This window comes from Drosophila elegans, unplaced genomic scaffold, assembly GCF_018152505.1.
Source record: "Drosophila elegans isolate 14027-0461.03 unplaced genomic scaffold, ASM1815250v1 contig_536, whole genome shotgun sequence".
NCBI lineage: Eukaryota > Metazoa > Arthropoda > Insecta > Diptera > Drosophilidae > Drosophila > Drosophila elegans.
Window position 1 is genome coordinate 399,630 of NW_024545919.1, and position 72,089 is coordinate 471,718.

General features: G+C 37.5%; 2 protein-coding genes across 4 annotated transcripts; one reads left to right on the plus strand and one right to left on the minus strand.

Moving 5' to 3' along the window:
• The first annotated feature begins 7,237 nt into the window (after positions 1-7,237).
• On the plus strand, positions 7,238-21,302 carry LOC121467723 (uncharacterized protein K02A2.6-like). Its single transcript, XM_041709985.1, has 5 exons — positions 7,238-7,465; positions 19,313-19,786; positions 19,883-20,532; positions 20,809-21,215; positions 21,262-21,302. The coding sequence occupies exons 1-5, from the start codon at positions 7,238-7,240 to the stop codon at positions 21,300-21,302; spliced, it is 1,800 nt and encodes a 599-aa protein (XP_041565919.1).
• Positions 21,303-22,199: 897 nt separating this feature from the next.
• On the minus strand, positions 22,200-34,057 carry LOC108146650. Of its 3 annotated transcripts, none has more exons than XM_041709983.1 (4): positions 33,955-34,057; positions 33,112-33,872; positions 22,724-23,317; positions 22,200-22,665 (listed from the first exon to the last, which is right to left on the minus strand). In XM_041709983.1, exons 2-4 carry the CDS (start codon positions 33,492-33,494, stop codon positions 22,491-22,493), a joined length of 1,152 nt encoding a protein of 383 aa, XP_041565917.1. In that variant the 5' UTR covers positions 33,495-33,872; positions 33,955-34,057; the 3' UTR covers positions 22,200-22,490. The 3 variants fall into 3 exon arrangements, with proteins under 3 accessions (XP_041565917.1, XP_017128203.1, XP_017128194.1); XM_017272714.2 differs by lacking the exon at positions 33,955-34,057 and having other exon boundaries at positions 33,112-33,442; positions 33,541-33,867; XM_017272705.2 differs by lacking the exon at positions 33,955-34,057 and having other exon boundaries at positions 33,112-33,465; positions 33,541-33,867.
• Between the last annotated feature and the right edge of the window lie 38,032 nt (positions 34,058-72,089).

Below are 72,089 nucleotides of genomic sequence, written 5' to 3' on the forward strand. Positions count from 1 at the left end.
GCCCAGAGCACCGCACTTCGGCGGACTATGGGAGGCAGGTGTGAAGTCTGCAAAGCACCTGTTCCTTCGGACGCTAGGCCAAGACCTCTTGACCGCGGAGGAGCTCGGAACTCTGCTCACCAGCGTGGAGGCCGTGCTCAACTCCAGGCCCCTCGGCGCTCTAAGCAGCGACCCGAACGACGGCGAGGCCCTGACCCCCGGGCATCTGCTCATCGGCGGCCCTCTTCTGGCCCCACCATCAGCGGCGCTCCCGGACCAGATCAGCCTGACCTGCTTGCGACGATGGCGAGGTGTCTTGTCTCTCAGGCACAGGTTTTGGCAGCGATGATCCCGGGAGTACATCTCCAGCCTCCAACAGCGGTCCAAGTGGCACCAGGGGGAGCCCAACCTCGTCGTGGGAGCGCTCGTCGTCGTCGCAGAAGACAATCTTCCGCCCCAGCAGTGGAGGATCGGACGAGTGGTAGCGGTGCACGCCGGCGCCGATAGCAAGGTTCGCGTGGCGGACGTCAGGACGCAGGACGGCGAATATCGGCGAGCTGTTCACCGACTGGCCCTGTTGCCCGTTCTGGGCTGAAGGACGTCGTCCCTTCAGAGGGGGCGGTGTTTGCGCACTCAGCGCTTTTATTTAAATCACTAGTTGTAGGGCGAGAGCGGGAGCCAATAAAGCTTTCGTCTGTTCGCTCTTGCGAATTCGCCCCGTCTCTCGCCACCGTAGCATAAGTTAGGTTCTAAGAGAAATTATTGAAATATAATTGTTAGTGATCCATCGAACACCATCGTAGCCACTCCTTTTCGTCGCGCTTTCGACATAGTTTCACAATTTTTCGCAAATTAAAATCGCCAGAACTACTGCGTTCACAAAGTTTTCGCGTTGTTAATACAAAATAGTATTAAATTTTCACCCCGTATGTCTGCCTCCGCTGCCTGACCTGTTCCGCTAGCTTCTCCATGTAGCCTCGAGGGAGCCTTGCAAGCTGAATATGAAGTCTACCCAGCTGTCCCACTGCCGGCTGTTACCTATGAACCACTTTAGGGCTCTGCCCTGCAGCAGCTCCGGCATTGCTCGAGGGATCTGGTTTATATTGTAACGTACACACCTAGGTGTACGATACAATTTTTAGTAGTATGTAAAGTTATAGGTGTAAGCGTCTTATCATGAATAATAAATATTAAGTTAATAGTATGTAAGGTTACAGGTGTAAGCGACGCATAATGGATAGTAAATATTAAGTTGAAACCGAATATTAAGCCGTAGTTAAGTTCCAAACCCGAGTGGCAACGCCAGCCGATATTTAGTGAGTAATAGAAAATACTAGAAATTAAGGAACATACTAGAAATCCCGAAAGCGAGAAAAAGGGAGCGTGGGGAAACACCGATCGAGCGAGCGCTCTCTTGTGTTGGAATGGTAAGACGGGGCGGACGTGTCTCCCGCAGTAATTTTCCGTGTAATCCGAGTAACGCCTCGACCACGCGACGGCACGTGACAAATGAATAAGGGACTCTTGTGTCGGAATGGTAAGACAGGGCGGACGTGTCTCCCGCAGTAATTTTTCGTGTAATCCGAGTAACTCCTCGACCGCGCGACGGCACGTGACAAATGCCGGAATAGTAAAACGGAGCGGACGTGTGCGGTAGCTCAGCGATTTTTCCGGATAATCCGAGTGACGCCTCGACCGCGCGAAGGCACGCGATCAGTGAACAAGTGGGCTGATTAGTGTTTTGAGGTTAGTGTACACAAAATTCCTCTCCGTTGAGTAAAGACGGTGTAGCGAACTCGTAGGAGGATAGTAGATAAATAAAATAACCTAGAAAAAAAATAAAGAGAAGTTAAAGGTTAAATTCCCCGTTCGTGATTCTTTTTATTCGTAGTATCCTAGCTTCCTTCCTCGTAGTGCATGTGGCCTGTAGGCGGACATCCGTCCCGTCTGGTCTAGTATCCTAACCTCCCTCCCCGTAGTATTTGAGACCTGTACGCGGACACCCGGGTAGTCTGGTCTAGTACCTTGGTTCCCCACATCGTAGTATTTGAGACCCGCACGTGGACACCCGTCCCGTCCGGTATAGTATCTTAGATTCCCCTCCTCGTAGCGCATGCGACCGGCACGCGGACACCCGGGCCCGTCTGGTCTGGTACCCTAGTTTTCCTCTTCGTAGCGCATGCGACCGGCACGCGGACACCCGGCCCGTCTTGTCTAGTACCCTAGCTTCCCTCCTCGTAGCGCATGCGACCGGCACGCGGACACCCGGCCCGTCCGGTCTAGTACAATAGCTTTTCTCCTCGTAGTGCATGTGATCTGCGCGTGGACATCATTCCCGATTGGTCAATCATACCGCCATCCTTTTCCCTCCAATCCCACCCGCGTCTGACAAATTCTACCTGGCTTGGCCTCGCCCGAAGGTCCATCCCGGTGGATTTTTGGCATCCGATACGTCGAAAACGACTTGCGCGAGACGCCACCCCCCGATCCTACTCTCCCGAAATAGTATCCTGGCTTGGCCTCGCCCGAAGGTCCAGCCCGGTGGATTTTTGGCCTACGGCACTTGAATTGTACCGGGCATACGAAAACATGGCTCCAGAATACTGACTGTGTATTAAACGCAGTGAATTCGCGACTTTGACACAGTTGACCCATATGGCCACAGAACATGAGAGTGTCAAGCAACTCGAGACGACGCGACGCGAGCCAAGAGCAACCATGGACAGGAACCAAGAAGAACCTCAACTTCGCCGATCGCCGAACCCATTCCGGAATCCGGTGAATACGACGCAGACAGGACACGTGACCCACCAGATGATCGGTCAAGGAACCTCACGACAGGACATACGGATGGCTTGTAATCGCTGTGGAGAGAACGGACATCTCCAAAGGAACTGCCTCAACCCACGTCGGGATTTCTGTTGGGACTGTGTCGGGAAACGGAGAACGCCTCCGCCGGAACCCGGGTGCGGCGGAGACGAACGGAGCAGCAACCCGACCCCAGTAAAACCCCCGTTGAGATTACACGGGGGGTCATCACAGCAGCGATAGAAGTCGGAGGACAACGTGTGGACGCCACCATTGATACAGGGGCATCGAGGAGTTTCGTCAGTGAAAGTTTTACTCGACTGGCCGCGAGTGCAGACGAGTTACAGGATGTTGTCACTAGAATAGCGTTGGCCGACCGGTCATGTCTGGATGTGACGAAGCTCTGGCCGGCACTACGGTGCTCTTACCTATGTTAGTAATGCCCACCATGTTAGATCGTGTAATACTTGGAATGGACTTCCTCAAAGTAGGGGGAACTCAGGTGCGATGTGGTCGAGCTACCCTCGACTTGCAAAATGAAGCCCAAGCGGCAGGAGACCCTCTCTTACAGCCAGTACTTATAAAGGCGCGGGGCAACCAGGCCAGAAGAAGCAGAGACACCCAGTCCTATTCCTACGCGAGCTATGACCCCGAACATCAATGCCGGCGCGCCCATTAGGATGGGGACGGTAGAAAACGACGAACAGCGGCAGAGCACACTATTGAGTCCGGCGCAACAAAGCTTCATCGATAGGGAACTGGCCTTATTCGAGAAGCTGCATGGGGTGTCTCACGTCGCCGAGCACACTATCGTCATGCGCGACGACAAGCCCGTAAAACAAAGGTATTATCCCCGGAACCCTGCGATGCAACATGTCATCGATGCCCAAGTAGACGAACTGCTCCGTGACGGGGCCATCGAACCCTCCAGAAGCCCGCACAGCGCTCCCATCGTATTGGTCAAGAAGAAAACTGGCGATTGGTGCATGTGTGTAGATTACCGTCAGTTAAACGCACACTCAGTGCCCGACGCCTACCCAGTCCCGAGAATCAATCACATTCTGGAGAAATTACGCCACGCCCGATATATCTCCACGTTGGACTTGAAGCACGGCTATTGGCAAATTCCCATGGCTAGGGATAGTCGCCAGTATACAGCGTTCACGGTCCCTGGGAGAGGATTGTATCAAGGGAAGGTCATGCCCTTCGGGTTGCATTCTGCCAGTGCCACGTTTCAACGCGCTCTGGATAGTGTAATCGGCGTGGAAATGGAACCGGTCGCCTTCGCTTACCTAGACGATATTATTATCATAAGCGCGACAGAAGAACAGCACTTTACTCATCTCTCGGAAGATTCCGCAGATTGCGGGCGGCGAATTTAAGGATAAATCCAAAGAAGTGTTGTTTTTTCAAGCAGAAACTCGTTTACCTCGGTCATGTTATAAGCAGTGACGGAATTCATACTGATCCCGAGAAGGTGTCTGCGATCAACGGGTTGAAGGCCCCCTCCAACTTAAAGGAACTCCGCTAATGGATCGGGATGGCCTTATGGTATGGGAGATTTGTCCCTAGCTTCGCGACTATCGTGCAACTGATGACTGCGTTACTAAAGAAGGGACGGAAGTGGACCTGGGGACCAGAACAACAAGCCGCCTTGTAAAAAATTAAAAGATGCCTGCCTGAGTACTGCTCCCGTATTAGTCTGTCCGGATTTCGACCAGAAGTTCATTTTGCAAAAAGACGCGAGTGACGTCGGCTTGGACGTAGTTTTATAACAGGTCTCCTAAAGTCAAGAGAGGGTCATCGCATACGCTAGCCGTCGACTAAGAAAGAGTGTCTGGCCATAATCTGGGCAATCCGGAAGATGCGGTGCTACCTGGAAGGGTACCGATTCGAGGTCGTTACTGACCATCTAGCTCTCAAGTGGCTAAATTCTATTGAGAGCCCTTGGGCGTTAGAATTGCAGCAATTCCAATTCGACGTACGCTATCGACGAGGTAAATTGAACGTCGTGGCCGACGCACTTTCTCGACAGCCTTGTGAGGTACTGCAAGGAGCTGTCGAACTCGAGGACCACTGCAACTGGATCAAAAGGATGAAAGACCAAATACAGGAGGAACCCGAGAAGTTCGCCGATTACATGATTGAAAACGACCAGCTCTACAGGAACATGGGCTACCGAGCTGACGATGAGGACTACTCCCGTGGAAGCTCTGTGTGCCCACTTCCCGAAAGGCCGCGTCTTACATGAGTGCCACGATTCCCCGACCGCAGGACACTTGTGAGTCCGAAAAACGATCACTCGTCTGACGCAGAGGTATTTCTGGCCCGGTATATATCGTGACGCAAAACGCCATGTTCGCCATTGTGAATCTTGTCAAAAGGTTAAGACGGAACAAACCAAAGCGGCAAGTAAGATGCTAACCCGTGTCGTCAGTGAACCTTTCGACATTCTCTGTGCGGACTTTGTGGGCCCACTGCCCCGGTCGAAACAAGGAAATACTATGCTTCTGGTGTTTCACGCCGTATTCTCGAAATGGGTAGAACTGTTACCACTCCGGAAAGCCACCGCAGCTCAAGTGCAGAAAGCGTTTCGGGAACGCATACTTGCACGAGTGGGCATTCCCCGGAAGTTCGTATGCGACAATGGAACCCAATTCACGAGCCGGGTCCTAAAAGACTATTTCACCAAGCTCGGCATAGAAATCCAGTACACGGCTCCATATTGTCCACAGGAGAATCCCACAGAAAGGACCAACCGCACTGTGAAGACGCTGATATCCCAGCTGTCGGAAGGCGACCAGAGTTCGTGGGATAATATGTTGCCAGAGATATCCCTCGCGATCAATAGCAGTATATCGGATTCGACGGGGTATATCCCCGCGTTCCTAACTCAAGGACGTGAACCACGCTTGCCTGCGATGCTGTAAGATGAACTCACCCCCGGATCGGCGGTCGTGCATACAGGCCCTGAAGACAAGGCGTCTCACCTCTAAGGAATCTTCGACATCATACGAGCGTCTCAAGACCAGGCGAGACTTTACAACCTACGAAGGCGAGAATGGAGACCCACGCTCGGCAGTCAAGTCTGGCTTCGACAGCATACCTTATCGAAAGCAGCCGAGGGATTCGCCGCCAAACTTGCTCCCAAGTATGACGGCCCTTACACCGTTACGAAGTTACGACGGCGACGGATCGCCAACATATCCCAACTCAAACCATACTACGCAGAAGCCACTCTAGACAGGATCGATGACAGCGTCGCCGGACTGAGTAACCCGGCACAGTAAGCAGCATGCAGCCGCAGATAAATTTAATAACCATTGTATAATCACTGTATAACCATTGTATAACCACTGTATAAGCCTCGTATAACCATTGTAATAGATTAAGACCGAGTCCTTTGTTAGCTACACCGTCACGTAGGGAACTCGAAGGTTAGTTTACCGGCGACGGGCGCCTCTTTATCGCGCCACGGGAAGAAAGGGTGGGGTGTAACGTACACATCTAGGTGTACAATACAATTTTTAGTAGTATGTAAAGTTATAGGTGTAAGCGTCTTATCATGAATAATAAATATTAAGTTAATAGTATGTAAGGTTACAGGTGTAAGCGACGCATAATGGATAATAAATATTAAGTTTAAACCGAATATTAAGCCGTAGTTAAGTTCCAAACCCGAGTGGCAACGCCAGCCGATATTTAGTGAGTAATAGAAAATACTAGAAATTAAGGAACATACTAGAAATTCCGAAAGCGAGAAAAAGGGAGCGTGGGGAAGGTGGCCAAACACCGATCGAGCGAGCGCTCTCTTGGGTCGGAATGGTAAGACGGGGCGGACGTGTCTTCCGCAGTAATTTTCCGTGTAATCCGAGTAACGCCTCGACCACGCGACGGCACGTGACAAATGAATAAGGGACTTTTGTGTCGGAATGGTAAGACGTGTCTCCCGCAGTAATTTTCCGTGTAATCCGAGTAACGCCTCGACCGCGCGACGGCACGTGACAAATGAATAAGGGGCTCTCGTGCCGGAATAGTAAAACGAAGCGGACGTGTGCGGTAGCTCAGCGATTTTTCCGGATAGTTCGAGTGACGCCTCGACCGCGCGAAGGCACGCGATCAGTGAACAAGTGGGCTGATTAGTGTTTAGAGGTTAGTGTACACAAAATTCCTCTCCGTTGAGTAAAGACGGTGTAGCGGACTCGTAGGAGGATAGTAGATAAATAAAATAACCTAGAAAAAAAATAAAGAGAAGTAAAAGGTTAAATTCCCCGTTCGTGCTTCTTTTTATTCGTAGTATCCTAGCTTCCTTCCTCGTAGTGCATGTGGCCTGTACGCGGACATCCGTCCCGTCTGGTCTAGTATCCTAACCTCCCTCCCCGTAGTATTTGAGACCTGTACGCGGTCACCCGGTCCGTCTGGTCTAGTATCTTGGTCGACGACAACGAAGATGAATTACTGTGACGGAGATGGCGAAGCAACGGAGGAGGTGTTCGTCACGTGGGAAGGCGAGGCAGACGGTAGGTCGGCGGAGAGAGACGACGACTTCCAGGCTCCTAAAGTATCCCGGTTTGCAGGACTCCGCGGAGGTTTGTGGAGCCGACGTCGCTCCAGTCAGCCTCCTACCGCATCGAAGACGACGAAGATGACGCCAGTGACCGGGATTCGGAGCTATTCAGTAGGCCCCCACGTTCCAGGGAACGTATTTGGCAATATTCTATAAGAAAAAAGTGTTACTGAAAAACAAAATCTAGAACGATTAAACAAATTTCTTCATTCATCGATAAAGTGAGTAGTCAAAATACTGACTACCGGTTGTTTTTTTGGGAGACGGACAGACGGACGAACAGACAGACAGAAAGATAAGCATGGATCTCCTAGTGATGCTGATCAAGAATATATATACTTTTTAGGGTCGGAAATGTCTCCTTATTGCAAACTTCTCACTGAAATTATAGTACTTTCTGCATATGTATAACAATTATTTTGTGATCAGGAGTACAGAACTGTGTTTTTTGGCTTTTAAAATATCAAATAAAAACACCTCTTGACGATTTATTTATTTATTTATTTATTTATTACATTAAAGTTAGCAAATATCTTCCAACATAAACAATAGTACCCGACTCACATCAAGTGGGAAAGGGCACGGACAGGTGAGTTAGGATGTTTCTTACAATTAACTTGACAGAGCATTCAGAAAATATAAAAAACTACAGTTCGTTATATTGCAAACATAAAACCCGAAATTCGTCTTACAAATATCTAGGGCAATAGGTCGAATGTGACGAGTAGACCTTACAGGGATGGAGAACCTTATTTGACCCAGTAGGTAGCTTGAATGTACAAGTCCAGTTATTAATTTGTGAAGGCAAATGACAGGTCCGACGATCCTTGAGGTAGGGCAGGTTTAGTAGGCGCAGTCTATGCACGTAAGATGGTAGGTGACGATGTGGATCCCAGTTTAAACCACGTAAAGCAAACAAAAGGAAGTGTTTCTGTACCGACGTTATAAGGTCCTGATAATTGGTATATTGAGGAGCCCAAACACACGAGCAGTATTCAAGAATTGGACGAACCAAAAAAAAATATATAAGTGCTTCGTGGAATAGGGGTGCTCAAATTCCTTAGACCGACGTTTAACAAATACAAAAACCTATTTTGCTTTACTAACTATAATTTAATTATTTATGTATTCTTCAATGGATAAATCCTTATCTGGCCATCAGCTAACTTAACTTAAAACTAAGTATTAATTAAAAAATATTCCCTAAGTAATTGCCTAAGCACATCCTTCTTGGATCCCCAAACCAATCGAATACTAAGTGGCAAAGAGTTAAAAAGTCTTAAAGTTCTTAAAATTGGCCCATTTTGCGCATAGTTAGTCCTTGCAGCACTTTCAAAAAATGGGATGATGGTACGGAGATTCCTGGCATGGATATTGAATTTAATTGAGCTTAATATGAATGGACTATCTATATTACCAATTATAACATCATTGATAAAGAGCAAGCTCGCTATCGAACGCCGATCTAATAGACTACAGGTATGCAGTAGGCAACATTGGCTAGAGTAAGCTGGCAAAGGTTCCGAAAAGTTTAACGGCTGAAGTGCAAATTTTAGGTATTTTTTCTACAGCCTCTCAATTCTATTGATATGAACAACACTTGACGGGTTCCAAATAAAGAAAGCATATTCCACTCTTGAACGCACAAATGCTGAGAACACTGTCAGTCGTGAGTATGGGTCCTTAAAAAGTATAGTGTTTATTTTGAAAAATCCGAACATTACATATGCCTTCGGCAGAACATGGTTTATATGGTTAATAAACAAAAATTTACTGTCGAAGAGGACCCCAAGATCCATAATCTCAGTAAGTGCAGAGAGTGAATGGTTATTGATAACATATGTAGAAAGAATATTTAAGATACATTTACTATAGCGAACAACATAACATTTTTTTAGGTTGAGAGGTCAATTGTTCTGAATACACCATAAACTGATTTTGTTCAAGATATTTGCTACAAATAACTGTCAATTAAGGAATTCACTGGCATGTATATTTTAAGGTCATCCGCATAAAGAAGATACTTGCCAGATTGAATGCAGATACAAATATCATTAATGAAAATAATGAAAAGCAAAGGACCAAGAGAACTGCCTTGAGGAAGAGGTTAGAAACAAACCCGCTGACTTCAACTTGATAGGATCGGTTTGCCAAATAAGAAGAGATCCAATTTAGAAATGAGCAATGAATACCAAGCTTAAAAAGTTTTGCTTGCAAGGCAGAGTGAGAAACCTTATCAGTAGTCTTGGCTATTCCATCTAGAAATAAATTTACCCCGAAGTAGCGAAGACGAGAAGATCATCTTAAGGGGTTGAAAAAGACTGTGATAAATTTTTTAAGAAAAAATGAAGAAACTCCATCAATGACAGGCTTAATGGAGTCGTAAAATTGCGAAATAGCTTCAGAAATGCTCTCATCATTAATTTCAAGAGAACCAATATTACAAATTTCTGGAATGTTATTTAGAATTATAATGCCAATGTGATCAGAGAAGCTTAACTTGTGGTTGAATAACACTCCAAGGTCTGTTACGAAATTTATGCGTTCAAGATCATTGACCCAATAGAATATGAAGTGAGGAGAAGCCTCTTCCGATAAAAGAACATAAAGTTACATTTCGAGTTGTTTAAAAACAGCAAATTCTGAATGCACCAAGAATGCAGATTGTTCAGATCGGCTTGCTTCTTCAGCATACATCATAACATGAGAAGAGAGAACTACTTGATGTATGACATTTATGAAAATTCCAAACAGTAGGGATCCTAGGTGGCTCCCTTGTGGAACACCTGAGGTTACGTGAATAATGTTAGAGAATGTGCTTTTAAAAGCTACTCTCTGAGTCCGGTCCGACAGGTATGTTGAATCCACATTGTCAACGGGATCGGGATTCCTAAGAGTATTAGTTTTTTCAGTAATAACTGATGGTTCACGAAATCGAAAGCCTTACTGAAGTCCGTAGAAATAACATCAGCTTGATAGTTATTTTTAAAAGCGCTTCTGATGACTGAGGTAATTCAAGAAGATTTGTAGTCGTTGACCTTCGTTTCATAAAGTCATGCTGAGTTGGGGACATTACTAAGCTGCATTGGTGCTGTAGTTGAGCGGTAATAAGCTGATCAAAAAGCTTGGGGATCGCGCTCAGTTTTGCAATACCTTCAAACCTCAGGGAAATACGAATGTAGGAGGAATATCTGAAAAAGGTTAGATAATGGTTTACACAAAGCATCAGCACATTTTTTTATAACAGAGCTCGGTACAAGATCAGGTCCCGAATAGAAAGTCGTCTTGATTGTTAGCAGATTTTGTAAAACATCCTCACTAATTAAGGGCGTGAAAATATAGTTGGAGTGAGGAAGAGAGTATGGGTAGGATGAAGTGTTATCGTAAAAGAAGAGTATGTGGACTGGCAATCCGCCTCTAGGGATGTCGTATCAAGGTGAAGGATATTGTTGCGATTTTTGTTTCGAATTAACAAATGCGTAGAACTGCTTGGGGTTGTCTTGGAATTTCTATTCTGCAACGGTTTAGATAACTATTGTAACATTCGGAAGAAAAAATTGGAACGAGCAATTAGATACATCGAGTGGTCAGCTTGTAGCCCAGTTTTCTTAAATTTCTTAAAAAGTCTGGACATGGAGTTTTTCAGGAAAGAGAGTCTACGAGAGAACCACGGGGGATTATGATATGCATTTCCAGAGGGAAATGAGGGAACGTACGTATTGAAAAAGAGTATACCATAAAACTGTTCTACAATGTGTAAGGGATCATCATTTGAATCCATAAAAGACCAGCGAAAAGATGCTATTTCGATTTCGGGATATGACAGTAATGTTTGAGCCAAATGCTGAAGGTAGAGACTAATATCAGAACAAGGGGAAATGCGAGCATGATATAAAAGCGAAATAATCATAAAGCTTAATCCGAAGTGCAATAAACTCTAATATGATGTCTGTACCAGTTATCGGAATGCGTTCAGACGCATCGTGCGGTCACATCTAAATATAACATAATTTCCAGCAAATATTTCGCAGTCAGACAGAGAGGAATTAGGCCACGTTTCGGTAAAGCAATTACGTTGGCATCGAAGGAGACACTGTTGACGTGCATTTTACTATGTTTGCTCAATAAGCTGCGAACATTCTGGTAGCGAGCATTAAAAATCGAGAGCTTTATTAAGATGTTCCTCAGGAAGTCCAATTTTAAACGAAGAACTTCAAGACGATTAGTTCAGCTCGAGAAACATTCAGTTTGCTGCACTGGTAGTTTTTGACGTCATCTTCAAAAGCTTCAGGATTAAGGCGGGAGACAAAAATAAGCTTTTTTAGTGCAACGCCCGATAAGGGCTGGAGCGACTCCAGATATGGTTGACTGCGGTGGTCCCGTGTTCGTATTAGAAGGTGTCAAAATTATGCCAGCGAGTCGGACGGGCGGTCCTGAATAGGCAGCGGCGGGTAAAGGTCCGGATGAAGCGTCAACCGTGCGGTCGTCAGCAACAACAGTAGAGACCATCCTGGTAGCCAAACGGCTTGTAAAGTTGGATTTTCAAACCGAGTGAATTAGTCCCTAAAACCGGCCAATAAGGACTGGTACTCCAGATTGGTTTTCCTTATGAAAGCCATAATATCGAATTTGATATGATGGCAACTAGGGCAGGTCCAATCCAGGTTAGAATTTGGTTTAGTCCGGTCTGCAATAAGGCCAGCACTGTGCCCAAAGTCGGCACATTTAGGGTGAGCAATGTTGTCACACAGCCAGCAAACAATTGTGGAATGTCGAGAGGAAATTTTACCATTTAAAAGGCAAGGCTTGATGCAGCGTGCAGACATAGTAAATTGTTATGTTGTAGTCTGATATATACGCGTACAGAAACCTATGATTCCATTTTACTTAAAAAAGCTCTAATAAGAATTTATCACCATTAAATTGGCTTAGCATAGTTTTCTGCTCATTCAAATAAGCATAAACTGCTTTTTAAAAAGATTTGAAATAGGTTGAATAACTTTTAAATAAATTTTCAAAAAATCGCTAAAAAGGAGACACAAAAACCTAATTTTGGCTATATTTCGGTAGTTATTTCACTTTAATAAAATATGTCGACAAATCGTAAATAGTTCTTAAAAATACCTTTTATAACTATTTTCAGCTCGTATCCGTAGCCTTAGTCGTTTAGAAGTTTTTATTTTTCTTTAGCCGTTTTCCCCCTGAACTAGCGGGATTTCCAAAAAGTGGTAAAACAATTCAGCACAAGCTGCTTGGTTCTAGGACCCTAAAACATTGCTTTGATTCGCACATACAAACCCACAAAAGACGAAAGTTTTCATTTTAAAAATGTCGTCTTAATCTTTTCTGTTAAATATGTTTTGAACGGCGTATCGGATTAGGATCGGAGTAGGACAGAATACAACCATGCCATTGCTTTACCGGCCCCAACCGCTCCCATATAGAAAACTATTTTTCTCGCACTTACACCCCCATTTCTCCGGAACCAACTGACTTTCCATCCTCTTAATATGGACAAACTCTTATAAAAGCGATACCTTTTTATTACCATATAATAGATAAGAGTTTTTAAAAAATATTACAAAATAGGAAAATTACATTTAAAAAAAAAATTATTTAGAATATTTTTATTGTTTTTGTTGGAGCTATATTATATAGTCGTCCGATTTTCATGAAATTTAAACCTTAAATCTGAAAGATTTAACCATTTTAAATGTCGAAGAACTAAAAATAAATTAAAAGACAGCAAAGTAATAATATTTATACCCTTGCAGAGGGTATTATAATTTCAGTCAGAAGTTTGCAACGCAGTGAAGGAGACGTCTCCGACCCTATAAAGTATATATATTCTTGATCAGCATCACTAGGAGAGTCGATCTAGCCATGTCCGTCTGTCCGTCCGTTTCTACGCAAACTAGTCTCTCAGTTTTAAAGCTATCTGCATGAAACTTTCCCAAAAGTTGTCTTTCTATTGCAGGTAGTATATAAGTCGGAACGAGCCGGATCGGACGACTAAAGCATATAGCTCCCATAGGAACAATCGGAAAAATAAAATTAAAAAAATTATAACTTTGGTGTTTTAAATTTTTTTTTGTTAGTTCTTCGAGATATAGTAATGATTAAAAATTTCAAAATTACGGTTTAAATTTCATCAAAATCGGACGACTATAGCATATAGCTCGCATAGGAACAATCATAAAAAAATAAAAAAAATTATAACTTTGGTGTTTTTTAATTTTTTTTTTAGTTCTTCGAGATGTAGTAATGGTTAAATATTTCAGAATTACGGTTTAAATTTCATTAAAATCGGACGACTATAGCATATAGCTCCCATAGGAACAATCGTATAGCTGCCATAGGAACTATCGAATAATTAAGCTGCAAATCATTAAAGCTTCAATGTTTTTAAACATACACGCAAGTAAATCACAATTTTAACGTTTTCAAGAGTATTTAGTTTTTGAAATAGCTGCAAGGTATATGAACTTCGGCTTGCCGAAGTTTGCATGCTTTCTTGTTTTTTATTAATTTTCTCGATTCTTCCTATGGGATGATATAGTCGCCCGATCCGGCTTATGTACTACCTGACATAGAAAGACAACTTTTGAGAAAGTTTCATGCAGATAGCTTTAAAACTGAGAGACTAGTTCGCATAGAAACGGACGAACAGACGGACACGGCTCTCCTAGTGCAGCTGATCAAGAATATATACTTTACATATATTCACTGCGTTGCAAACTTCTGACTGAAATTATCGCTTAAAATTGCATACTTTTCAGGATATTTCGCGCAGTTATAAGCTATTTCAGAAAAAGGCTGCAAGGGTATTAAAACTTCGGCTTATAAATGAAAAAAAATTGTAACTTCTCTAGTTTTCAATTATTTTTTGTAATTCTTTTGGACATATAAATGGTTTAAATATAAATAATATATATATGGTTTAAATAGAAATAATAGTTTAATAATTCAGAATTACGCTTTCAAATCGAAAACGATATCATGCTGCCATAGAAACGAAATAGAAAATTGAAACACAGCAAAGATAGATTTTTTTTATGTTATGTCGTCTTGCAATGCTACCTGTATAAGGAAGACAACTTTTGGAAAAGTTTCATGCAGATAGCTTTTAAACTGAGAGATTTTTTCCAATTGTTCGTATGGGAGCTAAATGATATGTCGTCCGACATAGAAAAACAATTTTTGAGAAAGTTTCAAACAGTTAGCTTTAAAACTGAGTATTTCTGCATAAGTTAAATTTCTAACTATTGTCAGCACTGAACAGCTTCGAGCTTTTCATGCATTCTCAGAACTGGTTGCTATGGTTTTTAATAGTCAAGTCATAAGGGACAACTCATGGTCGTGGTTTTGAGGTTCTTATTAATTAGTTTCGTAATCAGCCAAGGCTGCACAATAAAATCAAACAATTCCAAAATAGCGTGTCCGTGCTAGTTTACAATTTTCCCTGAAACACATTTTTGTATGGCAACATTTTTGTTTTAAAGTGTAAATTACGTTTTTCACCTGTTTTCATGCCTGTCACTTTGAACGGCAGTACATGTAATGACGATGAGCACCGGTAAGACTACGATATAGCCGCAATATTTCAGCTAAGAATAGTCCGATCTTAATAAATGGTGTAGCAATCAAAATGCATCACTTTTATAAGAGTTTGTACATACTAAGAGTTTTAGAAAGTCATTTGGTTTCGGAGAAAAAGGGGTAAAAGTGCCAAAAAAAATGTTTGTCTTATACTAAAAATGAATACAATTTCACTGTATTAAGCAGCTCGAGCTGAAAAACTTTTGTTCTACCACGTTTTGGAAAACCCGCTAGTTTAGCGGGAAAACGGATACAAAAACTAGATTTCAAAAGCCCACAACTTCCAAACGACTAAAGTTACGTTTATGGGGCTATGACACTACATTGTTGGACTCATTCATTGTTTTTTTAACCATAAGATTTTACGTAAGTGCGAGCAAGACAACCTATGACGATTCTAATGAGCAATAAATGAATAAAATTTTTAGAACTGATACCCGAGAGCAAAAAATATGAACCGGATTTTGGTATAAAAATACCAATCGATGAAATACCACCGGGGCCGATACATAAATGAGCAACATTGTATCTAAAAAGTACAATTTTGTCCATTTATTGGAGCTGACGACAAAACGGAATGAAAAAGCGAGGCTTAAATGTAGACGAAATAATTTTTACCATTTAAAGGTAACAACTGATACCCTTTAAATGCTAAATTCAGCGGAACAAACATAATATAATAACAAAACAATAAAGTTTAAATTTATCGTTAAAAAGGCAGTGCGACCGTGAACTTATTACCAAAAATATCTCAAGCAGTATCCATATAGTTGACTCTGTCTCTGATCTTCAATGAATCTGTCAATGAATGAAACGAATAATGTAATGTCATACCCGTATTGCGTGCTATATAAAAATTTGACTTATCACCGCAATTCTCAGTTTTTGGTTCAAACATGTATTGTTATCCCACTATAAATTGCATGCTGCACTGCTTGCTCTTAGTGATGAGAGGTGGTGCGAGTCTGAGAATTGAGGTGGGAAATCAAGTTGAACTAAGGAAATGTCTCTTAGCAGGATGGGCAGAGCAAATGGTGTCTTCATGTTTCTTTGGCTTACTATTAAGGCTACTAATATTGCTGCCAAAACAAAAAACTTCATTTACCTCCTTATATCACATTTTGTGACGACTATTTTTTATTTTACCAATAAAAAAAACTTTTTATACCCTTGCAGAGGGTATTATAATTTCAGTCAGAAGTTTGCAACGCAGTGAAGGAGACATCTCCGACCCTATAAAGTATATATATTCTTGATCAGCATCACTAGGAGAGTCGATCTAGCCATGTCCGTATGTCCGTCTGTCCGTCCGTCTGTCCGTCCGTTTCTACACAAACTAGTCTCTCAGTTTTAAATCTATCTGCATGAAACTTTCCCAAAAGTTGTCTTTCTATTGTAGGTAGTATATAAGTCGGAACGAGCCGGATCGGACTACTATAGCATATAGCTACCATAGGAACAATCGGAAAAATAAATTTTAAAATAATTATAACTTTGGAGTTTTTTAATTTTTTTGTTAGTTCTTCGAGATATAGTAATGATTATATATTTTAGAAACACGGTTTAAATTTCATCAAAATCGGACGACTATAGCATACAGCTCCCATAGGAACAATCATAAATATAAATACAAAAAAATTATAACTTTGATGTTTTTTAATTTTTTTTGTTAGTTCTTCGAGATATAGTAATGGTTAAAAATTTCAAAATTACGGTTTAAATTTCATCAAAATCGGACGACTATAGCATATAGCACGCATAGGAACAATCATAAAAAAAATAAAAAAAATTATAACTTTGGTGTTTTTTAATTTTTTTTTTAGTTCTTCGAGATCTAGTAATGGTTAAATATTTCAGAATTACGGTTTAAATTTCATTAAAATCGGACAACTATAGCATATAGCTATAGGAACTATCGAATAATTAAGCTGCAAATCATTATAGCTTCAATGTTTTTAAATATACACGCAAGTAGATCACAATTTTAACGTTTTCAAGAGTATTTAGTTTTTGAAATAGCTGCAAGGGTATATGAACTTCGGCTTGCCGAAGTTTGCATGCTTTCTTGTTTTTATTCAATTTGTTTTGGTTAAGTAACAAGGCTGATTTTATTGTGCAGCTTTGTGCCGATTACGAAACAAATTATGCAATAGATGTTGGACTGTGTGTGTGTTTTTTGATCATATCTACCGCGCCTCTGCCGCCCCTCTGCCGCTGCTTGCCGGTAATCTCTGCATTAGAGAGACAAAACGATAGAGCTGTTATCGTTGAGTGGGGGTGCTGCACACACTTAGATTCTTGTGTTGTTTATGCATTTCGAAAGATGGAGCCACCAAAACTTCGATTGTTTTGTGTTATGTATAAGCAAAATGTATTCTCGTTACATCGCACATCCAAAACTAATCTGTATTCCTTCGTTCTATAAGCACACACATGTATACACACACACGTTACTTTTGTTCATTCTCTCGCTGATCTCTGAATAAAGTCAGTCAGTACCAAGCACTCACCGAGAACGCTCCTAACCAAACACAACATTATTGGCGACGAGGATAAAAAGCAGAATCTCAGCCACAAAAATTATCGTTTTTGTGTAAAATCGTAAAGGAATTCAACATTCTTGTGTAAACCGTGTTATCAGCCGCAAAAACACATCGTTTTTGTGTAATACAGTGTCGCGTAGTCGTTGATTTTGATCAAGATGCCGGCAGATCAGAACATAATCCAGACAATGCTTGCTCAACAGCAAGAATTTACAGCAGCTCTTATTGAACAACAACGAACATGGATACAAGCAATCCTAGAAAAAAACGCTTCTCCAGTTGCTAGTGATTCAAGCCACGCGGGTGAATTATCTATGTGTCCTCCATTCCACAAATTCGACAAAGACAATTAAATTGGGAGTCATATCTGGAACAATTATCGCAGCACTTCAACGCATATTCGGTTAGTGCAGAACAAAAACAAAAGGCATATTTCCTTTCATGGTGTGGTGTTAACGTATTCGAACTATTAAAAAATCTTTTCGGGAGTAACAATTTGAACACGTATACATACAAGCAGCTCACAGACAAGCTAACGGAGCATTTCACTACAAAACGCCATATTGTAGCAGCTCGCTACGAGTTTTTCAAACGAGAGATGAAGCATTCACAAACACATAGAGAGTGGGTAGCCGACTTGCGCGGGATCGCTCGTGAATGCCAATTTGTGTGCAACGCAAACGGTTGTTTATCAAATTATGTAGATGAGATGATACGAGATCAGATCATAGTACATACTCCGTATGATGCAGTCCGGGCATCTGCTCTTCAAAAGACACAGCCAACTCTTGAAGATGTTCTCATAGTTGCAGAAACCTATGAGACAACAACAAAAACCGTTGCAACGCTAAAAGAGAACGTATACAAACAGGATCCAATCAATGCGATCCACACATACACAAAAAAGCCAGCAAGCAGTGGAAACGATGCAAGATCGTTTAAAGGTGATCTTAAATCTTGCTCTGGTTGTGGTCAAACTCACCAGAGAGAACAATGTAAGTTCAGAACCGCCGTATGTCACAAGTGCGGTAGGAAAGGTCATATAGCAGTCGTCTGTATGTCAAAGTATGTCAAGTCAAATGTCAAATGGCCGAGTCAAGTAAATAACCGGGAAGTAAAGTCCAATAAGAACGAAGCAAACGAAGTCGAAGTGATCGAAGCAGTTTACAGTGTCACAGGTCAAGTAAAATGTCAACAAAACAGAAAAGTTATTGACCTCGAAATATTAAAACAAGTTATCTCATTTCAAATGGATTCCGGAGCAACAGCATCCGTGATAAACTCCAATACATACGCCTTGCTGCAGAAGCCGAAATTGCATAAGTGTTCCCGAGTTTTACATGCGTTTGGACATACTCCAATACCAATACTAGGGGAGCTTCACACTTTCGCAAAGTGCGGAGAGAAAGAGAAACAAGTGGTCATAATCGTGGCAAATATAGAAAGTTCTACTAATCTCTTCGGCATGGATTTATTTAACGTTTTCGTATTTGATATCATGCAAGTATCAAACATTTTTGAGGTACATAATGACAAAGTAAGTGACCTCTGCAACAAGTACAGCGAAGTGTTTGAACCAGCCATGGGTGTCATTAAAGACTTCAAAGCCAGCGTATTTTTAAAATCTTCAGCGACACCAAAGTTTTATAAATGCCGCCAAATTCCGTTCGCTCAAATGGACAAATTTAAAGCCGAAGCAGACAGACTCACCCAAGCCGGAATTTGGAAACCAGTAAAATTCAGCAATTGGGCATCCCCAATCGTGCTCGCTCCTAAGCCAGGTGGCGATATTCGTATTTGTGGCGATTTTAAACAGGCAGTCAACGCACAAATCGACGCCGAACAGTATCCGTTACCAACAAAAGAAGCTCTATTTCACATCATTCGTCATGGTAAGCAGTTCAGCAAGATAGACCTCAAGGATGCCTATCTCCAGATGGAATTAGATGAGGCTTCGAAGGAAATCATGGTGGTAAACACTCCACTGGGCCTTTTTCAATATCAGCGTCTTCCTTACGGGATTGCAAGCGCACCAGCTATCTTCCAAAGATACCTCGAGCAACTTCTAAAAGGAATAGAAGGTTGTGGCAACTATTTAGATGACATCATCATCTCAGCACCTACAAGCGAGGAACATCTGAACCGAATCGACCGAGTTCTCCGCACTCTTCAAGAGAACGGCATCAGATGCAAACGGCAAAAATGCTTCTTTTTCAAGGACGAAATAGAATACTTAGGGCGAAGAATCAGCGCAAACGGCATTCTCCCAGACAGTTCAGGCTTGGAGGCTGTAAAACTGTTGTGTCCGCCTTCTAACTTACAACAATTGGAAGCATTCATGGGTAAAGTGAATTATTATTGTAATTTTATTCCGAACTATTCGCAGTTGGCTGCTCCATTGAATCAACTTCGCAGAAAAGACGTAGCCTTCTTTTTTGGTCCACAACAGCAGCAGGCTTTTACAGCGCTTAAGTCCCACATCATTAACGCAACGCAGCTAGCTCACTTTGATGAAAAATTACCGCTAGTGCTCGCTACAGATGCCTCATCCTTTGGCATCGGGGTAGTCCTTTCGCATCTTCAGCCAGATGGCGGAGAGAGACCCATTGTTTTCGCATCTAAAACGCTCGACAAGCACCAGGTTAAATACAGCCAAATCGAAAAGGAAGGACTTTCCATAATATCTGGAGTAAAGCGTTTTCATCAATACCTTTATGGCAGAAAGTTTATCCTAATCACAGACCACAAGCCGCTTGTAACCATTTTTAATCCAGGCAAGCATCTCCCGTTGATGACGTCAAACAGGCTACAACGTTGGGCTATTATTCTCATGGCCTACAACTTCGATATCCAGTATCGATCCACATCTGCTCATGGTAATGCAGATGCTCTTTCACGCCTCCCAGTGGGTACAGATCCAGACTTCGACAAAGAAGAGGAAGCTTGCCACAATGTAGTCGAAGTATCACCACCGATAAATTCCGAGCAAATTCGCAACCACATGGACAAAGACAAAGTTCTTAAACAGGTCCTGCAGTACGTATCTATAGGATGGCCAGAAAAACTCCAGCCAGGCAACGAAGCCCTATTGCCTTACTTTAACCGGAAGTTTGCTCTTACAATTAACAAACAATTGCTTTGCCTACACACAGACGCAAATCGTATTATAATTCCAGCCAGTCTACGTGCCCATATCCTTAAACTCTTACATGAAGGCCATTGGGGCATTATTCGAATGAAGCAGTTGGCAAGACAACATGTTTGGTGGCCTACCATAGACGATGACATCAAAAGCCTTGCTCAGTCTTGTAGCATCTGCAAGTGCAACAATCCTGCACCACCAAGAGAGTACCAAAGTTGGCCAGCAGCAACAACAGCATGGGAGCGAATTCATATCGACTTCGCCGGTCCAATCTTTGACGCTATGTGGCTCATATGCGTGGACGCGTACTCGCAGTTCCCATTTGTCATCCAAATGTCGTCTACAACAACCGCCAACACGATCGCTGCACTTTCTTCGATTTTCGCCATCGAAGGATACCCGAAAACCATGGTTAGCGACAACGGTCCTCAGCTTACAGCTGACGCCTTCGAAGAATTCTGCAAACTGCACGGTATAAAGCATATTACCACAGCACCGTTTCATCCAGCATCCAACGGATTAGCAGAGCGATTTGTACAGACATTTAAATTCGCAGTCAAGAAGAACCTCAAAGACGGTATACCACTTAGGGAAGCTGTAACAAAATATCTTTCTTCTTACAGGTTCACTCCAAACGCCCAAGGTAAAACTCCTGCCGAGTTAATCCACGGTCGACCAGTCCGTACCGTGCTTAGTCAACTTTTCGAGCAGCCTGTCGAGAATAAACGGACAACCACCAAGTACACCTCTAATCAAATGGTATACGCTCGAAACTATTCAAGGGGAGAAAAGTGGATTGAAGGCATTATCGACCGTCCAGTTGGAAAAATGCTGTTCATTGTTCGCACGTCAAATGGTTACATCAAGCGCCATTTCAACCAGCTAAAACCGAAGTTGTCAGCAAACCACTCAATCAAGAGACCTCCAGAGTTTTGGTGGATTCCTGAACTGCCAAAGCCATCCTGCAATCAAGAAATACAGCAACAAGATCGACCGCTAACTCCGCCAGTTGTTCAGCAATCTGATCCTGTTCCTGTTTCTCGTCCTCCTGAACGCGCAGCAGAGCCTACCCAGCAGCCGAGGCAGAACCAATCTACACGACGTCTTTCAGGCATACCAGTACGCCAAAGCAGCCGTGTTCGCCAGGAAGTCGATCGTTTTAAGCCAAAGGACTTCAGAAAAACTAAGCATATAAATAGTTCTTAATTAAAGGAGGAGATGTGTTATGTATAAGCAAAATGTATTCTCGTTACATCGCACATCCAAAACTAATCTGTATTCCTTCGTTCTATAAGCACACACATGTATACACACACACGTTACTTTTGTTCATTCTCTCGCTGATCTCTGAATAAAGTCAGTCTGTACCAAGCACTCACCGAGAACGCTCCTAACCAAACACAACATTTTGTATACTTAGTTTGAAGTTTGTTGGCTGAGTAACGGGTATCTAATAGTCGTGAAACTCGACTATATCGTTTTCTCTTGTTTTTTATTTCCACTTCTGCTGAACTGATTTAGATCATTGATCTTATTTTACTAAAAAAACATTCTTCATATATACGGTAGATTACGCCACGTAAAACTCGATTGTTTTCTCGGGGCATATTTATTTTTAAATTGGTTTAACAACGGGTATCCTATCGTCGGGGCACTTGACTATAGCGTTTCTTCGTGTTTTTAAGTTCAGAAGCTGAGTAACGGGTATCTTATAGTAGGGGTACTCGACTATAACGTTCATTCTGGTTTTAGAATAACAAATAATAGTTTAACCGATGATCAATCGCTTAATTAAGGTAAACACGATCAAGTCAAGTTCCAGCTCTTTAAAAAATTCTTAGTGTCATAAGTTTTAGGAGAGTTGACCCGCAGATTCAGCCGTAGGTGCTTCATCGATAATTATATCCTTATATGATATATCGCTGACATTCTCTCTGGTATACACGGCTGCCGCCTGGGTACCCGCAATAAGCTCGTTTGTTCGCAAAAAATAATTTGCTTCAGAAGGATCAATCGTAGTTGATGTGCTGAAATGATGATTAATAAAGTTGTAGGTTCGGATAAAAATGATGTGCAAATGCTTACTTTAGAGAGTACGTAGAACTATACAGCGGTGGAGGAGTGTTCAATCGTAATGGGGTGTGAGCTACGATGGCAGCTGTCGAATGGTGGTAAACCAAAGAATACTCGTTAAGAGATGTTAGATAGGATGGCGGCGGCTGTCGATTCTGAAATTCTGTGTGCAAAAAGCTTTCAGGAAGAACTCGGTTGTGGCAATGCGGACTATTACAATGACCGCAAGTTTCAGTCTGCCTAAAACATAGACAATCGTCGACGTTGTCTGGCAAACTCAGCCTCCAAACGGCCCCCGAAATCACCAATAATGAAACTCCGATACCAATCATCAATAGAGCAGCGCTTAGATATTGAGTGGAGTGCTCTATGAGTCCTGTGCTGCCCAGCACAATGCCGCCTAGAGTGCACGCCACGCCACCAAGAGCGAGAATACCAATCACAAAGGGTAGGGAAGGACGTTGGAAACACTTCCGAATAGCGTTTTCCCTACTAAGGTCTCCACTCGACACAGATACTACAGGTAAATGAATGCTGGTACTGGTCATGTAGTTACCGACATGTGCGGAGTTTCCCGCCAGTGGCACGCCCACGTCAAAAATCGTCCTAAAAATAAAAGAAAAAATTTAAAGAATGTTCGCATTAGTTTTCTGTTTTTCTCTAATATATAAGTGATAAAATACTTCGGCAAACCGAAGTTTATATACCCTTGCAGCAATTGCAAAAATTAAACATCTAAATTTCGAATTATATGAAGTGCCGTAAAAACCATTGAAGCTATGATGATGGCAGCTATACGATATCGTATTTCGATTTATGTCAAATTAAAAGCGTAGTTCTCAATTATTATACCATCTTATGTCCAAAATAATTTTTAATATTCCGATTGTTTCCATTGGAGATATATGATTTAGTCTCCAGATTTTGATCAAATTTAAAAGATATTTTCAAAAACGTAAACCAACTCTATATATCGAAGAACGATAAAAAAACGAAAAACCGCAAGTTATTTTTATTTTTTTGTAATTTTTTCCTTCGATTGTTCCTATGGGAGCTATATGATATAATGTGAATACAGTTTAAGATCGGAAACGCTTCTCTTACCTGTTATGTATTTTTCAACAATACGATGTAACCGTATACTGTACCCCCAAAAAAAACGCTTAGCGTCAATTTAATAAGTATGTTTTAAGGTGACTTTACACATAGTATTAATTTGTTACGATCAACTTGATAAAATATAATTTGACTCGAAATAGGTCACTGCGATACCGACCAGGTATAGGAGACTACTATATATAGCCGCAGACTTGAAAATCTGCTGTGATTCGATCGTATCGAGTTATACACCAATTAAAAGGTATCGTTAAAAGAAAAGGGGTTACACACCAAGACTTTAGGAAAATTGACTGGTTCAGGAGAAAGGTCGGCAAAAGTGACCTGCTAAATATTTTTTTAAGTGGAGTTCTTGACCATTTGTTGGCAAAATATAAAATTTTGTTGAAATTCTATTGAAAACAATGCACCGTTCAAAAGTTATTCAAAAAATACTTTTTTTGGTATATCTCAAAATAAAAAATTTTACGGTGTCTGTCAGTTAGAAAAACTAGCTTATTGACCGCAATATTTTTTTTATTTACTAAGAATTTTTCCGATTTGGATCAAAATTAACGAAAAGACTACAAATTCTGATGTTCAGTGAAATAGCAGAGTCACCAGAAAAAGCTTATGAATCCAATATAAGTGTTCATAAACTTAGTTACTAAGAAACATATTTGCCTATTTTCTTTTTTTTTTTAAATTTCAGACATGTTATTAATTTTGTTGATTGTTTGTATCAGTGTCAGTATAAGTATATCAGAGTATTAGTGAGCAACAAAAACACTAGGAATGGAAAATATTGGTTTTGTAGACAATATAAGTAAATATAATAAATGTTTCAGGAAAATATAAATTTATGTTTGTACTATGCTTTACATTTTAGGGCATCCATTTCGAAGGATGTAAAAACGAAGCTCCTCTCTGGGGAGTACACCGTTAGTGAGAAACGTAGACGCAGCAAAGTATGTCCAACCCGATAGAACACCTTATTTTACTTTAACTTTAATGACATAAGTGCAAAACTTATAAGAAACAAGAAAGCAAGCAAACTTCGGCAAGCCGAAGTACATATACCCTTGCAGCTATTTCAAAAACTAAATACTCTTGAAAACGTTAAAATTGTGATTTACTTGCGTGTATGTTTAAAAACATTGAAGCTATAATGATTTGCAGCTTAATTATTCGATAGTTCCTATGGCAGCTATACGATTGTTCCTATGGGAGCTATATGCTATAGTCGTCCGATTTTGATGAAATTTAAACCGTAATTCTGAAATATTTAACCATTACTAGATCTCGAAGAACTAAAAAAAAAAATTAATAAACATCAAAGTTATAATTTTTATTTATTTTTTTTATGATTGTTCCTATGCGAGCTATATGCTATAGTCGACCGATTTTGACGACCGATTGATGATGAAACTTTTGTTGACAAAGACAAGACTTTACACGATATCATTATGCATTAACTGCTCAGGAAAGGGTCACAGTCAAACCTGCAGAAATGTTGGTCTGGGTAGGACTAAGCAACAACTTTGTCAACAACACTTTGAGAAAAATACTCAAATATTGTTGACCGGTAGATTGTCGGTTCGTTTGCCTTTCAAATCTGACCCAAATACTCTTGGTTCATCATACGAAGTTGCGAAACGTAGATTCTTCTCTGAAGAAGATGTATCTTGAATTCATGGAAATATATGTTTCAATGGGCCACATGTCATCCACCAATGACAAAATTCCGAATACTCCACACTATTTCATTCCGCATCAGTGCGTTCTACGGCCACAAAGTACTTCAACTAAGTTGTGAATAGTTTTCGATGCATCATGCCGTACTTCCATGCAGGTAGCGTTGAATGACATCTTGATGGTAGGCCCAACTATCCAAGAGGAGCTGTACTCGACTCTGCTTCGGTTTAGAATGCATAAGTTTGCCCTTGCGGCCGACGTCAATAATATATATCGCCAAGTGATGGTGGATGAAGCTGACCGAAACTGCCAGTTCATAGTATGCAGACGAGATACTTCCGAGTCCCCGAAAATCTTTAAGTTAAACCACTAACCATACAATATATATTGTCCAAAGTATATTGTATGTATATATATTGTATGGTTAGTGGTTAAACACAGTTACATACGGAACTTTGCCGGCACCCTTTTTTGCGATTCGGTGTTTAATGCGGCTAAGAGAGATGGCGCAAGCAACTCATCCAGAAGCAACAAAGGTTATTCAGAATGATTTTTATGTTGACGATTTGTTGACTAGCGCCGGATGCATTGAAGACCTGCAAAGTCTTCGAGACGAAGTTTCTCTTGCAAGAGGCAGGTTTTTAATTCGCAAAGTGGTTTTCAAACTGCCAAAAGTTATCCGCATCTGATAGCGCTGTAATGCCACTTATGACATAACTAAGACCCTTGGCGTGGTTTGGTTACCGGTTAAAGATTATTTTCAATTTCGGTTGGATGATGATTACTTTCAATTTCCTGGATCTTAGCGCGGAAGCGAAATATTTTGGCGGTGACTGCTCGACTTTTCGACCCACTTGGCCTTTTGTGTCCTTTGGTCTCAAAGGCAAACATGTTGTGGCAGGAACTGGGCTTCGAAAATGAGATTGCTCACATCGAGGGAGACGTTTAAAGCGACGCTTCTGCAGCTACCGAAAGCTAAGGTATAGCGTTTCGCTGACGCTTCTATGCGAGTGTCTTAATTGACCGCCAAATAGAAATTAATTCTCCTCAAGACGAAAACTTTGCCTCGGGTTGAACTTTGTGAAGCTCACCTTTTAGCAGATCTCTATAATCGGGTCAGGCCATTGCTTATGTTTTCCTCTTGACAGACTCCGAGATCACTTTACAGTGGATCAAAACCATTCCCTCCTACTTGTCGGTTTTTGTTTTGTACCGGGTTGCAAAAATTCAGGAGTGGTCGGAGAAAGCAGTTTGGAGACACGTTCCCACGAAAGTCAACAACGTCCATTTGCAAATCGGCACTAGCTTTCATAGTCACCCCAGAACCAAATTATGTGTATGCTTTAGAAAATATAGTCCATTTCGTCGCACCTGAAGATTCTAAGAGTGTTCGTGTTGGTTTTTTGTTCTATTCAAAGGTGCAGAAAGGTGTCGAAGCCCTTTGATAAAAGTATTTCGCCAAGAGAACTGAATTTCGATTTTGAGAAAATTATTGAAGCTATCCAATTTCAAGAATTAAGGGACGGCATTAGTAAAATTCGGAAAAAAAAAAACTGTAGAAACGAATATTATTTTCTTCAGGAAAATAAATTAGATTGGTGTTCATCATTGCTACGAGTTCGGGGTTATTGAATGCTCCTATCCCGTATGAAGTCAAATTCCCGTTGTTGCTATCTAAAAGCTCACAGTTCGTCAGATCCTCGTAAGACCAGATTTCATTGGCGCATTAAAACGCATTTAGCCTGATGCGCATTTATTTTCACAGGGAATCCCATAAGGCTAAATGCCGCATTTAAAATAAATGCGATAATTAAATGCGATTAAAAACCATTCGTCACGAATGTTTTTAGAAAAAATACTGAAAAATACCGATGTTTAACGATATTTTGTTCGTCCTACCACTACAACAGCTGTTTTCTATGTGCAAGTTTGGCGCAATTTTGGATTGCTTTCGATTATAAAATCTATCTATTGTATAACAAGAAAGAAAGCAAACTTCGACAAGCCGAAGTTCATATACCCTTGCAGCTATTGCAAGAATTTATCATTTTTGAAAACATTAAAATTATGATTAACTGCGTAAATGTTTAAAAACATTGAAGCTATGATGATTAGCAGCTCAATTATTTGATAGTTATTTTATATATTTTTATTATTTCTATGGGAGCTATATGATATAGACGTCCGATTTTGATAAAATCTAAACCATAATTCTGAAATATTTAACCATTGCTATATGTCGAAGAACTGAACAAAAAATTAAAAAACAGAAAAGTTATAATTTTTTTCATTTATTTTTCCGATTGTTCCTATGGGTGCTATATGCTATAGTCGTCCGGTTTTGATATAATTTAAACCGTAAATCGGAAATATTTAACCATTACTAAATGTCGAAGGACTAAACAAAAAATTAAAAAACAGCAAAGTTATAATTTTTTTCATTTATTTTTCCGATTGTTCCTATGGGTGCTATATGCTATAGTCGTCCGGTTTTGATATAATTTAAACCGTAAATCGGAAATATTTAAACATTACTAAATGTCGAAGGACTAAACAAAAAATTAAAAAACAGAAAAGTTATAATTTTTTTTAATTTATTTTTCCGATTGTTCCTATGGGAGCTATATGCTATAGTCGTCCGATCCGGCTCGTTCCGACTTATATACTACCTGCAATAGAAAGACAACTTTTCTGAAAGTTTCATGCAGATAGATTTAAAACTGAGAGACTAGTTTGCATATAAACGGACGGACAGACGGACAGACGGACAGACTGACAGACGGGCAGACGGACGGACAAACGGACATGGCCAGATCGACTCTACTAGTGATGCTGATCAAGAATATATATACTTTATAGGGTCGGAGATGTCTCCTTCACTGCGTTGCAAACTTCTGACTGAAATTATAATACCCTCTGCAAGGGTATAAAAAAGTGATAGAAAAGTCTAATTTGTCATAATTATATGCGCTTGAGCTTGCAAAAAACTTCTGTTTGCCTGTGTAATTTTTGACCTTTTTTCGAAATGTTCGAAAGTTTGATATCATTATTATCCTGAAATTATTATAATTTTGTTAATGGTGTTATGACACTACATTGATGGCTTCGTTCATTGCTCATTTTTTTTTTAACTATACGATTTAACGTAAGTGCGAGCAAGACAACCTATGACGATTCCAATGAGCAATGAAAGAAAGTACATTCTTGATCAGCATCACTAGGAGAGTCGATCTAGCCATGTCCGTCTGTCCGTCCGTCTGCCCGTCCGTTTCTATACAAACTAGTCTCTCAGTTTTAAAGCTATCTGAATGAGACTTTTTCAAAAGTTGTCTTTCTATTGCAGGTAGTATACAATCGGAAAAATAAATGAAAAAAATTATAACTTTGCTGTTTTTCATTTTTAGTTTATTGCTTTGACATTTAGTAATGGTTAAATATTTCAGAATAACGGTTTAAATTTCATCAAAGTCGGACGACTATAACATAAAGCTCCAATTGAAACAACAAAACTATTAAAAAAAAAAAAATTTAAATTAAACCTTTTTATTTTGTAACTTTTTTTAAAAATTCTTTTTGATTATTTAATTCTTTGACAGTTAGAATTACGCTTTTAATTTTATTAAAATCAGAAAACGATGTCATATAGCTGCCATAGGAACTAGTGAATAATTGAGCAGCAAATCATCACAGTTTCGATGTTTTTAAACCTATACGCAAGTAAATCATAATTTTAATGTTTCCAAAAATATTTAATTTTTGGAATAGCTGTAAGGGTATATGAACTACGACATTTTACATAAAATGTGTTTCCATCATTTGACACATCGAACATGTTTCTCTGAGCTGCTCCGATTCTTAAACGTTTTTTTTTATACTGTCACTATTTAATCTAAAAAATTTCCATAAAGTCCAAGTAGTATTTGCTTTTTTTTAAACATGGACGTAGTCTTTGGCACTATATTTTTGTAATTTTTTAAGTTAACTTTAAACGGGAAAAATACCTACTTAATTTCATTACCTTTTTTTGAATTTAAAGAAAACCATTTTCTACTTAACACTTAGCACCTATTTAATATCGTTGAATTATATATAAATATTTAATTAGGATAAAGAATCAGTCGTTCAAATAATTATTTGAAACATAATTCTTCAGGTTTTCAGAATTGACCGCATATGTCCCTCTTGTGCTGGGTCGTTTGTAAAAATTGTTATTTAGTTTATGTGAAACTAGAAATCAAATATTGGAGGATATAAACATTTACACCAATGACAGAAATTCTCGATTCTTTTGAAAAACATCTTTTTAATGATCGCCTTGACCATTTTGACTCTCGACAAGATCTATGAAGACTCCAGTAATAGGTTCGTTGGATATCTGGAAAGGTGACTATGAAGATAATGCACCTTAATGCTCATGTTGCAGTTAAGGTTTTGAAACGCAGTTAACATTACGCTACTGGCCTTTGGGTCGATTTTGTTAGCGGGTACTGCACTTGGCCCTTGTTTTTTTTATTTAACCCGGTTGAGTTGAAGGCACAAAGATAGCAATCATTACTATGGTTTTCTTGTTCTCGGCAAATCATGGGAATACCAAAAGTAAATCGTGTTTTCTTTCCTTTCTTCCACCCCAAAGCAATGGATTGGCACAGTTTGCATACAAAATTGGGTGTCCATTGTTCATTTACTTTAAATTTTGAAGCAAAATAACTTAAAGAAGCGTGCCTTAATTCTTAGGTTATTTTTCTTATATTTTTTGTAAACATGTATTCGACACAAATAAAGCAAATTTTGTTTCGGTCGTTTTTATAAGATCCTCGTGATTATGCCATCATTAGAAAATTGTTGTCCAGGCTAATTAATTATCTGAGTTACAATGCAAAATATTTTTATATGTTGACTAATAAGATTTAACCTACTTAAACGACTATTTTTAATATCCTATAAACATTACTATGCAGAAAATATATTATTATTTACAAATTATAATGAATCGTTGATAATAATAATACATTTATAATGTTTTCTATAAACCTCTGTTTAAATATTTCATATTTGTTTTAAAACCCCTCCACAGACTTATAGCTTACGCCCATGATTACTTAAGTAAAAAGCAAAACCAACTAATGCTCAAAAATTGTTGTATAATACTTAAAGCTGTGACATGTTTCAGCAATTGTGATTGGGAAAAAAGTATAAAAAAAATGCTTTAAATCTGAAACAGCTGAGAAACACGACCAATGTCTCAAATGATAGAAAAACACGTCATTAAATGATAAAAGCAAAATCATGGAAAATAATTTTATTTGAATTCACAAAATGAGATTTTTTAATTTCACTGTGATTTTGAAAATTAAAATGCTTATATATTCGCTTCTGCAAATCAAACAAGACCATGTTGAAGAATCATAAGACTTTTTATTCGCAAAAAGTGTACTAAAATTGGTTGACCATTCTTAAAGATCAAACTAAAGAAAAGACAATGTGATTTTCTTAAATTAAAAATAGCGCAAATACCAGAGCTGATGGACCATAGCTGTAGTGGGACACTATACTTAGAAAAGGTTAATTTACCATAGTCAAGTGCATTAAGCCTGCATATCGAAAAAAAAAGAAATCCTGGAAATTGGTGTGTCATTTGAAGTGTATTTTCAACAACATGAAACCTGGCTTCCCATATTTATATCCTAGCAGTGGGTATTATAATTTCAGCCAGAAGTTTGCAACGCAGCGAAGACACATTTCCGACCCTATAGAGTATATATAGTTTTGATCAGCATCATTCGATCTCTCTCAGTTTTAAAGCTATCTGCATTAAACTTTTTCAAAAGTTGTCTTTCTATTGCAGGTAGCATATGAGTCGGAACGAGCCGGATCGGACGACTATAGCATATAGCTCCCATAGGAACAATCGAAAAAATAAATAAAAAAAAATTATAACTTTGCTGTTTCTTAATTTGTTTTTAGTTCTTCGGCATATTGTAATGGTTAAATATTTCAGAACTACGGCTTAAATTTCATCAAAATCGGACGACTATATCATATAGCTCCCATAGGAACAATCGGAAAACAAATACAAACAAATTATAAATTCGCTGTTTTTTAAATTTTTTTTTAGTTCTTTGACATATAGTAATGGTTAAATATTTCAGAATTACGGCTTAAATTTCATCAAAATCTGACAACTATATTATATAAGTCCCATAGAAATAATAAAAATATATAAATATCTATATAATAATTGAGGTGCAAATCATCACAGCTTCAATGTTTTTAAACATAAACGCAAGTAAATCATAATTTTATTTTTTTTTTTTTAAATGTTTAATTATTGCAATAGCTGCAAGGGTATATGAACTTCGGCTTGCCGAAGTTTGCTTTCTTTCTTGTTTTGAATATGAACTTAATTTGAATTAAATATTTATTCTTATAAAATTAAGTTTAAAACGTTCAAAGAAAATATGAAAATAGTTACTATGAATAACTACTAGGCATGTTTAAATTAAATATTTGTAACTATTTATATAATGGCTTCCCTCCAAGCATTCAATTTGACGTTAGCATGAGCAAGCGATAAGGGCGTATATTTATACCCTTGCACAGAATATATTATAATTTCAGTAGGAAGTTTGTAACGCAGTGAAGGAGACGTTTCCGACCCTAAAAAGTGTATATATTCTTAATCAGCATCACTAGGAGAGTCAATCTAGCCATGTCCGTGTGTCCGTCCGTCTGTTCGTCCGTTTCTACGCAAACTAGTCTCTCAGTTTTAAAGCTATCTTAATGAGACTTTTCCAAAAGTTGCCTTTCTATTGCAGGTAGTATATAAGTCGGAACGAGCCGGATCGGACGACTATAGCATATAGCTCCCATAGGAACAATCGGAAAAATAAATGAAAAAAAATTATAACTTTGCTTTTTAAATTGATGTTCCCACTAATCTTTGTTTTGGCGATGTGTGCGTATTAGTAATAATAAAATGCACTTTTAACAGGGTTTCTTCCAATCCTCGAAACATGACTATTTGGCATTGCCGGTATAGCATCAGCGCCTTCTTCGATTTAGGTTTTATCTCCTTATAGTCTCCAAACGAATTCCCGGGGAGTTTTCTTGAGTTTTAGGAAGTCACACGGAGCCAAATCGGGCGAACACGGTGGTTGCGGAACGATATGCGTCAAAATTGTCACAAATAACGCGTGCAGTGTGAGACGGTGCATTATCGTGATGCAAAAACAAGATGACCTGAAAGGTCTTTCAAAATGGTTTTCACAGATCTTTGTACCACTTATAAACATTTTTCTGCGACATGGTAGAATCACCAAACGCCTTTCGCATCATACTCAACGTTTCCGCAGTTGAAATTAAAGCAGACATTGTAACAACTGAAAAACGCACTTTTGGTAAACTCGTTTGGTAAACTCAAGCGTAAATGCATTTCTGATAATGACATTGACATGAAATTTGGCCAAATATAATTAACAGTCCTGCCAACTCAAGAATAAAGAACTAGCCCGAAATGTTAGGTCCGCGAAGATTTTATTTAAAATTCACCTTAAACTAGTAAATAGATGATCATATAAAACAAAAAAAACTTGAGTAGATTTTTTGCTTACCTGGGCACATGATGCACAAGTCCGAGTCCCAAGCTGTGCATTACTTGTGGCGATTGACAGTACTGGAGGTAGGAAGTCGTCCTAACATTGCCGGTCAGCAGCTGTTCACATAACTGTCCAGGTAGTTGTCTGCGTAACTGTACGTTTACAGATTCCGAGCTTCCGTTGAGGTGATGATTGTCCACGAAAATGGCTGAATATTGGGGCGGAAATCTGTTCGCCGCAGACACTAATGAGGTCGCTGAGCACTTTCCTAAATCGGATCGCGAACAGGTGCTGGAGTTTAGCATGTTCAGTGGTTGAGTTTGCAGAGGCGTGGCAATCTGGTAACCTGTAATCAGATCGCTGCACTCGCTGAATTCGAGAATGTGAGCCCTGGACATTGTGCGGTAAGGGACAAACTACAAACTCGGACTTGGCGTCGCTTACTTGTTACCGACTGACTAGAAGAATCCTGCGGTCTGTAAGCACGATTTCCTTGCTGGCAGCTAAGTCATTTGTGAGTACACAGACATATAAATATGTAGTAATGACAACGAACAAAATTTATTTTTAGTTTTTGCATGCAGCCCAAAGTTGTCGTCCTAAGCGGATCCTCCCTATTAAACACATAGTGTGGCGGTGGTCTGACCTTACGAGAGCACGGACCGACAAAAACTGATTTGTAATGTTTTTGGCTTCTTTCTAGTTTTCAACATCTCTTGCTTCGCGGCCCTGCTGACGCCGACGTTGCCGTTGTTGATATTCGTCCAACCACCAACCTATGATGATATTACATCTTGTTAGTGTACACAAAAAGAACAGAACAAAGACACCCTCGTACACTCACCCTCAAACACTCACCCTCACACACTCACCCCCGCCCTCGCCCAGAGCTCTGAGATGCCAGGACCAGACAAGCTTCCTCTTTCCTCGACCTATGTAGGTAGCGAAGAGACCTACCCGCTAGGTGAACGTACATACATAATATGCATGTATTTATGTATGTACATACATATATGTATATGGATATGCCCGATCATTGTCAACTCTGGGAATATAAGTCAATATAAGCTGCACATGGCGTTTTTATACTAAGGTGACGAGAACAAACTGTCTGCACCTTCGATTTTTTGATTTTACTTGTATTTATTTATTTACTTATTAATATGAACGGGTAATTAGGTTACTTACAAATTGTGTATATACATAATATGTACATAAGCTGTCAAAAATTTTCGGTGTCCTTAGATCATAAATATTTTAGTTGCGATTTATGGCCATTTCTGAAAATGGTTAAAAGTATATGTAGGTATACATATGTGATGTAAAATGTGGGCAGATTAATAACCATTATTATAAGCGAGAAATCTTTTTTTTCAGCCCTTTATCTGGAAATGCCCTTAATACATAATACATTTCACACATGCATACATACATACATACATACATATATATATTTTTTTTAATTGGGCCAATTACTGAGAGTTTCTTGAAGAGGTATTAGGGGTAGAAGTTTTCAGAGCCTCTTTAATGAAATTTTGCACATCTTTTTGCACTATACACTATAATTACACTTGCGATGAATTTTTTTGTTCAATTTTTATAACCTTGCAGAGGGTATTATAATTTCATATACCCTTGCAGCTATTGCAAGAATTAAATATTTTTGAAAACATTAAAATTATGATTTACTTGCGTATATGTTTAAAAACATTGAAGATATGATGATTTGCAGCTCAATTATTATATATGTAGATATTTATATTTTTATTATTTCTATGGGAGTTATATGATATAGTTGTCTGATTTTGATGAAATTTAAACCGTAATTCTGAAATATTTAACCATTACTATATGTCAAAGAACTAAAAAAAAAATTAAAAAACAGCGAAGTTATAATTTGTTTGTATTTGTTTTCCGATTGTTCCTATGGGAGCTATATGATATAGTCGTCCGATATTGATGAAATTTAAATCGTAATTCTGAAATATTTAACTATTTAACTATCTCGAAGAACTAAAAAAAAATTAAAAAACACCAAAGTTATAATTTTTTTTGTATTTATTTTTCCGATTTTTCCTATGGGAGCTATATGCTATAGTCGTCCGATCCGGCTTGATCCGACATATATACTACTATAATTTAATTTTAGGTAACAATATATATACACGATTACATGTTTTTTTTCAAAGCGTGATTTTGTGTTCAATTATTATTTTACACTTGCCGGCGCTAATCTGTCTCCCGCCACTCTAATCAAAAGGAGTAACCAAACAAAACGGTACTCTTAAAAGCAAACGACAGGAACAAAAAGGAAAGAAAGCGCGCGATCTTTTTCGGTTCTTTTACATTTCTGGCACTTGCATTTTGATTTTCTTGGAGACAATCTGTGTGCTGTGTTTTAAATAAAACACTGCCGTTGAAATTTTCAAGTAAGTATAGTGTTGATATAAACAAACTAAAAAGAAAAAGAAATTCCAATACTGTTAATAAAATAACAGTTCATCTTAATTATAACAACATGCGATGTGTACCTGTTCCAAAAAATTATTTAATTTAAAAACTCTTATCAACAATCTTACATGCAGTGTACAGTCATAACAAATACTAATAATGTGAACGAAAAAACATAAACAAAAACTGGACTAATTTGAATTTAAAAATATTATAATTTAAAAAAATATTAAATTTAGAAACACCTTTTAACAGTCTTAAAAACAGTTTACGGTCAACACAAATGTAAACAAATTGCTTCTTTTCCCGTCTCGGACAAAAAGGAAAGGGAGCTTTCAGGGATCTGGAATGCGTTTTTCGCATGCAAAGGAAGCGTAAAAGAACACATCCTGGAAGCGTGATATTTCCAACTAAGTTAGCAATCCAAATAAAATTAAGGCCGTGTTTTCCAGTGAAAACATCGCTTACAAAAAAAGGAAAAGGAACACTAGTTTCGGAAAGAACAAAAAGAAAGGAAACTGACTTTTTATATATTTGCTAGCTATATCAGCGGCACAAATATATATAAATTATCCTTAAAAAACTAACGATGACTTTTAAAATTTTAACTAATGACTTTTAAAATTTTTACCGAAAAATTAGTTGTTTAAAATTAAGATATATAAAAAACTGTTTAAAATTTTTTTTTTTTTTTAATATGAACAAGAAAGAAAACAAACTTCGGCAAGACGAAATTCATATACCCTTGCAACTATTGCAAGAATTAAATACTTTTGAAAACATAAACATTATGATTTAATTGCGTATATGTTGAAAAACATTGAAGCTATGATGATTTGCAGCTCAAATATTATATAGTTATTTTATATATTTTTATTATTTCTATGGGAGCTATGTGATATAGTCGTCCGATTTTGATGAAATTTAAACCGTAATTCTGAAATAATTACCCAATACTATATGTCGAAGAACTAAGAAAAAAATTTAAAAACAATATATATAATATTTGTTCATTTTTTCCGATTGTTCCTATGGGAGCTATATGATATAGTCGTCCGATTTTGATGAAAGTTAAACCGTAATTCTGAAATAGTAAACCATTATTATATGTCGAAGAAATAAAAATTTTTTTATATGTATTTTTCCAATTGTTCCTATGGGAGCTATATGCTATAGTCGTCCGATCCGGCTCGTTCTGACTTATGTACTACCTGCAACAAAAAGACAAAAAAATATATATCTAGACCGAATCTGCTAGTGATGCTGATCAAGAATATATATACTTTATAGGGTTGGAAATGTCTCCTTCACTGCGTTGCAAACTTCTGACTGAAATTATAAAACCCTCTGCAAGGGTATAAAAATAAAGATTGATATATGTATACACGAATACATGATTAATTTTCAAAGCGGGATTTTGTTTTCACATTTCTCTGTACTATACTTTCCACCGCGAATGTAATCACAAGCAGTAACCGCACAAACAGTACTCTTTAAAAACAAATGACAAGAATATAAGAGAAAATGCAAGGAAGGCGCGCGGTCTTTTTCTTTTCTTTTGCATTTAGCGGCACTAGGTTTTGATTTTCTTGTAGACAATTTTGTGTGCTGTGTTTTGAATAATTATTAAAAATCGGTGCCGTTGAAATTTTTAAATATAGTTTGTTATAAACAAATTAAAAAAAGGAGTTCCAATACTGTTAATAAAATAACATGAACCAAAAACTGGATAAATTAAAACAATATGTAAAGTATACCTGTGCCAAAAAATTATTTAATTTAAAAACACTTATTTACAATCTTATGTTCGGTCTTAACATATATTAAAAATGTGAACAAAAAAACGTGAGCAAAAAGCTGGACTAATTAAAACAACATGTAAAGTCTCCGTGTGCCCAAAAATTATTAAATTTATAAAACCTTATTAACAGTCTCAAAAACAGTGTACAGTCAAAACAAATATAAACAAATTGTTCCTAAATCTGTGTGTGGCTGTAAGTCAAAAAAATAAAATAAATTAATTTTTTTTAACGTACTGCAATAAGATTCGAGTTTTTTACTATAATAAATACATATCCATAAATTGTGTAAATTTAATTAGTTCGTTTTAAATTTTATTTTCGATTAATCCCAGATAAAACTATTTCTTAACAAAAGGTAATTAATGTTTTGTTCATAAATTTGTATTTTGTTTTTTATTAACTCGTCTAATTTATTTTTGTGCTCTCTTTTTTCTCTTTTCCTTTCACTTCTGCCTATAAACCTACAAAAATGAATTGAATGAAAAATATATATAAAAAAACAAAAAAAAAAAAAATTAAATTAAATTTAAATTTAACATTTTAGAACTTAAAAAAATTATATTTGAAAAATTAAACAAAAAAATAGTATTTGAAATGCGGAGAAAGTCGGGATCTAATATTCACCTCTTAGCGAGAAAACAAAAGGAAGAGTTGCTGCGATGAGCTGCTAGTGCTCTTACTTTCAATAAAGAAATTATTTCTAACAAGAAAGAAAGCAAACTTCGGCAAGCCGAAGTTCATATACCCTTGCAGCTATTGCAAGAATTAAAAATTTTTGAAAACATTAAAATTATGATTTACTTGGGTATATGTTTAAAAACATTGATGCTATGAAAATTTGCCAAGTGGGCAACCTAAAATTAAAAGGTCAGATTTTCAACAAAAAAATTACATTTGGGCCGGTTTTGAGTATTTTGAAATTTTTCGAAAGTTACAGGGGCTTAAAATTTGGCCAAAGTGGTTAGGCCGGGTTATTACACTCACATTGCTATTCAAAATTAGTTGGAATTTATAAAAGATAAGCCGTAAGCTTCAGAACTATTTTTGGATGTCAACGTTGACGGACTGACGCTTTTTAAAAGCTAAAATACCAGTTTGTGGCCAATTTTGGAATTTTTTCATAATATTCCCAGTAGTCTAACGTTGGTAGTCGCAACCCTGGTAATGTAGACGATTAAATGGGCGATTTTGTATCTGAGCTGGTAGAACTTTCTGAAAGTATTTTTAAAATTGGTGACAAGTGTTTTATTGAAACTAAGGTATTTTTTTTTGTGCTGGCCTCGCAAGGTCGTTTGTGTGTGGGACGCCAAAGACCAATTCATTTAGTGGTTGCTTGAAAAGCAATCAAGTTGGCAAGCGTATTATCCATCTCACAGTTTATAGTAAAATTCCAGGCCTTCCAATTACCAACGAACAATTTCGAAACAGGTCTTTTCTTTCACACCTCTTGCCTTTTTACCACAATAAATCTCTTTGAACTGAACAAATTCCTGTTAATATATTAACGGCTTTTCCTCTCGACCCAATGCATTTAATTGATTTGGGTGTTGCCAGAAAAATTATAAATTTAAGTTTGTGCTAAAAAAACAATTCACTTCAAAAAGCGGTAAAAATAATAAAAACAAAAAATATATGTCAATTACATACGTCCCGGAATTATCCGAACGTGAAGCGAAATCGGATTGCTACGACAAAGAAGTCATGAGCATCGCACAAAAACCGAACCACACACTAAAGTCTATATACAACAGAACAAAATCAAAGATAAATGAAATTGACATAAAAGACGTGATATATAAAATACCGTGCAACGGCAACAAAAACTAAATATGCAACAAGATGTATATAGAAACAACAAAATCGAAACTAAAAACCCGACTAGCAGATCATAAATCGGACTTCAAAGCTAGACACCATATCATAAAAACACCTACAGATATACGGATGAACTACAAAACGGACACTGACAATTGCGCTCTTTTATATAAACATTTACTAGGGAAAGAAAAATTAGTAAGCAACTCCACGTCACCGGGCGCAGACGTGTAAATTAAATATATGTTAAATGTAAATTGTTCTTGTTTGTTAAGAATATTAAAATCGTTGTTATTGTTTTATAGTTGTCCTGAAGACAGTTTGCCGAAGAGCATCTGAAATATATCGACAGAACAACCAAAAATTAAAGTTGTGTTATTTTTTCAACATCCTGGCCTCGAGCCGGCTTACAATCAATATAATTTGGAAATGTCGTCAAATCTAACTACATTAAACAACGGAAGGCACGCAGATAGCATTACACTTCTACATGGGATATGCTGAATCTAAGACAAATATAATACAGAAATTCATAAAAGACAGCACTAGGAGTAAAAAATTAATTACAAGCGATAAAGACATACGTTTTGACCTAAAGAAATTACTGGACTCACACATTACCATTACATGAAAATATTAAGCTTGCTGATCAAACATAAACACCATATACAAAAATGACTAATCAAAAAGAGAGAGGAGAAGAGAACGACGTTACAAAAACGGCTAGACCCGAACGACTTCACATCATTTAGGAGAGCGAAAAGATCAAAGCCAAAAAACTAACAACAATAAAAAAATGAGACAAAATTCTAACCGACAACAAAGAAACAGCTGATTGGTTTGTGAACAAAACCAAAGGATCGAAAGAAATTAGTTGGCAACCACCACAGCATTACCACTACCATTCTGAAGAATTCAAAGACGAAATCAACAACACGATTAAAGATTAATTTCATTTGACGTAACTTCATTATTTCCGAGTATACCGACAGTTCTAGACAGTTCTAAAAACAAATGGACAATAATACAAGAACACACTAAAATACCGCAAACAATATTTATGGACATAATTAAATTTAGTATTCAAGAAAACAGATGATTCATATTTGAAAACAATTTTTATATACAATTAAAAGGAATGCCTATGGGATCGCCAGCCTAATCGGTCATTGCAGATATTGTAATGGAAACTCTTCTGAACAACTCGTTGGAAAAACTAAGATAACTGACAAAATACGTAGATAACCTGTACGCAATCATTCAAGAGGATGTCATTAAAACTACACCATACTCAAATCAGTTAAAATTAAAACGGGACAAGAAATCAATTACATCCGGACGAATCATCAATTTCAACTCCAGACACCCAAAACAAATGATAATAAATACAGCTAGAAGCTTTATACAGAGAATGCTCAAAATTTCAGATACGGATTGCCACGAAGACACGATTTAGGAGATAAAATCAATGTTGACAGACCACGATTTTCCAAAACACATAAAAACATTATTATCGGAACACAAAACAACAAAACAAAATAGCGGTCAAAATAATAAGAACAAAAAATATATGACTATTACATAAGTCCCGGCATTTTCCGAACGTAAAGCGAAATCGGATTGCTACGACAAAGAAAACATAAGCATCGCACATAAACCGGCAAGCCGACCCTTGTAGCTAATGAAAAAATTAAACATTCTTGAAAACAATAAAATTATGATTTCCTTGCGTATATGTTTAAAAACATTGAAGCTATGATGATTTGCAGCTCAATTATTTAAAAGTTCCTATGGCAGCTACATGATATCGATTTCCGATTTTAATAAAATTAAAGGCGTAATTCTGAACTGTTAAATTATTAGCAAGTCAAAAGAAATAAAAAAAAAAAAATTCAAAAAAAAGTTACATGTTTTCAAAAAACTTTTTTTAAAGTCTCTAAAAACTTTTGTATAGTCAAGGTATTGTAGGTCAAGTGCGTAAGTCAAGAATATGAGGTCATGTTTTGAAAAGGATAGGACAATAAGTTGGTCATATGTAGCTACTTTGTCTGTATCAGACACAAAAAATAAATCTAAAAGCGAGTTGCGGGTTTTGGTAAGATGCGTAGGAGACACAAAGTTAACCAACTTCATCCCCAGCGATTTCATGTCCTCTGCAAGGTGGGATTCCCTTAAAATATCGCAATTTATATGACGTCTGAATAATTTAATGACACGTCAGGAAGGATGTTTTAAAATTGTTCATAGTCAATCCGGCAGTTAGGTCGGTATATACACCCAATTAGTAGCTTATCAGCATATCTTTGGCATCTAATTTTTATAAATAAGTGTTCAATTGCACTACTGGTTCAGTGTTTACATACAAACGTGGAACATAGCTATTTACTCACATAAATTGCAACCCCACCCCCATGACTATTACGATCAGAGCGATGCAAATTATAACCATCACATTCAACTAAAACATCACATAAATTAGGAACAAACCAAGTTTTAGAAACACATACAACATATACGCTCGAATTGATAAAGAGGTATCTAAATTCTTCAATATTTCGTGTGAGGCTTTGAGCATTTATATGACACACATTAAACCAGCTCTCTTCTTTCCGAGAACCCTTAACATCGCATGGCTATTTGATCGATTTGGATTTATGTTTATGTAATTGTTATTGCTGTCACCCATTTTAAATTATTTAATTGTAATATTAGCTTCGCTCGCAGTCTATAAATATTTATAACATAAAGACACACCACACCAAGAAACGAAATAAAACAAGAAAGGAAGCAAACTTCGGCAAGCCGAAGTTCATATACCCTTGCAGCTATTACAAAAATTAAATATTCTTGAAGACATTCCTATGGTAGCTATATGATATCGTTTTGCGATTTTAATAAAATTAAAAGCGTAATTCTGAATTGTCAAATAACTAAATAATCAAGAAGAATTTCTAAAAAAATACAAATTAAAAAAGTTAAATTTTACAAAATTTTTTTTAATATTTTTATTGTTCCCATGGGAGCTTTATATGTTATAGTCGTCCGATTTTGACGAAATTTAAACCGTAGTTCTGAAATATTTAACCATTACTATATTTCAAAGAACTACAAAAATAAATTAAAAAACAGCAAAGTTATAATTTTTTTCATTTATTTTTCCGATTGTTCCTATGGGAGCTATATACTATATACTATAGTAGAAAAAAAAATTAAAAAACAGCAAAGTTGTAATTATTTTATATTTCTTTTTCCCCGATTGTTCCTATTGGAGCTATATGCTATAGTCGTCCGATCCGGCTCGTTCCGACTTATATACTACCTGCAATAGAAAGACAACTTCTGGGAAAGTTTCATGCAGATAGCTTTATAACTGAGGAACTAGTTTGCCTAGAAACGGACGGACAGACGCACAGACGGGGACAGACGGACACGGCTAGATCGGAGAGTCGATGTGATGCTGATCAAAAATATATATACTTTATAGGGTCGGAAACATCTCCTTCATTGCGTTGCAAACTTCTGACTGAAATTATAATTATTATTATAATACCCTCTGTAAGGGTATAATTAATGCGACTGATTCTAATCTTAAATAAATATAATATAACTACCGATAATTTCACAAAAATGGAATATAAATATAAGCGCCTCTTAGGTGCGAAATGAATTATCATTTAATGTCCCAGAACAAGCAGCTTCCAGCGCAGCTAATTCATCGGGGTTGCTTTGCAGGCAAATCGCCTCCCCTCCCTCTCTCTCCTTAACGACGAGAGAAAACAGCTATTAGACGCTTCTGCCTCTTGATATGCATCGCCCGCTTGAAGATTTCATATTTCGTTTTGGTCAGCTGTTCCTTTATATATATAAACGCTGGCGAGTCTAGGCCGATGAGCTTTAAGCTCAGTTTCGTTTTGTTTTCTTTTCGGTATGCCCCGATCGCACGCAGAAGTGTCGTCGTATCGTGCACGTGTTCCATTTTAATAATTATAATTGGATCCACTACTGTACGGGTCGATTTTCGCGGTCGCATTCGAAAAATCGGACGTACTTTAGGCGGCGGGGTCACTTCGAGAGATAAGCACAGTGCGTGAAAAAGTGTTTTCACATTTTCCCCCATGCCAACGCAAGTCACAGGCGACTTCAGACGCCGCCTGTGCGTTGCAGGATGCCACCCATTTTGCCTCCAACTGGCAGTTTTTGGACAGTTTCGCCTCCAGCTCCTGGACCCGCTGCCTCAGCATCCCCATCTCTCTCACCACGCTCTCCGATTGAGTGACTCTCAGTGAAAGTTTGTTGCAGTCAGCTGCTATTAACTTAAATTTTTCCTCCAGAGTGCCGGCTATACGTGCCTAGCCATCACGGATCTCCCCTGCAAGACTTTCCTTTAGCTCGGAAAATGGTCGATCGTGTGAAGCAGTTGAACATCGGAATCACGGGCTCCCTTCAGATCGGAGTGAGTTTCTTTCCTAAGTCGCTTAGTGTTGGTGACGAGAGTTTTTCGGTTGAGTGTTTTGTCTCTGTGTTCTTGTGTTATGCTATGCACTGTTTTTTAATGGTTTGTTGTTGCACTTAAAATTGATTTATTAAGAAGCGATTTTACTGCTTAAAACCGACTTATTCCGGGCAATAAGAAGTTTTATGTGTTTTACTCTTATTTATGCTGCTGCCGTAAGCAGTTTTTAGTTTTTTAAGCCGAGTTTAAGGAGTTTTTCGGCGTTTAAAGCGGAGCTTCACAAAAGTGCGTATATTTCTCTCTCACGTTTATTCTTTTATCTTAATTTTAGATAATTCATTTTAGGAAAATTTATAAAAGTCAACAATTTTTTAGTTCTTTAAGTATAATTTATAAATATATAAAATAAGCGTTTCTTTTTGGAATGAGTTCTCTAAGTTCCGACTGGGATTCAGCAAGCGTCTTGGGGTTAACGCACACAAATGCAAGTTGTCATTGTATTTGTGTGGACATCATTGTTAACTCCAGTCCTACATCGGAGATAATTCAGACTTACTACCCCGATGAAATATAATTTGTTCGTGTAAAAGTTTTCTTACATGCCTTATCTATTTTTGTAACCTGTTCTTATATCCCTCCTGGGTCCAGGATTATAATTTATGAACATCTTCTCTTCTTTATGACAGGGATCCTTTGGTTGTTTTGGGAGATTTTAATCTTCCAGATATATCTTGGTCATTTCCTAGTGACTGACTTGTTTGCACGCCTTTGTTGGACTATGACTTTGTTGATGGACTTTTAGACCTATCATTACAACAAATAAGCTTTATCCGTAATTCTTTAAATAGGCAATTAGATCTGGTTTTTGTTTGAGGTCGTTGTATCTAGAATTGACCCTTTATTTGTCCCAGAGGAGCGATACCATCCCACAATGGAATTGACAATTTCCCTGCCCTGCCCTGATAACTATTCCTATGTAACTAAAACGAAATGCTTCGGTAAACTACTTGATTTCTGAATACAACTGGACAAACTTTTACAATTGCATGGATATGGAAAGTGCTACTGAATTTTCTTCCTCCAAAACATAACAGTCCTCCGTGAACACAAGAGCTTCAACTTAAAAAGAAACACTTACAAAAAGTTCAAAAGGACGGTCAAGCCATCTGATTTTCCGAATTATGTGGTTGCTCGATCGGATTTTAATGTTCCTAAGTCAATGCTATTCTATGTATCGAAATGGTGTAAAACCGAATTTTCATATAATCCAAAGAAATTTTTTAACTTTGTAAATGTCAAGCAAAAAAACTCCGCCTTGCCTTCATTAGTACTACTGACTCTGCGGTTCAGTTTACTCTTACAATTTAAACAGGTCAAATTGTATTTTTTCCCGGCAATAACAGAATGTTCTCTTAAGAATTTGGAGACCACAACACCAACATACTCTCTAGGGCCGGACGGTTTGCTTGGGTGCGTGCTTAAGTTTCGTGCCTCAACTATATGTAATCCGATTCTTAAACTGATTCAATTGTCTACCTCAACATCAGTTTTTCCAACTAACTGGAAACATTCTTTTATTATTCCACTCCATAAAAAGGGAGGAATGTCGAAGCTTCAAAATTATAGAGGTATTTCTAAATTGTCTGCATGTGCTTCTTATGTGCAGCTTTTGTATAATAGTAAAATGCAGACTGGTGTTATATATACAGATTTTAGTAAGGATTTTGATTCTGTTAACCATTCTCTTCTTTTATTTAAATTCGATCAGCTCGGGTTTTCGAATAATCTTTTAACTTGGATTTCAAGTTATTTGAACGGAAGAACTCAGAGGGTTATTTTTAAAAACGCAGTTTCCAATATCATTAACGTAACATCTGGAGTGCCTCAGGGTAGTCATTTGGGTCCCTTGATATTTACTTTATTCATCAATGATATTCCTTCTGTTATAACACATTCTTGAGTATTAATGTATGCTGATGATGTTAAACATTGTTTGTCTTTTAATAATTTGCAAACGGGGTTTGTTTTACAGTCTGATATTGATTGTTTTCAGAGATGGTGTCAATCTAATCTCTTAAATCTGAATTGCCTTAAATGTAACGTAATGACTTTTTATAGGGGTACACCTTCATTTATAAGCTATTCTGTTCATAATATGCCACTGGACCGTATATATTCGGTCAACGAATTTGGAGTTCTTCTTGACGTAAAATTAAAATTCAAATATAGTCCACTGTCAACAAGACTATGAGTGTTCTGGGATTTATTAAGCGACGATCAAAAGAATTTGACGATCCTTATAAAACAAATTTTTTTTACTTCCTTTGTCCGTCCTAATTTAGAAGATTGCGCTCCCGTTTGGAGTCCCCAATATCGAGTACAATTGATCGTAATGAGAAGTGGTTTGTTGCCTTCTTACTCTAGTTGATTAATATTGCTTCATTAGTAACTCTTGTAAATCGTAGCGTCATGCTTAAAACTATTTTTAAGCACAATCTAATCAAAGGTGATAGTAACTCCATGTGCAAGCCGCTTAACTTTTAATGTGCCTTTTAGAATACCATCCTCTTAACTTGCCAAGATGTACCTCAAATTTTGGGCTGCATGAACCCATTTGTGTTCTTTGTAATAATTATAATCATCTATATAAACAAATTTGCATTTCAACCTGTATCCCTGTTGAAGTTTGAAAAAGTGTCAAACAAAACTGAAACTTAACATTTTAGGTCCCAAACTCATATTTGCCAACTCATATTTTCCAACAGCAAATTGCTCAACAAATGAATATCAGAGGTGTAAAAAATGCAAAGGAGGAGTCATTTTCAACGAAACGGTCAATTCTCGGACCTTGTTTCAGAAAGATGAGTCAATTTTAGTTAAAACAAGAAAGGAAGAAAGCTTCGGCAAGCCGAAGTTTATATACCCTTGCAGCAATTGCAAAAATTAAACTTATAAATTTCGAAATATATGAGTACCCGTTAAAAACCATTGAAGCTACAATTAATCATTCGTTCCTATTGCAGCTATATGAAAACGGTTTCCGACTTAAATAAAATAAAAAGCGTAACTCTGGATTATTAAACTCCCAAGTCCAAAAGAAATAAAAAAAAAATTTTAATTGGAGATGTTTTAATTTTTTTGGTCATTTTTTATTTTTCCGATTTTTGCTATTGGAGCTATATTATGGTGCCGTAGTTCGAAAATAATAAACCATGGCAAGGTTATTATTTTTTTTTCCCCCGATTGTTTCTATGGGAGTGATATGATATAGTCGTCCGATCCGGCTTGTTCCGCCTTATATCAGATCCTATCATTCTCTGACCAAATGTCATACCTTCGCCTATAGTCGGACATTTATCGATTACAATTATGGTGTTCCAACAATTTGTTGCTTCTTAACCACGCTAAATGCAAATATATGTCATTTTACCGGACTTCAGCCCACATACATTCTTACCATCTTGGAAACTCTACTTTAGAACGTGTTACACAAGTAACTGATCTAGGTGTCCTATTTGATATCAAGTTATGTTTCAAAAGCCATATTTCTGTCATCATTGGTAAAGCTAAGGGTGTTTTAGCCTTCATAAAACGTTGGGCCAAGAAGTTTGACGACCCGTATACAACAAAGACTCTTTACATTTCCATGGTTCGCCTATTTTGGAATACTGCGCATGTGTTTGGAGCCCTCAATATATTGATCAACAAAAATTAATCGAGTCAGTCCAAAAGCAATTTTTATTATTTGCTCTTCGACAGCTGAATTAGGACCCGGTGAGGCGTTTGCCACCTTACTCTCCAAGGTTAATGTTAATTGATCTAAAGAATTTAAAATATCGTAGAATGTGCAGCGGAGTAATTTTTTTGCATACGTTTCTCATAGGTGAGGTGAACTCTGGCCTCCTCCTTAGCTATATTAACATCGCTGTTTCCTCAAGATTTACTCGTACTTTTCGCCCTATAATCGGTAGATCCAACTTGCCCTTCATGAGCCCTTTCGGGTGCTTTGTTCAAATTATAATGCAGTATATCCTGTAATATCTTTGGAAAATTCTATTGATCGGAAATCATATAACATTTATGCTATTTTTGAATCATATAATATTTGGTTAGTTTAAGTTAGACTTATTTTAGCATGTATGTGTAAGTTAGCAGTTCATTGATAACTATAAATCAAATAAATAAAAAATATACTACCTGCAATAGTAAAAAAAAATTTCGGGAAAGTTTCATGCAGATAGCTTTAAAACTGAGAGACTAGCTTGCGTAGAAATATCCGTCTATTTCTAACTAGCTAGAGCCTACTATAGATCCAAGCATCTAACTGAAATTATAATACCCTCTGCCAGGGTACACAGAGAGAACTCTGTTGTCGAGTTTCCCGACCATTAGATAGCCTACAAACTTCAAAATAAGTATTCCCCCTACAAAACAATCGAAGTTTAGGTGGTGCCATCTGTCGAACTGCATAGTCAAAACTACATGCTAAGTAGGTTCGGCACCCCCACCTCCCGCTAAGAGTTATTTCGTTCTATCTCTCTACTGCAGCAATTACCGGCAGAGCAGAGGCCAAAAGTTGAGGAATCTCAAGGGTATAACCGTAAAAAATTAAAGAAAAATCGGTTCTAAATTTTTAAACTAATTTAGTTTGACCAATTATGTTAAAACAGCGTGATAAGCATTTGGCAATACCTTTGACATATATGACTTGTCTGTAGCTTTACTAGTCTAGAAGCTTACCTAGTTTTTTAAAAGTCGTTAAACAAACTTTTTTTGTAACGATCTGCCCAGTTATCCCAGAATTGACAGACACCGAAAATTTTTCAATTTTAGATATACATAGACATAACTTTTGATTGGGGCATTACTCGTTACGATCGACCATTACAGCAGATTTTCAATTCTGCGGCGATATATCTTATATTCTCACTTCCTTGGTGCGCATCGTCAGTATATGTACTGCCGTCTATAGAAATATCCGTTACTTGTAGAGTAAGGGCCTAGGTACACTTCATTGCTTCATTGCGTCATTGCGTCTGTGGCTCGACGCAGTTTCTTTCACATAGGTTTTCTATAGGCAGATAGAGATGGGGAAAAAGTGCATTAATCTACAAAATTTAGATTTTGACCGACGTTTACTCGATGTTTAGTAGATATTTACTCGATATTTGGCATATCGGTATACTACTGTGGCGAACTATCACCACAAACAACCGAAAATAACGATATAAACTATAATTTTTTTTTGGTTTTTTGTTAATTTATATTATAATATAAACTTTATCAAAAAAAACATTCAACAAATGTTGGAGATCTACTTGAAATTCACACTTCATGCTTAGTTAATTTTTTGCGTAAAACTGAAAAATGCAAAAAACGTTTGCCCTTAAACCGTCATTTTAAAATGAGCGCACAATTAATTGGACCGGGGTGGCATCACTAAACTCTTATCAATATGTTACAAAACTGTCGCCCAATTGCTCATCTCTAAGGTTTTCGCTTTCTAACGCTTGTCGCTTGATAAAATTTTATTTTTCTTAGACAGAAAATCAGCTTACAGTGTAAACTTTACATCATAAATTTTTTTAATTTAAATTAACATTATGATTTTTGAAATTTCTTAAGCTATCTGCATGAAACCTTCCCAAAAGTTGTCTTTTTATTACAGGTAGTATATAGGTCGGAACGAGCCGGATCAGACGACTATAGCATATAGCTCCCATAGGAACAATCGAAAAAATAAATGAAAATAAATTATCTTCCTCATATAATAATGGTTAAGTATTTCGGATTTAAGGTTTAAATTTCATCAAAATCCGACGACTATAACATAAAGCTCCCATGGAAAAATTAAAAAAATTATAAAAAAAAAAATTTTTAAATATGATTTTTGTTTTGTAATTATTTTTTTTAGAAATTATTTTGGACTTATTAATAATTTCACAGTTCAGAATTACGCTTTTAATTTTATTATAATCGGTAAACGATATCATATAGCTGCTATAGGAAATATCAAATAATTTAGCTGCAAATCATTATAGCTTCAATGTTTTTAAGCATATACGCAAGTCAATCATAATTTTAATATTTTCAAGAATATTTAATTTTTGTAAGGGTATGTGAACTTCGGCTTGCCAAGGTTTGCTTCTTTTCTTGTTATTATTGTTTTTAATTTTGTTGTATATGTATGCTCATATGGATGCTCATCATTGTCTAGGTGATGTTGCCAGATCGGCCCGTCTTTTTAAAATGACTGTTAAAAACCAACCTACTTTGGTCGACATCTCCTTAGATATTAACTTTACCGAAAAAGGTCACCAAACTACAAGGTATAATTGAAATAAACATTTGTTGTTTTTGGATGTGATTTTTTATTAAAAATCATATTTTGCAAGAAATTGCCTAAAAATCTGCCTATGTTCGAAGAAATCGGCTTTGTCGCAAACTTTGACTTATTTATTCGAAGTCATAAGTCGTGCAAATCACGAATGCCGATACGGCAATTTATTTTCCAATAATACTTTGAACAAACGAGAACAAAACTTTTGGACACCTTCGTTTCCACTCCACGTGCTCCACTCAAATTTATTCAAGCTCTTCTAGAGCAATTAAATGAGTTTTAAAGTTAGTCCCGCGACCAGTCGCTCCAAAACCGTTGTTTGATTGCTGAGACTAGCTGCCCTCTCTGCAAGTACGTGAGGTTGCCGTCAGCTTTTGGCTTCGCGGTACGGGCGGCAGCGCTGCGAGCGTTGTGCCCACTAGCAGATGAGTTGGCGTAAAAACCTCTCCCTCGTTGGGACTGCCACTGTCTAGGATGAGCGGCCTCGAATTTAGGACGGCTTCTACCTCCACTATGACTGTATGGAGCTCGTCCTCCTTCAGAATAGGGCTGCCCATAGCCTTGAGAAGAAGATGCTTAGCCGATTTTACGGTCGCCTCCCAAAGGCCGCCTATATGTGGCGCTCTGGGAGGGATGAATTTGATAGTGAATCGATGGGCCGCAGCATACGACATGATGTTCTGGTAATTGGTGTCGAAAGGTTCCAAAAGCTCCTTCAGGATTCGAGCAGCTCCCACAAAATTCGTGGTGTTGTCGCAATAAAGTTTGACAGCGGGACCACGACGATCCACAAACCTGGATAAGCATAAAATTAATGTATAAGACGTCAAATCTTTCACATTTCCCAAATGTACAGCCTTGGAAGCAAAAGCAGACAAACACTGATATGTATGTACATTGAAAACGTAATACTAGTTTGTATTAACGAACGCGAAACTTGTGTGACTGCAGTAGGATTCGGCTGATTTATTTGCGATGATAACTTGTGTAAAAGTTTGCGAAAATGCGACGACGATGGAGTATAAGTGATCACTAAATTTAATTTTCCAATAATTTTTTCTTAGAACCTAACTTATGCTAAGGTGGCGAGAGACGGGGCGAATTCACAGGAGCGAACGGACGAAAGCTTTATTGGCTCCCGCTCTCGCCACACAACTAGTGACTTCAATTTAAATAAGGGACGACGTCCTTCAGCCCAGAACAGGCAACAGGGCCAGTCGGTGGACTGCTAGCCGATACTCGCGCAGACGACTTACGAGAGCTCGTGGGCCAGCGTGACAGTTCGTAACGTGCAGGTCTGACACATAGGATCTGACAAACTGTGAGCTTTTAGACAGCAACAACGGGAATTTGGCTTCGTACGGGATAGGAGCATTCAATAACCGACCCCCAACTCGTAGCAATGTCGAGGAACGCCAAACTAATTTATTTTCCTCAAGAAAAGGGTTTAGCTGTTGAATATTCGTTGCTACCGGTTTATTTTTCAGAATTTTACTTATGTCGTTCCTGAATTCGTGAAATTGGATAGCTGCGACAATTTACTGGTAAGCGAAATCCAGTTCTCTTGGCGAAATACCTTTTTCAAAGGGTTTCGACACCTTTCTGCACCTTTGAATAAAACGAAAAACCCACACGAACACTCTCAGAAGCTTCAGGTGCGACGAAGCTTTCTGAAGCAAATAATTTGGCTCTGGGCTGTTACGAGAGCTAGTGCCGATTTGCGGAGCTCCATCGACACTACATCAGCCGGCAGTTCGAAATGTCTATTTACAGGCCAATTATTTTATGAGTCTAGCAAGAACGAAGGCCACCGAACCAAATGGACGTTATGTCTGCTTGGTTGACTTTCGTGGGAAATGTCTCCAAATTGCTTTCTCCGACCACTCCTGAATTTCTGCAACTCGGTTCGAAACAAAAACCAACAACGACGAGGGTTTTGATCCAACGTAAAGTGATCTCGGAATCTGTACACAGGAAAACATTCTCAATGGGACAATTTAGCAATGGCCTGACAAGATTATAGAGATCTGCTAAAAGGTGAGCTGCACACAGCTCAAGGCAAGGCAAAGTTTTCATCTTGAGTGGAGCTACTTTCGACACTTTCACACTTTCAGCAGTTTGAGTACGCTCCTTACGCTCGCATGGAAGCGTCAGCAAAACCACGTATTTGAATCGGGACTTGTGGATCTGTGTTGACGAATCGCGGTACCTTAATTTTCGGCAGCTGCAGAAGCGTCGCTTTAAACGTATCCCACAATGTAAGCAAGTGCATCGGTAGCGATTCGACCCAATCTAATTTTGAAGCACAGTTCCTTCAACAACATTTTTGCCTTTTTGATCAAGGGACACAAGAGGCCGAAAAGTCGAGCAGTCACCGAAAAAATTTTTCGCTTTGCCGTGCGAAGATCCAGGAAGGAGTCATTCAACCAAAATTGAAAATAATCTTTAACCGGTAACCAAACCACGCCAAGGGTCTTAGTTACGTCCGAGTCTGCCATAAGTGGCATTACAGCGCTATCAGATGCGCATAACTCTGGACAGTTTGAAAACCACTTTGCCAATTCAAAGCCTGCCCCTTGCAAGACCTGAGAAACTTCGTCTCGAAGGCTTTGCAGGTCCTCAACGCATCTGGCGCCAGTCAACAAATCGTCAACATAAAAATCATTCTGAATAACCTTTGCGGCTTTTGGATGAGTTGCTTGCGCCATCTCTCCTAGCCGCATTAAACACCGAATCGCCAAAAGGGTGCTGGCGAAGTTCCATATGTAACGGTGTTCAACTTAAAGATTTTCAGGGACTCAGAAGGATTTCGCCTCCATACTATGAGCTGGAAGTTACGATCAGCTTCGTCCATCATCACTTGGCGATACATCTTTTTGACGTCGGCCGCAAGGGCAAACTTATGCAATCTAAACCGAAGCAGAGTCGAGTACAGCTCCTCTTGAATAGTTGGGCCTACCATCAAGATGTCATTCAACGCTACCTGCGTAGAAGTACGGCTCGATGCATCGAAAACTACTCTCAACTTAGTTGAAGTACTTTGTGGCCGTAAAACACATTGGTGCGGAATGAAATAGTGCGGAGTATTCGGAATTTTGTCATTGGTGGAGGACATGTGGCCCAGTGAAACATATTCCTCCATGAATTCAATATACATCTTCTTCAGCGAAGGGTCCTTTGACAACTTCCTTTCTAGCGACAAAAATCTACGTTTCGCAACTTCGTATGACGAACCAAGAGTATTTGGGTCAGATTTAAACGGCAAACGAACCGAAAATCTACCGGACGACAATCTTTGAGTATTTTTCTCAAAGTGTTGTTGACAGAGTTGTTGCTCAGGAGTACGGACTTTAGCCTTGGGCGGCAAGTCCTCCACAGACCAAAATTTCTGCAGGGTTGTGTCAATTGACTCCAACGCTTCCTCCTGGCAGCTGAGATGTACCATTTTTTCAGCGTTTTTATTATTTTCAGAGGGACATCTCCCTGACACTATCCAGCCGAGAAATGTCTTTTGTAAGATGGGGAATTCAGGCCCCTGCTTTATCTGGCCAATAGATAAAAGTTCAAAGAATGTTTCAGCGTCGATAAGCATATCTATTTTTTGGGGCTTGAAGAAGAATGGATCTGCCAACTGAATATTTTCAGGCACCCTCCACCCGCTGGTGTTCACCGCTTGATCCGGATGATAACCAGAAATATTTTTCATAATCCAAAAATCGGACGACAATTGGCTGTTCCCTACTCGCGACTTCACAATCGTGTGTATTTTTTTGTGGCTTGGGCATTAGTTCCACCAACAGTGTGACCCTTTCTTAAGCAGTTAATGCATAAGGGTGCTCTTTTAGCGAAATCGAATCTTTGCTGAACTGTTAGGGCTGCGAAGGAAGCGCAGTTTCCAATCTGATGTTCAGCTGAGTTGCAATACATGCATTGAACAGAGTCGTTCCTGGCAGCGACAAACGAAAAACTCCTATTTCCATTCTTCTTAGGGTTAGATTGGGTCTGCTGAACAGTTTTGGGCTTGGAAGCCTCTTCTGCTACCATGTGTTGGTATCGCCTGTTGAGGGCCGCCTCACATTCGCTCCAAAGTGGAAGCGAAGTATAATCTAACTGTTCTTCCCATTTTCTTTTAGTTCCTGCATCGACCTTGCTCATTACCACAATGCATATTGTCCCAATTCATTTTTTCAAAAATTAATTTTACGATTTGGCCGCCATATGGAAGTAATATTGGGTGTTTGGCATCAAATGACAATTCAGCTGGTTCCAATCTACCTCCAACTCTGATGAGATCATCTTGGTCTAAAAATGGTGTGAGCGTGCTTAAACTGCTGCCTTTTTCGACTTCACGACAGTTCTTCAAGCTCCTATATTCCGTACCGAAATGCCTTTCCTGGATAATGCGTAGTATTACTTTTCTGGCTCGTTCCATCTCTCCTAACTGGATTGTTGCACCTTTGACTCGTGGTCTTTTTTTCACACGCATAACATATGCTACTATCCAAAGCAGTTTAGAAATGAAGTTCCTATGGTTTATGCGATAAAATAACACATCATCTTTCACTGTTACTATTGATGAATTTGGCGTCTTTATGATACGCTCTGATTTTGCAGCAATGAATGGTGCTGGCCACTTTGTAGATGACCCATATAAAATAGTGGGCCAAAAAACCAAAGGCTGTGACTGGCAAATTTTGAGCCACATATTCCTCTTGAAGCTACATCCGCGGCATTCTGTTCCGATGGAACATGGCGCCATTCCTTTTGAAGAGACGTTTCTTGAATTGTCGTAATCCTAGAAGCAACAAATTTATCCTTTGTTGTAGTGGGGCTATTTATCCATGATAGCACTATTTCCGAATCTGCCCAGTAGTATGTAGGAATTGCTTGCATTGCTTACATTGTATGTTAGTTGTGCACCTAGCACTGCTGCTTTCAATTCCAGTCGGGGAAGCGTAATTGTATTTATTGGAGCCAAACGCGATTTTGCGCACAGCAATTGTACAGTCACCCTTTTGTCTTTGTGAACTGCTCGAATATAAACGGGTGCTGCATAAGCATTTTCTGAAGCATCAACAAACGTGTGGATCTCCTTTTAAATCGATTTTTTTCCTTCAAAGACATGACGTGAAATTTTAATGTCATTTAACGCCTCTAAACTGTCAGGGAATTGGATCCATTGCCTTTGTAGATGATCAGGCAATTCCTCATTGTAATCAAATTTCTCCTTTGTAAGACTCTGCATGAATATCTTTGCTTTAACGACGACTGGAGAGAATAATCCAAGAGGATCAAATATTTTGAATATTTCTGAGACAACGTCTATTTTGGTTGTTGTAGCAATTTGTGTTTTGCCACAAAGTTTGTCTATCTTGGGATTACAGAGGATTCCAAGAGTTTTGATGCTGCAATCTTCATATGTGGTATCTTCCAATTGCACATTAGGGATTATGTCATCTTTATTTAACCCCTGTAGAAGTTGGTTGCTGTTTGCGCACCATTTTCTCAATTTAAATCCTGAACTGACTAATATTTTGTCAAGCTCAGTTCGGATGAGTAAAGCTTCCTGTATTGTATCTGCTCCAGTAATGCAGTCATCCACATAAAAATCATTTTTAAGAGCAGACGATCCCAGGGGATACTGCTTCAACTGCTTTGTTGCCAAGTGTTTTAAAAATCTTGTGGCTATCTAAGGTGCTGATTTAGTGCCATACGTGACCGTCTTCAGTCGATAAAATCTCAATTTCTCTGAAGGGTAGTTTCTCCATACGATCATCTGATATTGCTGGTCATTTGGGTTTATCCAAATCTGCCTATACATTTTCTCAATGTCAGCGGTAAACACATATTTGTGTAATCTAAACCGTAATAAAATAGACATCAATGTATTTTGCACTGTTGGGTCTTTGTGCAATGAATCAGTCAATGACTTGCCAGAAGATGATACTGCTGATGCGTCGAATACAACCCGTAACTTAGTTGTCTGACTATCTGGCTTTAACACACAATGGTGTGGAATAAAATAGTGTGATTTTGGCAGATTCACCAAAGGAACTTCTTTCATATGTCCAAGCAGTTCGTATTCCTTCGTGAACTCTATGTATCGTTGCTTGATTGCTTGATCTTTCTGCAACCGTTTCTCTAGGGATATGAACCGTCGCGTGGCAATGTCACGACTCTCCCCCAGCGCTGATGCATGCTCCAAAACCGGCAGTTGGACAATAAATCTTGAGTTCTTTGCGAACAGAATGTTCTCGAGAAAGTGGGATTTACATTAATTATCAACCGGCGAATAATATTTTTGAAATGGTTGAAAGTTGTCAAGTTCCCAGAACTTAATTAGCTGCTCAACCACTTTCTCTTCTTCTGTGAGAACTGCACATACTGATGATGTTGATCGTTGATCCGAAATCCTTCCAGCTATAATCCAACCAAGTTTTTGTAGTCTTGGCAGTCCTTTTTTGAGACATAAATGTTCCGACTGCATTTTATTAAAATAATGCTCAGCGCCAAGAAGAATATCAATTTTTCCTGGTTATGCAAATTGAGGATCAGCCAACGTTATACTATTTGGAATTTTCCAATTTTCCGTTGATATTGAAAATGTTGGTTGATCGCTGACTATGCTGTGGCATTACCATCACTTCTTGTCTTGAAGTAAAGTCCCCATTTTTAGACTTTATTTCAACATTAACTCTAGAATTTGATGTGTGAGCCTTTCCACCTATTCCATTTATTTTTAACCTTGAGCTGGTGGTCTTTAATGATAATTGCTGAATCGCTCTTTCAGAGATAGCATTAATCTGTGATCCAGAGTCAAGAAGAGCTCTGAATTCCGCCATTTGTCCATTATTTCCTTGGACTATTATTCGTGCAGTGGCTAAGAGTATATAACCGATAACTTTCCTTCCACTCACCGATGCCGCAGTAATGGAATCCGAAGTATCCGACATTTTTTCTAAGTGCAGGAGTGTGTTGTGTTTTTTATTACACTTAAAACAATCTTTTGATGAGTGATTTGGACTTAGACATTTTACGCATAACTTATTTTTTTAAGTCCAGTTAAGGCGTTCAGCTGGAGTTTTCTTTAAGAAATCATTACATTTAAAAATGCTATGATTTGGTTTCTTACAAAATAAACAACTGAATTGCGTCTCTGCCCCTGCTGAACATGTAATCGGTTTTTAGGATTTCTCAGAAGAAATGGCCTCTAGTGTGAGGAAACGCTGCTCGAAGAATTCCAGAAATTCTTTAACGGATTGCAATTCTCTTGTATTCAAAAGTGATTGCTCATACAGTAAATGAGTTTGCCGATCCAACTTCTTTGTCAATATATGAAGTAAGATCGGATCCCAGCTGTCCGTTGTTATATCTATATTATTTAATGCTGATAATGTTTCCTTGACATTATCATGCAATGTTTTTATGCCTTTGCCATCGCTAGATATAGGTGCTTGATCTAGCAAATTTTGTAGTAACGTGTTACATAACACTCTTTTATTACTAAAACGCTCTTGTAATTCCATATTCCATGCTGTCACATAATTTTTTTTAGAGACAAGTGCCGAATTAAGCGTTCGGCCTCTCCCGTAAGGTTTGTTTTCAAATACCACATTTTTTGTATAGTGGGTAATGAAGATTCATGAATCATTTTCTTAAATAAATCATGAAGTTGTTGCCTTTGTAAATAATTTCCAACAAATTTTGGAATTGATGCCTTTGCCAGAGGTAATCCTGCGGTCGTATAGGAACTTGCTTCAGATTCCTGCCTTTTTTCTACGCCAAATGACATTTGGAATGATATGATGGCATCTTCAGCCATCAAATATCGTGAATCATTATATCCTAATTCCTTAGGGTTTTTGAATTTTTTATGGATTTGGACATGAATCTTTTTAATTTCATTCCAGTTTTGTGAAATGATTGTTTGAAAATTTTGGCGCGTTTCGACAGTTATCTTACTCATGATGTGCTCCAAACTATCAATGAGTACTCTTTGTGCACGGAACATGGATTCAATTTCTAAATCCTCCTCCGTAGATGTAATGGATTTAGTTTCCATTTGCTATGCGGATAAGTTTGTGGAGAATATATTTTGATATTCACTCACAAGATTTTTTATTTCAATGAAATAATTATTATTAAAATACCCGTGATCAATATTTTCTCCTTTGAGGGTGTTTTTGATTTTTTCATCTCTGGAAGCAAAATTAATCCAGAGGCCTTCCAGATTTGCCAATCTTTCTGTGTTAGGCTTAGACTTCCTGCTCTCAGAATCTTTTATAAAATAAAACCTTAAAACCTTTAAGACGAATTTTGTTAATGATGTGCCTCGACTCACACCGTGGTTTATAAAATAATTGAAAACTGGTCAGTTATTCAAGTCTTTAGTATTTTTTTTTTGTTAGCAAAGTTTGGTTCGCCGGGTTGACCAAAACTTGTCCTTGGTTGTGTGTTTTGATTGCCAAGTTAATCGTACACAAATCGCAGAAATTACTTGGTCGCCTTGTTGACCTTGAAAATCTGCTTATAAACTGTCTATCGCCAAGTTGATAGCAGTAAAAAAAAACGTTCGCGAAGAGAACTTCTATTTTATGGTCGGTCGCCTAGTAGACCAGTTAATCACTACCGTGATTGTTGCTGTTGAAGTTGTGATCAAACAATGATCGGGAATTCGTGTTTAAATTGGAGTCTCAACTTAAACATTTTTTGCGGTTTAAAGTTGGTGGTCACCAAATTTATTGCTGGTGACTTGAACTAATAATGTGATCAAACAATGATCGAGAATGCGAGTTTAAAATTGACGTATCAATTTATACATAATTTTTTTTTTCTGTTCGAAAGTCGGGGGTCACCAAATGTACGAATTCAAATGAATTCAGAATGCTGAAATATTTTTTTTTGCGTGCCGCAAGTACAATACCAGTGGCAATAGTCGCTGTAATAAGTACAATACCAATTGGGCTGCGGAGAAGTGAATACGTCAAGAGGTCTTTTCGTAATGATTTTATTGAGCATAACTTGGGGTTTATATAAACCAACATTACGCGAAAACCGCTAAACCAATTAGTCTGGAATTCTAACACGAGCTTCTTAAATATATTTAGTGGTAGTTAATGGCAGAGTTTTTCTCACTGATAAATATTTTTTCTTATATTTGATTGTTTATTGATGTTATGTCCGATGTTCAGGTCCAAAATCCAGTTTTTTTTTTAAAAATCCGGTTTCTCAAACAAAAAAAATTATTTTTTAGCAAAATTTGGTATTAAATTGCTTAAAAAAATATTTATTGGAAAAAAAATCTTCGGTCAGTTTAGTTATATTTTAGAAGCTCGTGTTAAAGTTTTCGAGTAATGTTGGTCACCGAATTTGAAAACGTCATTTTGAGAAAAAGGCGTTTAAAATTTGTACTTGAACTTTTTCGCATTCTGAAACGCCTTTTAAAATTTCCTTATCGAATATATTCACCGGAACTGTATACAATTTTTTGAGTGTATTCTTTAATATATGTCGACTAAGTAAATAAAATAAAAAAATATATTTATGAAGGGTCCTCTTTTAATAAAGAACGCGTACTTTCAGACAATATTTATTGATTGCCTTTAATTAACATTCGATGGATTTGCTCAAGCTTAACAAAAATATAAGTGTGCTTCTCTCAACTGTTCTCTACGAGATCCTGGCTACGAGTGTCTAGTGTCAGCTCGTTTGCACTCTTTTTTTAGGTTGATCCTGGGTATGGATCACTTCTTAATAGTATCACTTACCATACAACATATAGACTGGTCATATCATACAACCAAAATGGGCACAGGCAGGCCCCACGGGCTTTCAGCAGCAGGCCCCGGCGCTTCCTGTGCTTTCGGGTTTTTTGCTCTCTCATTCTTATTATCATTTTCATGCTCGCGCACTCAGTGCCCGAGTTCAGTCGTTCAGTCGCAAAGAGGCGTAATTTGAAGAATGCTGCCCTGCGCTTGAATTGGTGTTTGTATGTATGCGTGATCGTGCACTCCCAGTCGGAAGTTAGAGAACGCATTCCAATAAAAAAGCCTCTTTTCATGCATGTTTTGCAAGCGAAAAAGAATGTAAGAAGCTATAAAGAAGCATTTTTTATGCATTCTAAAGAGTTTTTGTGAAATCGTCCCTTCTTCTACAATGCATAAAAAAGCCTTCTTTTGCAAACCCGAACGATGCCGATCGTCCGATATTTTTGAGATCGTGTTTTTCACCGAAAACCTCGCTTACCAAAGAACGCAAAAAGAAGTCTTGTTTTGGAATGGACAAAAAAATGGGAAACAAATTTAATCTATTTTTCTTAATGAACAGCAGCGACGTAAATATATTCACTTTTTATCTTTATAAACAATATCTGAACGCTTTGTTATGTTTGGGGTATATGACTTGTTAAACTTTTCTTAAATCTAATTCTGTAAAAAATATTAATATTTAACTTTATTAATAATAATATTTAATATATTTTATATTGTATTAGAAAATTATTAATTTGACGCAGTTTTTTATATATTTTAATTTTAGGTAATAAAGATTACATGATTCCTTTTTAAAGCGTTTTGAATTATTATTTTACATTTGCCGGCGCTATAGTTTCCTCCGCCACTGTATACACAAGGAGTAACCGAACAAAACGGTACTCTAAAAAGCAAACGACAAGAACAAAAGGGAAAAGGCAAGAAAGCGCGCGGCCTTTTTCGTTTCTTTTGCATTTCTCGCCACTTGCATTTTGATTTTCAATTGAAATAGCTGGTGTTTGATTTGATTTGTGATTTGTGAAATTTATATATTCTTTGCGGTTTTAATTTTCAGGTAAGTATAGTGTTGATATAAACAAACTATAAAGGAGTTCCAATACTGTTCATAAAATAACATGAACCAAACACTAGATTAATTAAAACAATATGTGATGTGTACCTGTGCCAAAAAAACATTAAATTTATAAACACTTATTAACAATCTTATATACAGTGTACGGTCAAAACAAATTGTTCCTAAAACTGTGTGTGGCTGTTAATCAAACAACTAAAAATAATTATTTATTTGAGCGTACACTGCAATAAGACTTAAGTTTTATTTAATAATAAATACATATCCATTAATTCTGTTAATTTAATTAATGTGTTTTAAATATTATTTTCGTTTGATTCCAGAAGAACTAGTTCAAAACAAAAGGTAATTTATATATATTTCATAAATTTAAATTTTGTGTTTTTTGAACTCGTTTCGTTTATTTGTGTGCTCTCTTTTTTCTCTCTTCCTTTTACTTCTACCTAGGGTGGACTTACATCTACATAAAAGTTGTGTTTTATTAGGGTGGACCTAAGAACACAAATTAAGTGAACAAAAATTTAAGAATAAAAAACATAAATTTAAATAAATAAACATTACATAAATCAAAAAATTTAATAACTTAATTGAAAAAAATATTTTACAAAACAAACACAACTAATATAATTTAAAATGAGGGGAATGTCGCGGTCGCTTAACGAAAAAACAAAAGGAAGAGCTTCAGCAATCGGCTGCTAGAGCTCTTACTTTTGATACAGAAAATAATTCTGGAAATGAATGCCCAAATTTATGTGAACCCGAATCGGATAAAAGTGCATCAAACTATTCTTTTGAGTATGATACCTATGAATCTCCGTGAAAAATTATTATAATGGTACCATAATAATAATGTTACTAGAGTTCAACTTGATGCACTTTTAAAAACTTTTGAATTCGGAAAATCTAGATCTTCAATAGGACATTAAGTCCAAGTTTGATAATGGAGCTTAATTATGGCGGTACTAGGGACAGGGAAGGTTTTGCGTCCTACATTCATTTAAATGGAACATTATTCGGTAAGTGTTTTACAAACTTACAATCATATTTTAATAAAACTACATATTTCCTTCTCATTATTATATTTTAAATTATATTATCTCATTATTATATTTTCAGAGTCACAAAGAAGGGACGGTTACCGCTTCACCGACCATATTAAAGACCTTCGACTGGCCTTTACTAGGGCCAAAAATAAAACTTACAAGGCTAAAAGTATGGCCAAAAAGATGAGAGAGGACGAAAACGGCCAGGAGTAATACAACAAGTTTTAAAGCATGTTTATATTAAAAAAAAATTAAATAAATAAAAATTGGAATTGAAAAAAGAAACGGTTCCCAATAGCTTTTTTGGGAAGGATAATATTTGCATTCTTGGGTAAGACAATTTGAAGGCTAGTTTTGGAATCATACTAAATGTGTTCTTGTGGAAGGGATCAATATTCATTCTCTAGATGTGTTACGCAATGCTTGCTTTGGAAGCTATCCGGGAGAGTTCCCGAGGAACGTTTCTATGTTCATTCTAACAGTGCGAAGGGAAACCCGAGCGTTTCCGAAGTTGAAACTACCTTCCAATGGAACGCATTAAGACTCGTTCTTAGATCGGTTCTAAAAGAAGGCTTGCTTTTTGTCCCGTCTCGAACAAAAAGGAAAGGAAGCTTTCAGGGATCTGGAATGCGTTTTTCGCATGCAAAGGAAGCGTAAAAAAACGCATCCTGGAAGCGTGTTTTTTCCGACTGGGTGCCGCTTTGAAATTTTTTGTTTCCATTATGGTTGCCAGTCTATATGTTGTATGGTTAGTGATACTACCGAGTACAGAGAGGGATAGATAGTGAATTAGAAAGTGAGACCACTTCTGTTTGTCCTTGTTACACCACTCTCGCATTCCACATTTATTATATATAATGATTATCGCTGTGATCGGCAGAACATGTAGTGACGATGAGCACCGGTGAGGAGACTATAATATACAGCCGCGAAGTCAGCTTAGAAGAGTCCGATCTTAATAAATGATATAGCAATCAAAAGGTATCACTTTTATAAGAGTATTTGCATACTAGGAGTTTTAGAAAGTCATTTGGTTTCGGAGAAAAGGGGGTGAGAGTACGAATTAATGTTTGTCTTTTTGACATGGCTGTATTTTGCCATTAAATAAGAGTCCAACGACACCACAATTATCTTATTCCGATACTCCGTTAAAATGATATTTAAGAAAAAAAAAATGCAGCCTTTTTAAAATGAGAACGCTTTCCCGCTTTTGGTTTGTATGTGCGTATCAAAGCGATGTTTTAGGGCCCTGAAATCAATTTTACTATTTACGTTTCCTTAATTCATTTTCTTCAAGTAAAATAATAGCCAAAATTAGGGTTTGGTCTTAACATTTTAGCGATATTTTTAAAAACGTCAGAAAGAAATAGCGGACAAACTATTAAAAAAGGAACTTATCTCAAGGACCGAAAGAAATAAGTTGACAACCACAACAACATTACCACCAAGAATATATGGACTACCAAAAATCCATAGAGAAGGAACAGCACTACGACCAATCTGCTTCTCCATCGGATCACGATCTTATGCATTTTGCAAATACATAATTGACTTATTAAAAAACATATCATAGACTCCAATTATAACATCAACAATTCAGAAGTATTCAAAGACAAAATCAACAACACATATACTGGAGATGATGAATGATTATTTGATTCATTTGACGTAATTTCATTATTTCCGAGTATACCGACAGATCTAGCCCTGGATATAACTATAAACAAATGGATAATAACACAAAAACACACTAAAATACCGCAAACAATATTTATAAACATAATACATTTTTGTATTCAAGAAAACAGATATTTAAAATTTGAAAATAATTTTTACATACAATTAAAAGGAATTCCTATGGAATCCCCAGCCTCACCGGTCATTGCACATATAGAATTGGAAACTCTCCTGAACAACACGTTGGAAAAACTAAGACGACCTCCAAGTTTACTGACTAAATACGTAGATGACCTGTTCGCAATCATTCAAGAGGATGACATTAAAACTACACTGGCCATGCTCAACTTCAGCTCCAATAATATAAAATTTACAATGGAACTAAAAGTAAACGATCAACTAGCTTATTTAGAATCAGTAGTAATTAGACGTGGAAACCGATTAAAATTAAAAGGGTACAAGAAACCAATTTCATCCGGACGAATTATCAATTTCAATTCCAGACACCCGAAACAAATGATAATAAATAAAGCTGGAAGCTCAAAATTTCAGACACGGATTACCACGAAGAGACGACTCAGGAGATAAAATCAATGTTGACAGACAACGATTTCCAAAACACATAATAGAAACATTATTATCGGAACACAAAACAACAAAAGAAAATAGCGGTAAATATAATAAAAACAAAAAATATATGTCAATTACATAAGTCCCGGCATTATCCGAACGTATAGCGAAGTCGGATTGCAACGACAAAGAAAACATAAGTATCGCACATAAACCGGACCACACATTAAAATCTATATACAACAGAACAAAATCAAAGATAAATGAAATTGACTAAAAGACGTGATATATAAAATACCGTGAAACGGCAACAAGAACGAAATATGCAACAAGATATATATAGGAACAACAAGATCGAAACTAAAAACTAGAGTAGCACGGCATAAATCGGACTTCAAAGCTAGACACCATACTGTGCCAAGAATAATCACTCTCCCAGCTTCGACGAGGCGAGTATCTTAACACAAGAACAACACTATGCCAAGCGATTCACCATAGAAATGCTACATAACATAAAAACACCTATAGATATACGGATGAACTACAAAACTGACACTGACAATTGCTCTCATTTATATACCCATTTACTAGGGAAAGAAAAAGAAAAATTAGTTAACAACTCCACCGAACGCAGGCTTGTAAATTAAATGTAAATTGTTTTTAATTGTTAAGAATATTAAAATCGTGGTTATTATTTTATACTTGTCCTGAAGATGGTTGCCGAAGAGCATCCGAAATATATCGACAGATAACCAAAAATAAAATTGTGTTATTTTTTCAACATTTTTTCAACAATTATTATGTTTTGTGACGAAAATTATTATTTTAACAAAAAAATTACTTTATTTTTATTCGATTAGTTTTGTATTCGGCACTTAAATTGCTCGGTAACAGATACAAAACAAATTGAATAAAAAAAAATACTTAAATAATAGTCGTCACAAAATCTGATATCAGAAGTTTTTGGAGGTTTAGGTGCGTAACGTTAATTTTACCTCGTCAAGAGGTGTTTTTGTTTAAAATCTTACTTCTGCAAAGCTCCAAAACCAGGTTACAATAAAAGAGTACCTCAAAACCACGACCATTCTCTATGGCTTGGCTATTAAAAAAACCATAGCACAGATCTGACAATGCATGAATATTGTACAGCACAGACATGACCGTTGCGGGTGTCAATAATAAAATTATTGGCCTCTAGGCAGCAAGCACCAAAGCAAGCTTTTGTATGATATTGATAATTAAAATAGTTTATTAATGTACGAATCAGTTCACAGTTAGATAGTTAGATATTTCTCAACTCTGAGTACGCGCAAATACTTAAAAAGTCCTAATGGCTCAAACAAAATGTGATAGATTACTAAAAATTGTATGGTTAAGTAAAAAAAATTTTTTTAGGACATTTTTATTAAAGTTTTATTTATTAGTATTACATTTTAAAAATTGTTTTTAATATAATTTTTACAGATTGAATTGGTCGACAATTTTAATAACATTCCATTGTTAATTAACTTTCTTTTAGTTAATATATATCTGTCGGAACTTTTGAAGGAATGTTATCATAACCGTTACTCGAAGAGTAAAAGGGTATATTGTATTCGTTGAAAAGTGTGTAAGTAATAGGTAGAAGGAAGTATTTCCGACCCTATATGAAGTTCTTATGAAGTCCTCTGCCGCAGCTCGGCCGCGCGTCTGCCGCCCCTCTGTCGCTGCTCGGCTATTGTTCGGCCTCTGCTTTGACGGTAATCACTGCAGTAGGGAGACAGAACGAAAAAAACTGTTAGCGGGTGGAGGGGCTGCTGCACACACTTACTTCTTGTGTTGGCTATGCAGTTCGACAGATGGCGTCACCTTAACTTCGATTTTTTTGTAGGGGGAATACTTATTTTGAAGTTTGTAGGCTATCTAATGGTCGGGAAACTCGACAACAGAGTTCTCTCTGTGTACCCTGGCAGAGGGTATTATAATTTCAGTTAGATGCTTGGATCTATAGTAGGCTCTAGCTAGTTAGAAATAGACGGATATTTCTACGCAAACTAGTCTCTCAGTTTTAAAGCTATCTGCATGAAACTTTCCCGAAATTTTTTGTTACTATTGCAGGTAGTATATTTTTTATTTATTTGATTTATAGTTATCAATGAACTGCTAACTTACACATACATGCTAAAATAAGTCTAACTTAAACTAACCAAATATTATATGATTCAAAAATAGCATAAATGTTATATGATTTCCGATCAATAGAATTTTCCAAAGCACCCGAAAGGGCTCATGAAGGGCAAGTTGGATCTACCAATTTGCAAGTTTATAGGGCGAAAAGTACGAGTAAATCTTGAGGAAACAGCGATGTTAATATAGCTAAGGAGGAGGCCAGAGTTCACCTCACCTATGAGAAACGTATGCAAAAAATTACTCCGCTGCACATTCTACGATATTTTAAATTCTTTAGATCAATTAACATTAACCTTGGAGAGTAAGGTGGCAAACGCCTCACCGGGTCCTAATTCAGCTGTCGAAGAGCAAATAATAAAAATTGCTTTTGGACTGACTCGATTAATTTTTGTTGATCAATATATTGAGGGCTCCAAACACATGCGCAGTATTCCAAAATAGGGCGAACCATGGAAATGTAAAGAGTCTTTGTTGTATACGGGTCGTCAAACTTCTTGGCCCAACGTTTTATGAAGGCTAAAACACCCTTAGCTTTACCAATGATGACAGAAATATGGCTTTTGAAACATAACTTGATATCAAATAGGACACCTAGATCAGTTACTTGTGTAACACGTTCTAAAGTAGAGTTTCCAAGATGGCAAGTTTTTTGCCTAAGTAATAGTCGGGGAACTCGACTATAGCGTTCTTTCTTGTTTGTTTTTACCTTTTTAATAACTCAAATTAACGGTTTTTGCCGCCTTTATTATAAAAAAACTTGAATATATTTTTAATTTATTTATTAGATGTTGTTATTAATTTGTACAGGAGGCGTAAAAGCAAATTTGGTATTAAAGTAAACCTTGAACAGGAGCCGATCTCATTTTACGTGGACATTGAAAAAACCGAAGAACAGAGTTTTGACCCCTGATCATAACACATTATTTTTGTCTTTAATACCCTTGCTTAGGTTTTCATTTTACTTTTAAAATTTTGTATAACCGAATTAGAATTGCATAGATTTCTGCTCATTCAAATAAGCATAAAATGCTAATTAAAAAGTTAAGAAATTGGTTGCATTTTTAAGCGCTGAATTTCTCCCAAAAGCGAATATGTAGAGAAAAATGTGTTATAGATTAAAAGTTGCGTAATCTCAGAAGATTTAAGGACTCGAAAATAAAAAGAAATCGTTGGTGGCGTTTTCAAAAAATTGGCTAAAATGTGAAGACAAAAACCTAATTTTGGCTATAATTCAGTAATTATTTTACTGGAAGAAAATATATAATCCTTAGCTTTAGTAGTTTGACAGTTGTGAGCGTGTCAAATCTAGCTTTTTTATCCGTTTTCCCTCTAAACTAGCGTTTTTTTCTAAAAGTGGTAGAACAAACGTTCTTCAGCTCGAGCTGCTTATGGGCGTATGACACTACATTGTTGGCCCCATTCATTGCTCATTTATTTTTCAACTATACTGTTTTACGTTAGTTCGAGCAGGACAAACGTATGACGATTCCAATGAGCAATGAATGGAGAAAATTGACAGAACCCGATACCCGATATTAAAATACTAGACGGAATTGGGCAACAAAAATAGCATTCGATAAAATACCACTGGGGCCGATACAGCAATGAGCAAAATTGTATTTAAAAAGTACATATTTGTACAATTTTGCTCATTTATTGGAGTTGACGAGAAAACGGAATAAAAAAGCGAGGCTTTATACGAAATATTTTTTACCATTTAAAGGTAACAACTGAAAACCTTTAAACGTTAAAATTAGCGGGATAAACACAATATAATAGGCAAAACAATGAAATGTGAATTTAACGTGACCGTGAAATTATTACCAAAAAATCCTCAAGCAGTATCCATGCATTTGTCTCTGTCTCTGAGCTTCAATGAACCCGTCAATGAACGAGGAGTACAATGTAGTGTCATACTCGCATAAATACAGTAAAATTGGTTTCAGGACCCTAAAATATCGTCTTGAAACGCACATACAAACAAAGAAGGGAAAATGTTCTCATTTCAGAACTGCTGTTTTTATCTTGTTTATTAAATAATTTTTAACAGAGTATCGGATCGAGATAATTGTGGTGTCGTCGAACGCGTTTTATATGCCAGAATACAAAGTAAGACTTGTTGCACTTTCACCCCCATTTCTCCGAAACCAAATGACTTTCTAAAACTCTAAGTATGTATAAATTCTTATAAAAGTGATACATTTTGATTGCTATATCATTTTTAAAGATCGGACTCTTATTAGCTGACTTCGAATGTTGCAGCTATATATAGTAGTCTCCTTATCGTTGCTTATCATCACTAAGTCTACTGCCGTCCATAGAGATATAAGCAAGGTTATTATAGACATATTTATTTTGTGATCAAAGGACATAACTGTGTTCTGCTGTTTTTTGTTATACAAGTCATTTGGGATCAACTCCTGGTCATGGTGCTGATGTACTTTAATAAAAAAATGGGATCTAGTCCTGTACAAATTAAAAACAAGAAAGGAAGCAAACTTCAACAAGCCCAAGTTTACATACCCTTGCAGCTTTTGCAAAAAAAATCGATATTTATTTGTATGTGAACAATTATCGATATTTTTTTATAAGCCAGATTTCTTTATTTTGTTTAATTTGTTTTGTAATCGGCGCGCTATTTTGAAATGGCTAAAAAACAAAATCAGTCTTGTTACTTAAACATTTCAAAGCAGCCTGCCGTTTACAAAACAAAAACACATACATACATAAGAACAAACTTCAATGCGTTTGTTGGCGCTTGCATATACAGAAGTTTTCATTCAGATAACTTTAAATACTATTTTTGCGAAGATTTTATTCAACAAAATACAAAAAAAAAAAAAAAATATCAAATCCTGATTTGCCTCTTCTTTTCTTTTGGTCGACTTAAGGTTATCGGCAGTGAACTAACTCCTGACAAAAGTGGATCAATCAGTGTTATCGATTGTTCGCTTACATCTGATTAATCAAATTAAAACCACTTATAACCGTAATCAAGACTTACTAAAATCTCTCGATTTTAATCAAATTGGCCAACCCTGTCGAGATGAATTTGATGAAATGGCGTTCATTTTTGTGTTGCGCTTGAGAGTTCACATTCAATATGGGAAAGGTGAACTTCCAATGAACTCTACCATGCGTAACGACCATTCATCAACCTTTATGATGTGTAATCGCTCTCGTGTTCCCGAACTAAAGTTGACATATTTTTCTGGAGGATAAACTGAGTATGCAGATTTCATGTCGATGTTCTACACGATCATTGATAAGGACCCCGAGTTAATCAACATCAAAAAGCTGCAGCATTTACGTTCCTGTTTACTTAGCCCAGCGCTGAATGCCATAAAATCGTTAGATATATCGTCAGCCACCTTTAGATTTAGATCTGCTTAATAAACAGTATTCTAATAACGGTATTATAATAATATTCTTGTTTTCCAGTTTCTCATCAAGGAGATACTTGGTCTCAAAAGGGTGGATTCTTCGGCGGGAATTAAAGTTCGGCAGTTTTCGGATAAAATGAACTCAAACATGCGGGCTTTGGATTCGTTGGGATCAGCTCAGGAGATTGCTGATTCCTTCATCACAAAAATTGGATTTTTTCACGCCAACTGGTTGGGAAGAGGCTACCTCCATGGACAATAGTAGAAGATCATTTGTTGCCTACCAGAGTAACAAACTACCATGTGCATTTTGCAATGCGTCTGAGCATCTTATTTATCTATGTCCTACGTTCGAACATTTATTTCTCTTTTTGCGGCATGGAGAGATCAAGAAGCTGTTTCATGCTTCAATTGCATAAAACGTGGGCACCATACTCGAGCTTGTACAAGCGGAAATTGCCGTGTTTGTGGAAAGAGGAGCCACACATTTCGAAATTTTTATACAAACTTTTCGCAGCTAGCAATTGAAACTGATTCTGCGATTATTTCTGAAGTCAACGCATCCAGTTCTCATCCAACTACCTCTCCAGTTGTTCAAGGTCCACCTTCTGATATTACGCTATTAGCAACTGCTGTTGTATTCAGGTTTCAGGTTTATTCATTCAATGCAGGGCATTGCTAGATTCAGATTCCCAGCTGTATCTTCTAACTTCTCGTATCGCACAGAAGTTACAGCTAAAAGGGACTCGTTTTGGGACTCGCTGAGACAAGGGTTCTAACTGAAGGATTTACCGTCTAAATTTGCTGAAAATCTCAGGCACTCATCATGCCTACTTTCACTGATAATCAGCCAAGCATAGCCCTGAACATAGAGCATTGGAATATTCCAGCAAATATCCAACTAGCGGATCTCATTTTCCACAAGCCTCAACGAATAGTCTTACTAATTGGTGCTAGCAAGTTTTATGATTTTTTATGTGTTGGGCAGATTAAACTGATCCCTGGGCTACCGCTTCTTCAGAAAACTCGCCTTGGTTGGGTCAAAATCATTTTAATACAAAAACTTTGTCTGCTTTTTCTGTTTCAAATGGTAAACTAGAGGATCATCTTGATGATGTTGTTCGTAAGTTTTGGGAATTCGAAAGTTCAAGTGAATCAGTTTCCGTCAGAGCAAAGAAGGAACTTAATTGCGAAAGCCATTTTGGCAACACGTTTATGAGATTAACTACAGGTAATTTGCCATTTAGTTCCAAATCCATTAACTTGGGCGAGTCATACGCCCAACGCACCGTAGATTTTTGAATCTGGAGAACAAAGGGCAGTATTCATCATTTGTTCACGAGTATTTGGATCTTAATCATATGTCTGTGGATACACATATGTGTCTGTACTTTCTCCCACATCACTGCGTTATCAAGGAGGAAAGTTCAACAAACTAGGTGTGGTTTTTAACGCATCGGCTGTAGTTTCATCTGGTCAATCCCTTAATGATGTGCTGTTGGCAGGCCCAGTTATTCAACTAAAACTCTTTGACATTTTGTTAAGTCTGTTGACGGAAATAGTCACTTGTTTTGCTCGAAGTCTAGGGTAGCCGTACCACAGCTGGAATTGTATGGAGCGTTCTTGTTGTCTCTACTAATGATCACAATCCTGCTGACATTCTTTCTAGGGGAGCAACTCCTGATCAGGTTCTTCAATCCAGACTCTGTCAGTTCTGCTTATTTGGATTACACAACGAACTGCAAGTATATAAATTAATTTTTTGCCATGCATCGAGTTTTTGCCGCCGTCGTCATTATGGGCTTTGCGTTTCGGATGTTAAACATGGCACTGGAATTCTTATACGATTTGTTCAGCGTGCGCATATGTGGGATGATGTAAAGGAGCTGCAAGATAGAGGAGTTGCAAAAAAGGCTAGCTCGCGTCGCTTATACCGTTTCTGGGTGATCATGACTTCAAAATTCTTTATTTTCACACGACGCTCAACACCCAATAATCTTGCCTTAGCACCATCCTATCACAAGGGCTTTCATTCGAAGCTTTCCTTAGCGGCAGGAAAAGACATGGTCTTTGTTGTTCCCCCGTAATTTTTAGATAACGATTAAATTTGCCAGTTATTATTTAAACAAATAAGATATTTGCTTACATCTTGTTCATTTTTTGCTAAGTATCTGATTTCATATAAAATTGCTTAATTAAGTATAGTTTTAAATTTTATTTAAAAAAAAAATTAAATGTTTTACTTTTATTAAGTAACAAGAAAGAAAGCAAACTTCGGCAAGCCGAAGTTCATATACCCTTGCAGCTATTGCAAGAATTAAATACTTTTGAAAACATTAAAATTATGATTTAATTGCGTATATGTTGAAAAACATTGAAGCTATGATGATTTGTTATTATTTCTATGGGAGCTATGTGATTAGTCGTCCGATTTTGATGAAATTTAAA

What these genes read in the sequence shown, in the direction of transcription:
- LOC121467723 (XM_041709985.1), top strand. Translation starts at nt 7,238, where the DNA reads ATGAATTACTGTGACGGAGATGGCGAAGCAACGGAGGAGGTGTTCGTC. An exon ending in ACAGTTCAGGCTTGGAGGCT is followed by an intron (nt 19,787 to 19,882) that starts GTAAAACTGTTG and finishes AACTATTCGCAG; the next exon opens with TTGGCTGCTCCATTGAATCA. An exon ending in GTTCTTAAACAGGTCCTGCA is followed by an intron (nt 20,533 to 20,808) that starts GTACGTATCTAT and finishes TCAGTCTTGTAG; the next exon opens with CATCTGCAAGTGCAACAATC.
- LOC108146650 (XM_041709983.1), bottom strand. Translation starts at nt 33,494, where the DNA reads ATGTCCAGGGCTCACATTCTCGAATTCAGCGAGTGCAGCGATCTGATT. An exon ending in CTTGTGCATCATGTGCCCAG is followed by an intron (nt 23,318 to 33,111) that starts GTAAGCAAAAAA and finishes TTTTATTTTTAG; the next exon opens with GACGATTTTTGACGTGGGCG. An exon ending in AGTTCTACGTACTCTCTAAA is followed by an intron (nt 22,666 to 22,723) that starts GTAAGCATTTGC and finishes TCATCATTTCAG; the next exon opens with CACATCAACTACGATTGATC.